The sequence below is a fragment of the Pristis pectinata genome, chromosome 34 (genome assembly GCF_009764475.1).
Source record: "Pristis pectinata isolate sPriPec2 chromosome 34, sPriPec2.1.pri, whole genome shotgun sequence".
NCBI lineage: Eukaryota > Metazoa > Chordata > Chondrichthyes > Rhinopristiformes > Pristidae > Pristis > Pristis pectinata.
This window is the reverse complement of record NC_067438.1, coordinates 2476120-2548208: the sequence shown is the minus strand read 5'-3', so window position 1 is coordinate 2548208 and position 72089 is coordinate 2476120. Positions and strand designations below refer to the sequence as shown.

The 72089-nt window shown below is 44.1% G+C and overlaps 2 protein-coding genes across 2 annotated transcripts; both read left to right on the top strand.

The window, feature by feature from the left end:
* The first annotated feature begins 25457 nt into the window (after positions 1-25457).
* On the top strand, positions 25458-56013 carry neu1 (neuraminidase 1). The gene is made up of 6 exons (XM_052043874.1): positions 25458-25682; positions 43786-43975; positions 48253-48515; positions 51298-51480; positions 52185-52404; positions 54144-56013. Exons 1-6 carry the CDS (start codon positions 25560-25562, stop codon positions 54347-54349), a joined length of 1185 nt encoding a protein of 394 aa, XP_051899834.1. The 5' UTR covers positions 25458-25559; the 3' UTR covers positions 54350-56013.
* A 6528-nt stretch (positions 56014-62541) lies between these two features.
* On the top strand, positions 62542-70239 carry LOC127586078 (V-type proton ATPase subunit G 2-like). Its single transcript, XM_052043885.1, has 3 exons — positions 62542-62705; positions 64480-64580; positions 67977-70239. Exons 1-3 carry the CDS (start codon positions 62624-62626, stop codon positions 68148-68150), a joined length of 357 nt encoding a protein of 118 aa, XP_051899845.1. The 5' UTR covers positions 62542-62623; the 3' UTR covers positions 68151-70239.
* The last annotated feature ends 1850 nt before the right edge of the window (positions 70240-72089 follow it).

Sequence of the window (72089 nt, the reverse complement as noted above, 5' to 3'; positions counted from 1 at the left end):
TCTGTGTTCCCGCGCATCTCTGCAAATCACACAGATCAATTTCTTGTCAGTTTCACAAAACAGCTTCAGTTCTTCCTGATGTTCCTCGCAGTGGTTTACTTTCATTCTCTGTCGGATTCAGGTTTAGTTTTCGAGCTTTCTCAGACAAATTTGCTAAGGCCCGATTTGCTCTGAGGGTGTGGTCCACAAACTCCCGTCTACATTCCGGGCAGGAGTTTCTCTCCGCACTTTCCCAACACGGTGTGATACAGGAGCGGCAGAAGTTGTGTCCACACTCCAGTGACACCGGATGAGTGAAGAAATCCGGGCAGATGGGACAAATTATCTCCTCGGTCCAACTCTCGACTTTGTTTGTCGAAGCCATCTTAAATCTTGGCATTTCCGCAATCAAAATCCTTTCACTTTCGTGGGTTTGCTGAAATCTTGCAGTACGCGCTGCAACACCTGGTGGGTGAATGGTGTACTAAGTGTTATAATTTTCCTTCAAGTATTCTGAGTTAAGCGTCCCTGGCAGCTTCCAACTAATTGCAGGCGAGAAAGTGGTTGATAAGACAGTAAGCAAGGCTCAATATGACTGAAGCGGGAAAGGAGAGCATCGGGCTGTCGAAAGTCGGACAGAAACCGGCTGGGATTAAATGAAGTTGTCCAGAACTGGAGTGTGAGATGACGGTGAAATATAAATTGATAAAATTAGTAAAATAATTTCTGTAATAAAACAGAGGACCTGTAGAGATTATTGTGTTGCAAGGTGAGAGATACAATGTGGATAACTCAGCTGTGGCTGCAGAAAAACACAGCATTGAAGATTATACCTCACCGGTTGAAACACATTTAAATTCTCGGTGAGATCAGTCCTTATTCTCACTGCCCATTTTGTGAAGCAGCTTCTTGACTTCAGCCCTTTACGGCTCAGATCTAATGCAAGACCCAGCTGTCTCTTGTCCTGAACTGAGCACCCAAGTGGAAACGGTTTCCCCTCTGTTTGCTCGGTAAACCGCGACAGCCCAGACAGCAGGAACGCGGGCAGCTTGTACCACAGCGACTCGGTCCACAAGACGGGTTTAGCCGTTGTCAGCGAGCCATTGCATCGTTGTCCAGGGTGGTGGGCGCTGCTGCGGCTGAACTAACTCTCACTTACCGAGTGTTTCCAGAGAGCTAAATTAAAGGTTCCTGTGGTTTCTGGAATTCCTAGAGGTTGGTGGCTTCCTCGCGTGTCAGAAGTCACTGGGAAAACAGCTGGCGGAGCTCTGGTCCGTCCACACGTTCCGAGGAGAGGAATGAGCCTCGCCCTTCGTTTGCATCACCATTATCGCCGTCTCCTGCTGTGTCAGCTGGCAACCTCGGGTAGATCCATATGAAGCAATAACTCCAACTGGGACACAAGCAGTGGTCCAACCGCTGTGCAGAAAGGAGATCGGCAATAGGTTTCCTGGCCACAGATATCCTGGCGCAGAGTGACGGGTGCACTGGTTCCACACAATGGTCGAGCACCATCGAGGCCTCGGACGCAACTGAGCGGGTGCTGCATCTGTTCGGCATTCGAACCTGCCGCTCGTCTCGCCGTTCAGACGCCAGGATCAGAACAGCAGAGGAGGCCCCAGGCCTGACTGGGCCTGGGCTCTGACAGTGGCAGTGGGCTCGGGGCAGCAGAGGCAGGACAACCAGGATATATGGTTGGGTGGTGGAAGCGGGGCATCAGAACTGGCTCTGGGCGAACACGGAGACGTGACGGTAGGGAGAGAGTCAGTGTCCTGAGTTGGTGCAATGAAGCGGGATTCAGTTGCCAAACACCCAATTAGCAACGCCGTGCAATTGACTTCGGTGGCAAATACCCTGCAAGTTTCTATATGTTGGATTTTATTGTGCACCAAATATCTACCGTATTTCCTCCATTACCACAGTGACTACGCAGCGAGAAGTGGACCATTGGATGTCAATTCCTTTGGGAAATCCTGAGCTGATGTAAGGGGATGTTGCAATGCCAGTTGTTTCCTCAATCTCTGGATTGCTGACAGGCAGCACGGCAGCTGCATCCGCGGATGCCAGTGGTACAGATATAAACAAACCGACATTGGGTTAGAGAATCGTGGAGTTATACAGCACCGAAACAGGCCCTTTAGCCCGACCAATCCACGTCGATCAAGATGCCCATCTAAGATGGTCCCATTTTCCCGCGTTTGGCCCCTATCCCTCTAAACCTTTCCTATCCATGTACCCGTCCAAGTGCCTTTTAGATTTTGATATTCTACCTGCCTCAGCCACTGCCTCTGGCAGCTCGTTCGATATACAGGCCACCCTCTGGGTGAAAAAGTTGCCTGTTAGGTTCCCATTTAATCTCTCCCCTCTCACCTTAAACCTATGTCGTCTAGTTCTTGATTCCTCAACCCTGAAAGACTGTGTGCGTTCAACCAATCTACGCACCTCATGATTTTATGCAGCTCTGTCAGATTACCCCTCATTCTCCTACTTTCCGATGAATAAAGTCCTACCCTGCTCAACCTCTCTCCATAACTCAGACTCTAGTGTTCTGGCAATATCCTTGTTGATCTCCTCTGCACCCTTCCCAGATTAATGTCATATTTCCTATTGCAGTGACACCAAAACTGAACACAATATTCCAAAGGCGGCCTCTCCAACGTCTTATACAACTGATACATATCATCCCAACTTCTATACTCAGTGCTCTGACCCGTGATGGCCAGAGTGCCAACAGCCTTCTTTACCACTCTGTCTACCTGTGGCGCCATTTTCAGTGAACATGTTTTCTTTGGTCGCTCTGGTCTACAACATTCCCCAGGCCCTGCCATTCACTGTGGATGTACAACTTGATTTGTCTTAACAAAATGAATCACCTCATACTAAACTGAAATAAGCACCATTTGCCACTCCTCTGCCCAGTTACCCACCTCAAATCCCCCTGATAACCATCTTCACTGTCTACAACACTACCTATTTTAGTATCATCTGCAAAATTACTAACCATACCTGTACATTCTCATCCAAATCGTTGCCATAGATGACAAATAGCAATGGGCACAGTACCGACCCCTGGGGAACACCACGAGCCACGGGTCGTCATTCAGAAAAACGCCATCACCTTGTGCTTCCTACCACCAAGCCAATTTTGTATCCAATTAGCTAGCTCTCCCTGGAAGTCTACCATGCGAAACCTTATCAAAGGCGTTACTACGATCTGTATAGACTACATATACCGCCCTGCCATCATTGATCTTCTTGGTTCCTTCTTCAAAAAAACTCGATCAAATTCATGAGACATGATCTCCCACACACAAAGCCATGGTGACTGTCGCTAATAAAACCCTGTCTTTTTAAATGCATGTGTATCTTATCCCTCAAAATTCCCTCCAGTAAGTTAGCTACCACAAATGTTAGACTTACTGCTCTATATTTCACATCCAGAGTTGCCACCTGATCAGGCTCCTGGGATTTATCAGTTTTCATGCGTTTTAAGACATCCATCAGCTCCTCTGCTGTTAAGCAGACTATCTGTAAGACTTTCTCATTAACTGTCTCAAGTTCTGAAGTCTTCATGTCTTTCTCCACGGTAAAAACTGAGAAGAAATACGCATTAAGGACCTCGCCCATCTCCCGAGGCTCCACTCATGGATGTCCACCTTGGTCGTTGCGGGGCCTGATTCTCTCCCTAGTTACTCTTTTCTCCTTAATATACTTAAAATATTTATGGATTCCACTTAATGTTCTCTGCCAAAGCTATCTCGTGCCCCCTTTTTGCTTTTCTAATTTCCTTCTTGAGTGTACTCTGCATCCCTTATACTCCTCCAGGGACTCACTTGATCCCAACTGTCTGTACCTGACACATGCCTCCTTCTTCTTCCTGACCAGAGCCTCAATATCCTTCCTCATCCCGGGTTCTGCCAGCTTTGTCCTTCACTCCAACAGGAACAAGTAGACTTTGAACTGTCGTTACCTCACGTTTAAAAGCCTCCCACTTGCCAGACATCCCTTTGCCCGCACAAAATGCTCCAATCAACTTTTGCAAGTTCCTGTCTTATACCGACAAAACTCGCCTTGCCCCAATTTAGAACTTAAGGACCAGATCTGTTCTTTTCTATAACTAATTTAAAACTAATAGAACTATAATTACCCGTCCCAAAGTGTTGCTTCACTAACACCTCACTCAGCTGTCCTGCTCTATTTCCCCAGAACATATCAAGCTCTGCCCTCTCCCGAGGAGACCCTTCAACGCTTTGCATGAGGAAATTTTCCTTAACGAACTTCCTCCACCCCATTTAAGCCATCAGCACTATGGCAGACCCAGTCTATATTATGGAAGTCCCCAATCACGACAAATCAATTATTCTTGCAACTTTCTGCAGTCTCCCGGTACATTCGTTCCTCTAATTCCCGTATAGTATTCGGGGAACTATAGTACAATCCCACCAAGATGATCATCCCCTTCTTATTTATGAGTTCCACGCATAAAGCCTGACTGGATGATCTCACGGTAATTTCATCTCTAAATACTCCGGTGATGTTCTCCTTAATCAGAAATGTAACCGGTCCAGCCCCTCCCCCTTTGCTCCACCTCTATATCCCGCCTACCACACCTGTACCCTGGAACATTTATCTGCCAGTCTTTCTGTGGTTGAAGCCTTTCTTCTTCAATACATGCCCAGACCTTCTGTGATCCTCATTGGCTCTCCGATAAGCCATTTTCCGACTTTAAAACACTCATTGTTTGTTTCTAATCTTCTGAATGCTGCATCTCCCTGTCAGTGGAACCTCCTTCAACCCCAACAAACTCAGAAATCTTTGCACACCTCCAAATCCGGCCTCTTGATCAATCCCACTATATTAGTCTACATTCTTTACCCCTTTGATCTCACCCCCAATCATTTATTGTCGATGCCTTCCACTGCCGTAAGCGCAATAAACTGCAATGATTTATCAACACGAGATGATTTTATTTTCCTGGAGGGGATGCGGGTCTCACTGGCCATTCTACCAGATAATATCCTTTCCCAATTGCCATTAAGCTGCTTGTTGTTACCTTAAAAAGTTAGCCACATATCTGGAGTCACGCAAGGGGTCGGACAGTTGAAGACAATAGGATTCTTTCCCTGAAGAACGTTCGTGAGACGTTGGAGTTTTGTTGACACCGATCGCGGTCACCCTTACTAATTTCCCGATTTGCTTAACAAACTGAATTCACTCCGCTCTGCTGAATTTGAACTTTTGATACTCAGTCCAGGAGGATGGATTTAAGTCCAGAAATTTTACTACTCTGCTCCTGTATCCAGAAAACAGTTCCAGAGCATTTTACTGATGACTCGGATGAGAGAGCATCAGAAGAAAAAAACACTCTAGTGCTTGAAGTGAGACACGTGAGGAGGACTGTGGTTGTCGCAGGTCAATCAGTCCAACTTCAGGACATCACTGCTGGAATTCCTCGGTGCAGTCATCCTCAGCTGCTTCATCCTGGATTTTCCATCCGACCGAAGGTCCGAAATGTGAATGCTCACTTGTAATTTCACAATGTTCAATTCCGTTGCTCACTTCTAAGCGAAGAGGCAACCCGTGACTGCACGTGTTTTTTTAATTCTAATTCACTGGGAGGATCTGGTTGCCTTTGGGCAGTTCAATGTGCAATGTCCATCCCAAAATGCTCTTGAGAATGGTGATTACTCGGGTGAAGGAGCTGGCTCATTAACTTCCATACGCGCCTTAGTCATGGAGGGAAGCCATGCTAACTCACTGAGTAATCCCTTCAACCCTATTCTACCATTTGTTTCCGCAAAGCCGGTTCTCTCTTTCTCATTTACACCCACTGATTCTTCCATCGCTAACCTCCACTGGGAGTGAGCTACAGAAGTCACGCAACCTAACAACCAGCAGATGCGGGTGAAAACTGGAACAGCCGATGGTAATTCCGAGGTTCAGAAGCTTAGGGCACATGGGATCCAAGGAGTGTTGGTAAACTGGATCCAAAACTGCATTGGTGATAGAAGGCAGAGGGTAGTGGTCGAGAGGTGTTTTTCTGACTGGAAATCTGTAACCAGCTGAGTACCGCAGGGATGGTGCTGGGACCTTTGCTGTTTGTCACATATATGAATGACTTGGATGAGAATGTAGTGGAGCTGATTAGGAAGTTTGCTGATGACACAAACATTGTTGGAGTAGTAGACAGCGAAGAAAGTTGTGACGGGATACAGAGCGACACAGATCAGTTGGAAATACCGGCGGAACGGTGGTGGATGGAATTTAATCTGGACAAGTGTGAGGTAATGCACATCAAATACAGGACATATACGGTAAATAGTAGGGACCATAGAAGCGTTGTTGTACAGAGGAAATCTGAGGTGCAAGTTCATAGCTCCCTGAAAATGGCGACACGAGTAGATACGACAGAAAAGAAGGTATCAGGAATGTTAGCCTTCACGAGCCGAGGCATTGAGTATAAGATTTGGGACATCATGTTGCAACAGTACAAATCACTGGCCAGAGTGAACTTGGTGTATTGTGTGTAGTTCTGTACAGCAATAGAAAGAGTGCAGAACAAATTTATCATGATGTTGCCTGGAATGAAAGGCGTTCTTATAAGGAGAGACTGGATAGGACACTGCAATATATGATACGATAGGAACAATTAAGAGACACTTAGATATGCATATGAATGTAAGGAGAATGGAAGGTTATGGACTGTGTAGAAGGGAAGGGTTAGACTGATCGTGGAGTAGGTTTATATAGGTCGGCACAGCATTGTGGTCCGAAGGGCCCGTACTATGCTGTACTGTTCTATGTTCTATGAAATTCACCCGGTCACAGCGAGAACGTGCAAACTTCGAATCGTCGGCGCCCAAGATCGCAAGCAAAGTTTCCTACAATGTATTTCGTGATTTTAAGACATCTCAAAGCATTACACATCCAATGATAATCTTCTAAAGGGTAGTTTAGTTCCAATCGTTTTCACCAGTCCCTCGGCATTGAGGATGACTTGCTTCCATTCAGGTTCCGTATGTTCTGAGGTGGCTGAGGAGGCAAATGTCGGAGGCACAGGTGGGACTGTGGATGCCGAATAGGGCAGATGGGTGATAGATTGGGAGTTGCTGCAATGATTGTTGGTGATAGCTCCCCGGTAGATTGAGGTGCCTACTGTGGGTAATACCAGAATCATACAATCACTGCTGCCTGGTAGACCATGATCTTAAGTAGAAGAAATGCATTCGCACAGCAAGCTCCTTAAAGCAACAGTGGGATAATCTCCAGGTAATCCACTTTTTGTCCTCAGATGATGTCTCACCCTCTAAACATTTCCAGTACTTTTTTTTAATTTCAGGCTTCCGGAATTTGTAGTTTCCTGCTCTTGCATTGCACATGCAGTCTGATTTATTCCTCCCGTTGGCAACTAGTCAAACTTTCCCAGTTTTGTGTATGCTGGACTATTGGAGTTTCACTGTAGTATCGCCAATAAAGCAACAACAAATTCCCAAACTGAAATGAATGCACTGATTATGTGATTAAACTGTTTTCAAGCTTTTTAATAGCGATTCAAAGTGAGGAGTAAACACGCGGGGCTCTGGCAGGTGGCGACGGCGTTTCCACATAGTTCTGAAGGAATGCACTCCTTGCCTGCAGGGGCAAGCACTCCCCGCAAGTCTAATAACAAGGTGCCACTTTCTGCTGATCCAGCTGAAAAACTACATACCCATCTCATTCAGCCTGTGATACAACTGCTGACTTCAGGCCCCAGCGCTGTCAAACATGACTTGGTTGCACATTGCTCTTAAACAGTTTATAGCGAGAAAGTTTACCTTGTCATTTTCAAACTGGCAATCAGCAACGTGTGTGGTGCTGGGGCCTCAAATCTCTATAATCTACATTCATGACTTAGATGAAGGAACCAAGTGTACTGAAAGCAAATTTGCTGTGAGGTGGGTTAGCAGGTTGCAGAGGAGGAGAGATGCCCAGCTGTTGCCAAGGGGCATAGAGAAGCAAGTGGAGCAAGGTGTTGGCGGATGGAGTATAGTGTTGCGGTGTTGCACAGTCATGCACTTTGGAAGGAAGGATGAAGATGCAAAGTATTATTTACATAGAGTGAGACTACAACATATTGCAGTACAAAGGAATCTGGCGCATGAGACACAAAGTTGGCAAATAACAAGAAAGGCAAAACAGAGTGTTGGCTTCTATTGCTCAGGATGTAGAGTGCAAAAGTTCAGAAATGTTGATGCAAATTTGCAGAGCCCTTGTGAGACAACAAAATATGTTTAATTTTGATCTTCAAGGGAAGATGATCAGGTTGGGTCTTTACTTATCGAAGTTTAGAACAATAGCAGGTGATCTTATTGAAACCTGCCAAATTCTGAGGGGTTTTCAGGTTGGATGCTGAGAGGATGTTCTCACTTGTGGACGCATCTAGAACAGAGAAGCATAGTTCTGGAATAAAGGGTTACCTGTTACAAATGGAGATAATGTAAGGGGTCATCAGTTACAAAAAGAGATGAGGACGGTGCCGACTCTTTGGAATTCTCTATCCCAGGGAGCTGTGAAGGCAGAATCACTGAATGCCCCTTTTCCAGAGATTTACTGATATTTGACCTACAGGGAAGTCAGCGGGTGGTGAGGGAGCAGGAGAGTGGCACTATGTCAGTTTGGATCAGCCATCACCTCATTACATGGTGGAACAAGCTCAAGGGGACACATGGCTTCCTCCTGCATCTGTTTCTGTTCTCACCTTCAACTCCCATGTGGAATTCCCCTGGGATTGGAGGGAACCACACATTGACCTGCTGCTCCCCCTTCAACGTCCAATGGAGAGCAACATTTAGTGAGTTTATTTTTGCAGAAACTAGTCTTACATAATCAGATTACCATCTATAGCCATTACTCCAAGTGAGATATTGGAACAATGCAATATTAACAATATTATCTGAACTCATATTTAACGAAAGCTTTAGGTTTTCCTTTTTAATAGAATAAGAGTTGACTCTGAATATCTCTGTTTGTGAAGAAGTCATTTCCAACGAGTAGTGTGATATGAATCAAACAAAAAACTGGGCAACGGTCCATTTAGAAATGAAGCGTCTCATGTATAGATTCTATTGAACTGTGAATTTACAGAGCTGCTTCAAAGAGCGGATTAAAGAGTGTGGACTGGGTGAGCGATTACAAATTAAGAGAATAGCCTTGAATAAAGACAGTGACGTTGACCGAATATGGAATTGCCCTTGTACAAGGAAGCACTACAAGTGATAGGGCTTTGATCATTGTTCCATATCATATTAATTCCATTGATGTCAATGGAACAGGAACTGCGCGTGTGCGACAGCAGATGATTCCATTTGGTTTGTCTCCCTCCCATCCTCTGAGCCACCCCTTTTCCCGTGTCTGAGCTGTAGGTTAATGAGGGTAAAGAAATCCTGAAAGGTGGGATATTAAGGATTTGAGGCCGGGGTACTCAACTGCAATATGATTTGGACTGGCAAATTCTCAGCGGTTCGGAGTTCTCCCCGTGGCCGCTCAGGCAGGGACTGAAGAAAGGGTAGAGTTTCTCGGTGAAAAGGTCAGTGAAGGTGTGGAGATGGGACATGTTGTCTGCATTGTAGAACGACACCTGCCCGCCCTCGTAGTCCAGGTACACCCCAATCTTCCTGGGCCTCACACTCGGCCGGAGGCGGGTGCGGGGCAAGGAGCCAGCTTTGTAATCGTTGCCATTCCTGAGCCACACGATCCAGTATCCGGCATGTGGGGCAGCGGTGATATCACCCTTCCTGTTGACAGACTCCTTCACCACTCCTACGTCCCACTCCGCACTCTCTCCCACCCCCACCTCCCAGTAATGCCTCCCGGACACAAATCCTTCGGAGCCCAGGACACAAAGAGAGGGATTAAACCTCTCTGGTGTGTCGGGTAGCTGCTGCTGTTTATTGGCATATCGTACGCTGGTCAGATCCTCCGAGACAATGAGCCAAGAGTGAGCTGTCTTCGGGTTCAACGTCACTGAAGCAGGAACTGGTACAGAGAGAAAACAAAACAGAAGGAAATAAGCAGTTGTTTGCCCAAGTGCTTCTTGCTGCATAGTAACTGAAACAAAATGCCAATTCTGCATATCAGAAATAAAACAACCCAAGGACTCCAAATGCCATCAATAGGTTAAGGGAATGGGCACAGATCTGGAAAATAGGGTCTAACGTTGGAAGCACAAAACTGGGCACTTTAGCAGGACAAAAATATTAAAGAAACCCCTCATAACCCAAGCTGATCCAATCTTTCCTCACAGACATAGCTTCTTCCAGTGCTGGCAACGTTGTCAATCTCCATGCATTCTCTCCAGTGCAATCATATCTTCACTGCACTGTGCGACAGGTCCTACTCAAGCCGTGGGCGAGTGTCGTGTGTAGTTTCAGCAGAACCACCTTGCATTTACATTCTATGCCTCAGCTGATAAGGAAGAGCATCCATACGCCTTTTATGACATGTCCTGTTCAAGGATCTGTGGATATACACAGCCACAGAGTTGCACAGTAACGGGCCATTCGACACACCACATCTGCGCCCACCTTTTTGCCTATCACTCCAAACCCTGCATTCGGACTGTATCTTTCCATGCACTCCCAAGATCCCCCGTTCCTTCATACCCAATATTCTGCTACTTATTGTATATTCTCTTGCCTTGTTTTGCACCTCTGTAAAAGCACACTTCTCTAGATTAACTGACATTTCCCAATTTCCAGCCCAACTGACCGGGTCATCTGTGTCTCCAGCCAGCCTAAGTATTTCCTTCTCCCAATCAACCACACGACAACTTTTATATCACCTGTAAATGTATTTACTTGCCCCCAGCTCTTACATCCAAAGTGTTGGTGAATTTCATAGGAAGCGATTCTGAGTGTTGAGCCCTATGGAATCCAATGTAACAGTCTCCCTCTCCTGAACCAATCAAGAAGCAGAAAGCACTGTCACTGGCTCATCTCCCAACGCATTTTGCTTCGTGTGCACTTGCGTTGCAACTGTTACATCTTAAGTAACTGCTACATCTTAAATGCAACTGCTTTAGCCAGCATGTCACAATGTTTTTGAAATGTGCATAATTTATAAGGACAAGCTGTTCTAGAACAATTGTATTTTTTTAATAAAAACGTACTCATCCTTATTTGTAGGATCCTTTCATCATCGACACCAAATATTAAGTGTTGGGATTATCGGTTAGCCTTGAAGGGCGTGCTTTAAATGGTAACGTTTCCTCGAAACTTTGGTTATTTTATGACAGATGCACTTCGTCAAAGATATATCCGCAGTGCTTTTAGTGATGCACGAGTTCTTGGTTTCTGGCCGTTTCTCTTCAGTGCGTTTGTTTGCTGAGATTGTTCCGTTATAAGAGATCGTGTTTGTATTCCCCGGAACGCAGAAGACTGCGCAGGAACGCAGGGATATAAAACTATGAGGGAAATAGATAGTGTAGATATTGAATCTTTTTGTTTTCCTTTGGTTGAGTTCTCTAAAAGAAAAGGGGACATAGACACAAGTTGACAGGTAGGAGGTTTAGAGGGGGCATGAGGGATATTTTCCCATGCAGAGAGTTATTGGAGTCTGGAATGCGCTAGCTGAAGAAGTGGTGGAGGCAGATCCCCTCACGATGTTTAAGAAACATCTGGGAAAATATTTGATTCGCCAAGGTATAGAACGCTATGGATGTAATGTGGGTAAATGGAATTAGTGTAGATAGGTACAATGGACAGCATGGACATGGTGGGCCGAAGGGCATATTTTGTGACTCTGTGAACACGGTTAAGAGAGAATACATAAGAAGTCCCTCACAAGGGCTGATGTTCTCGGCCATTTCCTTCCAGGCTGCGTACTGCAAAGGTCCTCGGAATATCCCCAGAGGTAGCCGATCGATCGCCAGCAAAAGCTGTCCAGGATCCTCACTGATAAAAGACGGAACATGCACGTTAAGTGCTGGGAATGAGCACCGTTAAAATGCAGCAAGCTCTGTGTGGGGGCCTCTGTGAACAACACCACATACCTTATCTGCTCATCGGCTTGGTCCTGAAACGAGAAAAGAAAGAGTTCAGTTCAGGTCAGGAGGATGACTGAGGTGGAGGTGAACCATGGTGTGCACAGCTAAACATTGCAACATAGCCTGCCTCCGAGTTTCACAGGAGCAGAGGGATGAATCAATCAGGGTAGAATCAATAAGGACTAGCTGAATGTATATAGCACTGTCAATTCGGTGAGGTGTCACTATTCATGAGTGTGTTATCTAGAATTGACTTCGACTCAATGAAGATGAGAGGACAGATGAAGGTCTTAATTTGCATCATTTTATTTTAGTTCACCATTCGGCTCGTTAAACTCGTTCCGCTGTTCAATTATGTCCAGACTGATCTGCATCTTTAGTCCCTTTACCGCCATTGCTTCACATTTCCCTTCCTGAATTTACTACCAATCTCCGCCATCAGTTTACACAGGCAGAGAGAGAGAGAGAGAGAGAGAGAGAGAGAGAGAGAGAGAGAGAGAGATAAAAGAAAATGCTTCTCTTTAACTAGGCTTTATAATTGTCCTAAGCATCTAATTAGATTATCCCTTAAACTCCTGCATTACCATCATTCCCATTTTGGGTGTCTAACTGGAACATTTGGAACCTTCTCTCGGCCTCTTCGCACTGCCAATAGCCCACCTCTCTATCCAAACACCCGAGTCAATGCTGCACTCAGGATATCGTCGTTGGGCGAGAGGTTAAACCAAGGTCCCGTCCGTTTCCTCATCTGGATACAAAACAATCCAAGGCCGTAACGTTTGTTTTAATAAATGAGAGTAATTCTCATTCAGATGACTAGGCGAAAGTTCATCCCACATCAGCATCACTGAAAACACATTATTTTGTTCACAATAACACTGTTTTGTTGAAACGTGCTTTGCACATTTTATCGGCTGTATGTCCTGCTTTACAACAATAACTTCTTGGTGACTGTTCAGAGCTTCCTTATGCTTGTATTCTGTGCCTACTTATAAAACTCATAAACCGGTTTTTTTTTACTTTTTCTCAAACTGCCCTGCCGTACTTTAGTCCTTGAAGTAATGGACGTGCAGTATTAAATAGAATCACAGAGGCATACAGCACGGAAACAGGCCCTTTGGCCCAACCGGTCCATACCGACCAAGATGCCCATCTAAACTAATCCCATTTGCCCACTTTTGGCCCATGTCCCACTGAACCTTTCCTGTCCATGTCCATGTCTACGTGCCTTTTAAATATTGCTAATGTACCTGCCTCAACCACTTCCTCTGGCAGCTCATTCCACATACAGACCACCCTCTGTGTGAAAAAGTTGCCCCTCGTGTTCCTATTAAAAGTCTCCCCTCCCACCTTAAAAATGATACACAATTAATGATACAAAATAAAATGATACATACTAAGATCGTCACCTGTACTATCATCTTGATTGAGTCAGAGTCAATTCTAGATAACACACACGACTATTGACATCTCACTGCACTAATAGTGCTGCATAAATTCAAGTTGCTCTCATTGATTCTACACACAGACCCTAAGTACTTAAGTCTAGGATGTGCCTAACATGTGCCAATTAGCAACTGGACCTTTGCTTGAAAATTTGGTAATTGCTTGAAAAATGCTTCGGGACATTCTAAGATCAACGAGGCACTTTCTGGAACACAATCGTTGTTGTAATCGAGATGATACAGCAATGCATTTGACCACAGCCATCTCATCCTGTGACCATTCAGCTGGTCTTGGGATATGGACGCAATGATCAACTAAGTGCTGGGACAGTTGCAGAATAGAAAAAGAAGCTGCAGACTTTTACTCCTGTTGTTTCAAATTATACAAATATTTCATACAGAGAAGGAGGCCATTCACGCCCTCACGTCTATGCCAGCTCTTGGGACAACCTCACTCCCCCACTTAATTTCCCTGTAACCTATTCGCTCCAATGTGCTCACGAATTCCCACATCTTTGGGACCGGGAGGAAAACTGGAGCCCCCAGGGGAAACCTACATGGTCACAGGAAGAACTTACAAACTCCACACATTGCATCAGAGGTCATGATCGAGCTTAGCCCCTTGGAGCGATGAGACTTCAGCCCCACTTAACTCACCTTCAGGAAGGCGATGATGTCTTCCTGGTCCAGCTGTGTCTGCGACCGCGACAGCTTTTGCTGGATGGCGATTAGATTTTCCTGGATGTCCTTGAGGTTTTTCTCCAGCCTTTCCGAGATCTTCTCCGCATTCTCCTTCAGCTCCGTGATCAGGCGCTTCTCCATCTTGATGAGGACCTGGTGCATCTTAGCAAATTCGGATGTGACGAAGGCCTGCAGTTGGCTGGTCTGGTCCTGCGAAAGGGAGCAGCGGTTGTCGGATCAACATAGCCAGGTGGGGAAAGATGAGGGCGGAATAAACAGCAAAAGAAAGTGTCCAAAAAAAAGGACAGACCGTCCGTACCCCAACATCTGGAACTTGCTTTTGTGTCAATTTTGCTTCGAGGAGAGCAGACTTCGCCTTCAGGATGTCCGACAAGGATTTCAACTTGTCCTGAAATTCGAACAGGTTCACACAATTACCGTGCTTGCTCGCAATGAGCAAATGGGATTCCCTGCTGAGTCTCTGTTGCAGAATCAGTAGAGACGCAAGCAGAAAGAGCAAAAAGAAGGGGTTGGGGTTGGATTCTGTTTGGGAATGCTGTGGGATTGGGTTGAACCCCAGTTTTGCACCCTGCCCAGTACTCTTCCCCAGTTGATTCCTGGGAAGGTCCTACCAACAGACCATGGACTGATGGCACAGTTATCCAGAGGGAGATTCAAGAAGAAGGGAATGCAGTGTCAGGATAAGAAGCCACGAAGGAGGCGACGATGAAGCCAATGACTGCTTGAAAAACCCTCATTCTGAGACATTAGTCCCACTTTTTTCTCCATGGGCAGTGCCTGACCTCCTAAGTATTTCCAACAGTTCCTGTTTTCAGTTTGTCTCCAGCATCTGTAATTTTCTTTTAACTTTTGGGATAACTAAAGCTTTGTAATTCTGTCACCTGAGAGCTGTAGATGCTCAGGTATTAATTATATACAGAACTGGGATTGAACACCGAGGGTTCAGGTGTGGAGACTGGGCGGGAAAATGAATCAGTGGAACAGGTTCTGTCGTGATCTTACTGAGTGAAAGGGCAGGATCAAGGGGCGGAATGGGTTGTTCTCGCTTCCTCGTGTCACCTTCACTGGAGGGGGAATGAGGAGCAAACCCAGGTGACCGAGAGCTCCCGCCAATCCCGTTGGTTCTCCCTGAGGAAGGGTTGTTAATATCGGTTGCCCCATTATCTGAACCTGGATGCCACAAAGGTTATGGAAGACAGGCGGCCAGGAGAATCATTCATAGATGTCCCCAGCACTGCTAAGGACCAAATATATTCCCTGCACGTGAGTATTGATCAGAAATTTGTGTTTCCCCCAATTAAATCCATTCCCCCAGTACCATGCCCTGAGTTAATTACTTTACCTCTCAGCTTTCCAGTTTAAGTCCATCACAGTGAAAGTCCAAGCAACTAAAATCTGCCCTCCACAGTCAGTGATGATGAATGTTTGTCCCCTTCACCCCATACAGTTTCCAAGTTACCATCATTCAAACAAAAAACTCTGCTTTTCTGCGGACACAGGAGACTGCCGATGCTGGAATCTGGAGCAACAATCCGCTGGGGGAACTCAGCGGGTCGAGCAGCACCTGTGGGAGGAAAGGAACTGAGGGACGTTTCAGCTCTAAACCCTGCATCAAGTCGACATTTCCTCTCCTCCCACAGATGCTGCTCGACCCGCTGAGCTCCTCCAGCAGGCTGTTTGTGACGCTTCGTGTCCGTTTTGTGCACCAAGTGACCAACTCCCCACGAGACATCGCATCTGCCAAGTTAGTTCTCGCCCTCTCACTTGGTTACTTTACACTGCGCTGGGGGTGAGCGTCTTGCATCCCCACCCTCCCCACAACCTCACCCCCCCCCCCCCATGATGGGGGTAACAGTCCAGTTTTGACCTTGTACATTTCGACCGCCTCACTGATGAGCATGAAGTTGTGAGTCCGGTGACCCTGGCCGTCCTTGCCTTCCAGGCACATCACGCAGATGAGCTCCCTGTCCGTCTCGCAGAACAACTTCAGCTCTTCTCCATGCTCGCCGCAATGTCGGGCCGGCCGGCGGCCGTGTTCGGGGCTGTCTCGGGACTCCCGGGCTCCGGCTCGGCTCCGGGACTCGGCCTCCTGCTCCAGCAGGCTGCGCGCTTTGTGCGCCAGGTTGGCAAGCGCCCGGTTGGAGCGCAGGCTCCTGTCGCGGAAAACCTTCCGGCACTCTGGGCACGACACGGTTTCGCCGTCTTCCCAGTAGCGCATGATGCAACCCTGGCAGAAATTGTGGCCACACTCGAGGATCACCGGCTCGCTGAAGAGGTCCAGGCAGATGGGGCAGTTCAGGTACTCAGCCAGACCCTCGGCGTGGTACTTGGAATCCATGGGCGCAAGAAGCTCGGGCGCTGCCTTCCGCCCGAACACTCCGACTGCACTGGAAGCATCCAGGAAATTTGCTCCAGCGGCAAAGATCCGCCGTTCGCATGACCAGAAGGAAAGTAGCTCCGGGGCTCTGGGAACGAGCAAAGCTATTGGCCAGCGGGAATGCTGACGTAAAGGCTGTGATGCTCAGGTTGACCACGACCATTTCATAGGAGACCGCAGACTATTGAATGGTTCCCTTATACGATAAGATGGACTCTGACTTCACGATCTACCTTGTTGTGACTTTGCACCTTATTGCACTGCACTTTCTCTGTAGCTGTGACACTTTACTCTGTGCTGTTATTGTTTGTACCTGTACTACATCAATGCACTCTGTACTAACCCAATGTAACTGCACTGTGCAATGAATTGACCTGTACCATCGGTACAAGTGACAATACCAAACCAATACCAATACCAATAGAAGATGCTAGAATCTAGACCGGCAAGCCAGGCGCTGGAGGAACTTGGCAGGTCAGGCATCGTCCAGGAAGAAAATCGACCGTCGACCATTCAGGCCGAGACCCTTCATCGGCTGTGCATTTCCCTCCTACATGCTGTCTGATCTGCTGAGTTCCACCAGAATCTTGTTCGTACCAACCATTTCTCAATGTGGTGTTGGTACTGAAGTTAGTCTCAGCCCGATGAGCCGGAATCAGCACCTCCAGAGTAATGTGATTTTTTTTTACCCTTTCAGTATGAGCTCGAACATTTTGGCCAATGTTCCCGAAATGGCACTTGGGGGAGATTACTGTTAGCGATGGGGAATTTCGGATGAGCCACTGAGGTAAGGCCTGAGGTGTGTGCAAGGATTCAAATTTGATGTCTTTTAGAATGGTATGTTATAACCTTTTGAAGAGTGAGCTGTAAATGTTACAGCAGGCAGAGCTGTTACCTCGCAGTTCCAGCGACCTGTGTTCAATCCTGATCTCCTTGCAGAGTCTGTGTGGAGTTTGCACGTTTTTCGTGCTTCCCTCCCCCCGGTTCTCCAGTTTCCTCCCACGTCCCAAAGATATGCGGGTCGGTAGGTTAACTGACCGCTGTAAATTGCCCCTAAAGTGCAGGTGAACGGTAAAATCTGGGGTCGGGGAGAACGAAGGGAGAATAAAATGAGAGTGGTATGAATGGGAGTTTGATGACTGTGGGCTGAGGGGGCTGTTTCTGTGCCATGGGAGTTCTCTCCCTGGTGTCCTTGGTCAGTATTTGTGTCTTGGTCTTTACCACGTTGTTGCTAATGGGAGCTTCCTGTGTAAAAATCGCCGCCGTGTTTTCCCAAATTACAATATTTAATCCCATTTAAGAAGTGTTTAATTGGGTGTAAAGTGCTTTGGGAATCTTGAAGGGGATGTGAAAGGCACTATAGAAATGCAAATGTTTGAAGGCACTGTTGATAAATTGAACGCAGGTGAAAGCAGCTTGTTTGATTGACACCCCGTCCTTTTATCCAGGACTGCAGAGCTAAAGAAAGACGGCTCAGCCCCCATCCCGAGGACAGTTCGGAAATAACGTTAACGGATGGCATTGACAGCTAAACCACATCCTGGAACTAGGGAAACAAACAGAAATGAACATGTTGCTGAGCTAACGGGCATCAGAGGAACAGGGCTGACTGGATAGCACTTTTGAAGAGCTGACCCAACCACGATGGGCCAAATAGCCTCTCGTTCTGTTGGAGATCCATATCGACAAATTGAATTCTGTGAGCGTTTGAAACAACTCAGCTTAAATGAAAACCAAACACTTTTGTCATGGAGGGGAACGTTTGAGAGCGAGAAGGAAGAGTGATTCGGAAAGAAGGGGAGTGATCAGGATGTGAATTGGTGCATAAAAAGCAAAAGGCCAGTATGAAAAATAGATGCAATGGAAAAATAACAGAATGTTGTTTATTATAAAGGGGATTGAATACGAAAGGAAGGAGGTAATGTTTCCTTTATCCAGAGCTTGAGAGCACCATGTGCAGTATTGGTCTACCTGTCTGAAGAAGGATGAGAGCGTGTTGGGAGCAGGTCAGAGAAGGTTTACTAGTTGAGTTGAGTAACTGTTGAGTTACTTAAAGATGGACTGTTGGTCAGGCTGGGCTTGTAGCTGTTGAATTTAGAAGGGTGAGATGTGACTTGACTGAAACATGCAAGATCCTGAGGGGTCTGAACAGCGTGGATGTGGAGAAGACGTTTTTTCTTTAGGGAGAAACTAGAACGAAGGGGTCACCGTCGAAAGATAAAGGACCGCCCATTTTAGAGAAAGGAAATGAAATATTTTTCCCATTGAGTCTTTGGAACACGAAAGGCGGTGGAAGCAGAGTCTTTGGATAGTTTCAAAGAAGAAATAAATAGATTATTGATAAGCAAGAGTGTGAAAGGTTACTCTGGATAACCTGGAATGTGCAGTTAAGGTTACAATTGGATCAGCCACGATCTTATTAAATAGCAGAACAGAGAGTGGCAGAGTGGCCAACCTGCTCCTAATCGATATGTTCATATGAAAATAGTCAAGAAGAAATGATTTTGGGAGACAAGTTATGATTGTAATGTGATGGGCCAGTGATTGATGTGATCATCGTTGCTTATTAACTAATCTGACCTGGTGCTGTAACCAGGAGCCAAGGTTTGGTCTCAGGATATGAAGAATAGGTGAAGCTGAGATCTGTATGATGTCCCATTTATAGAAACGGAAGAGTGGCCAGGAATACTGAAGTTCAGAAATAATAAATGGTGCAAATGGGGGGTTTGAACAGCACATGGGCAGAGTTTACATCAGGGTTCAGCAATCTCACAGAGGCGCAAGTGACATTCTTTGTGATAGCGTGAATGGGAACAGAAATTTCTATTGGGAATAAATATGACACAAGGAAGAGGGATAGAGTAACCTAACGGGCAACAAGGTTGGGAAAAAAGCAGGCAGTCAACCCGAAACATTGCTTTTCTCCATGGATGCTACCTGGCCTGCTGAGTTCCTCCAGCATCATAGTGTTTTTCATTTAGATTCCAGCATCTGCAGTCCTTTGATTCTCCAACAAGGTCAACTTCCCAAATATTATTTGGCACCTGCTTAGTACCAAAGGTTTAGACGGGGCAGAGTTTGTTAAGTGTGTCCAGGACGGATTCCTGTCGCAGTACGTTGACAGGTCGACTAGAGGGAATGCCATATTAGATCTAGTATTAGGTCATGAAACTGGTCAGGTGACAGATCTCTCAGTGGGTGAGCATTTGGGGGACAGTGACCACCGCTCCCTAACATTTAGCATTGTCATGGACAAGGATAGGAGCAAAGAGGACAGGAAATGTTTTAATTGGGGAAGTGCAAATTATGAGGCTATAAGGCTTGAACTTGCGTGTGTGAATTGGGATGACATTTTTGAAGGGAAATGTACTATGGAGATGTGGTCGGTGTTCAGGGATCTCTTGCAGCATGTTAGGGATAAATTTGTCCCGGTGAGGCAGAGAAAGAATGGCAGGTTGAAGGAACCATGGGTGACAAGAGAGGTGGAACATCTAGTTAGGAGGAAGAAGGCAGCATACATAAGGTTTAGGCAGCAAGGATCAGATGTGTCTCTTGAGGAATATAGGGTAGCAAGGAAGGAACTTAAGAAGGGGCTGAGGAGAGCAAGAAGGCCTTGGCGAGTAGGTTAAGGGAAACCCCAAGCATTTTTTCACTTATGTGAAGAGCAGAAGGATGACGAGAGTAAAGGTAGGACCGATTAGGGATAACGGTGGGAAGATGTGCCTGGAAGCTGTGGAAGTGGGTGAGGTCCTCAATGAATACTTCTCTTCAGTATTCACCAAGGAGAGGGATCTTGATGACGCTGAGGACAGTGTTGGTAAGGTTAATGTTCTAGAGCAAGTTCATATCAAGAGAGAGGATGTGTTGGAGCTGTTAGAAGATATTAGGGCAGTTAAGTCCCCGGGGCCTGACGGAATATTCCCCAGGGCACCAATGCTCAGTACAAGAGGGCATGGCTTTAAAGTAATGGGTGTAAAGTTCAAGGGAGATATCAGAGGAAGGTTTTATACCCAGAGAGTGGTTGGGGCATGGAATGCGCTGCCTGGAGCGGTGGTGGAGGCAGGTATATTGGTCAAATTCAAAAGATTACTAGATAAGCATATGGAGGAATTTAAAAGCATATGGAGGGATATGTGGGAGGAATGGGTTAGATAGACTTAGGCGAAGTTTAAAGGTCGGCACAACATTGTGGGCCGAAGGGCCTGTATTGTGCTGTACTGTTCTATGTTCCAAGTTGTCCACCCTCTGTGCTGTATGACTTTGTGATCTGACGAAAGCTCTCAGCATTCACTCCCCTGGTTTTCAGGGCCCGCGTAACAGTGGCCCCTCTCTCATGGCTGAAAATATTCGGGAGAGGAAGTTCCTTACAAGTTGTTTAATTCGCGGAAATGCACTCATTCTCTGCAGTTATTCAACATTCTGCATCGGCTTCCGTCACCGGGTTGGCTCAAGATTTGTCATGTGGCCGTGTGGACAGGAGAGGGCGCTGATGCCATCATTGAGCAATTCCCGGCAGAGGAAGTTTGTCCTTCCAGTGTGTGCATTAGAAAATGCACTTCCATGAACACATATTTGTACCAATAGGTTATTTTGGCTGGTTTATTATGCTTGAAAGAAGACATTAAATTAAACAAAAGTTAATTAAAGCCATATTTTTCCCTACCACTTTGTCTCTCTTTAGAGGTTTTAAACATCTCCTGGATATAGTTTAGAAGAAACTTATAACATCCTTCAGGATCTCAATTTGCCCCGAAGCACTTCAGGATATGGCTTGGTGAGGCAACTGCTCTGCCCGTGACTGCAAGAAACTGCAGACAGTTGTGGACACAGCTCAGCACATCACGGAAATCAGTCTCCCCTCCATGGACTCTGTCTGCACTTCTCGCTGCGTCGGTAAAGGAGCCAGCATAATCAAAGACCCCACCCACCCCGGACATTCTCTCTTCTCTCCTCTCCTATAATGCAGAAGATACAAAAGCCTGAAAGCACGTACCACCAGGCTCAAGGCGAGCTTCTATCTCCTGTTATAAGACTATTGAACGGTTCCCTAGTATGATGAGATGGACTCTTGACCTCACACTCTACCTCGTCATGGCTTTGCATCTTATTGTCTGCCTGCACTGCACTTTCTCTGTAACTGTAACTTTATTCTGCATTTTGTTATTGCCTTTCCCTTGTACAACCACAATGCACTGATGTGATGAAATGATCTCTATGGATGGCATGCAAAACAAAGTTTTTCACTGTACCTCAGTACATGTGACAATAATAAACCAATTTACCAATATGTCATCTCAGGGTTTTGCAAAGGTCCTGATTGATAAATTATGTGGATATGGTTTAGTAACAGTTTATATGCGCCAATTAATGCAGCAATGGAAGGAAATCAAATTGTTGGATTGAGAGTCACGTTAATTGGACTGTATTTGCTTCCATGCCTCCCCTTGCTGTTTGACACAAATTGTGACAGTGATGCTTTGTGAAAGAGATATTTAGGTGGTACAGTCATACAGGTAATACCACTGCCTCACAGCTCCAGCAACCCAGGTTCAATCCTGACGTCTGGTACTGTCTGTGTGGAGTTTCCACATTCTATGTGGAGTGACTATGTGGGTTTCTTCTGGGTGTTCTCCCATCTTCAGATGAGTTTACTATCAGGTTGCAATGAAATTCCTTGCTCATGTGAAGCTCACAGACCAAACAGTATGCATGGTAATAATAAATAGAACAATACTTACCCTGCACGTTCTCTGCAACTGTGACACTTTACTCTGTACTCTGTTATTGTTTTTACCCTCAATGCACTGTGTAATGAATTGATCTGTATGAATGGTATGCAAGACAAGTTTTTCACTGTACCTTGGTACGAGTGACAATAATAAAGCAATACCAATGCAGCGACAAGCCCAAAATGACAGAATGGTAAAAAGATAGTACTGCTGTCTGAAGTAGTGTAAAAATAAATGCCAAAGTGACAATAACAGAATAACTAAGAGAGTTAAAGAGTCCAAGAACATGGCAGCACCACCAGGAAGGGGATGTGAAAGAGGTGATTGGTTCAGAAGTCTGATCGCAGTGTGGAAGAAACTGTTCTTGAATCTGGTTGTTTGAGCTTTCAAACTCCTGTATCTTCACCCAGAAGGTAGTGGAGAGAAAAGAGAAAGGCCAGGGTGGAAGGCCTTTGTTAATTGGTTAACTAGTTATTCGTGTGTTGGTGAGTGGTAGGAAACGAGCCATTGATGGGAATATGGGAAGTTTAAGATAGGATTAGTGTAAAAGGGTGCTTGATGGTTGCCACAGACTCAGTAGGCTCAAGGGCCTGTTTTTTTTGATGACTCAATGAGATGTTCGTTTGATGACCTTGTCTGCTCTCTCTAGCGTACAATATCAATCCCCACCATTATTTTAAAGATCGCCCTATAGTTATCCCTCAAAGAACACGCTAAAAATATGGTTATTATCAGAACACTATTGGTGGGGGTTACTCTGTGCAAATTGGCTGCCAGGTTTCCTAATTACATCAGTGACCACAGCACCTCATTATCTGTGAGACACTTTTAGGATATTCTTAAGCTTGGTGCAGTCACTGCAAAGACTCTGTGGATAAAAGGCACCATCTACTGCCCGCCTACCACTGCGCAATGAGATACTGGGCCCTGTGTAATAACCTCTCACAACGATCACTGATGAAATGATTGATGCTGAAGAAGTAATGCCATATTGATATGATGCAATTGTATAATTTGCATATAATGTAAAATCTATGTTCTCTCTGTTGTCTGTACCTACGTGCCTGTGGTGCTGCTGCAAGTAAGTTTTTCACTGTACCTGTATTTGTGCACATGGCAAAAAACTCAACTTGATTTGATGTAAATATTGTAAAGATCATAATAATATGTTTGGTACAGTGAATGATAGATTACCCTGCATTGTATAATTGCAAATTTTATGAATAAGCTGCTTTTTGGGGGAAAACATGTTGTGTGTTAAACTCCTAGTGGAACTCAAGAATCTGAACTGTTCATTGAATAACTCTGAAAAAAAAACTCATGTTGGAGATAGTGCCCATGAAAGTACCAGACTGTTACTAAAAACCCATCAGTTATTTCATGTCTTTAAAGAAGATGCATCTATTATCCTCATATTTAAAGTCAAAGTCGAGTTTATTGTCATATATTCAAGTCCGTGCGTGCACAGGTGAAATGAAAAACTTATTTGCAGCAGCATCACAGGCACATAGCATCAGATAAGCAGCATTCACAAGAAAAACACAAATGAAACATAAATTATACACAATTTTAACAAGAAAGAACACAATTAGAATAAAATAAACAAAGTCCATTTTAGTGCAAAGTGGTCAAACTGGTCATAGTGTTGCTAAACCGTAGTGATTAGATTTTTCCAGTTGGTTCAGGAACTGAATGGCTGAAGGGAAGTCACCGTTCCTGAACCTTGAGATGTGGGACTTCAGGTGTGGGACCTCCTGCCCGATGGTAGCTATGAGAAGATGGCATGGCCCGGGTGGTGGGGATCTTTGATGATGGATGTTGCCTGCTTCAGACAATGCCTCCTGTAGATACTACCAATGGTGGGGAGGGATGTGCCCGTGATGGACTGGGCAGAACCCACTACTCTCTTGAGCATTTTACATTCCTGCTCATTCGAATTGCCATACCAGACCATGATGCAACCAGTCAGGATGCTTTGAACAGTACATCTGTGGAAGTTTGTTAGAGTGTTCAGTAACAAACCGAACCTCCTTAACCTCCTAAGAAAGTTAAAACTCTGGTGCACTTTCCTGTGATTGCATCTCTGTGCTGGGCCCAGGTCAGGACATCAGTTAAGGCCCACCATCTCTCCACCTCCAATCCCCCAATGTGACAGGTGCATGTTTGCCCTCCTTCCCCTTCCTGAAGTCAACCAACAGCTCTTTCGTTTTGCTGGTTAAGCAAGAGCCTGTTGTTGTTGTTGTGGCACCGCTAAACCAGGTGTCCTACCTCGCTCTGTTAAACTGACTCATCACCACCTGTGATTCGTCCAACAACAGTGGTGTCATTAGCGAATTTGATGGCGTTGGAGCTGTGCTCAGCCACACAGTCATATGTGTACAGAGAGTAGAGCAGGGGTCTTAGCATGCAGCCTTGAGGTGCATCAGTCTGGGCCCTCTGTGACCCCCAGACCCATGGTAAGATGGAGTCTCTTAACCACCCCTTGAAATTGACCAGACCGCCCTTCATCGGCAACAACGTTTTCAGATTCACATTCGTTTGGTGTCAGATACACCAGGGTTGCAATGAAATTCCTTGCTCGCGTGAAGCTCACAGAGTGAACCCTGTGCAGGGTAACAACAAATGCAACAATAAACACAGCGACAAGCGCCAAACAACAGAATGGCGCAAAGATATTTCCGCCCCGTGGAAGAACAAAATACACATTAAAAAGGAAGAAGGGTCTCGACATTGTCGACTGCCCATCTCCCTCCACAGGTGCCGCTGACCCGCTGAGTTCTTCCGACGCTTTCTGTGTGTAGCTCCAGATTCCAGAGTCTGTAATCTGTTGCGTCTCCTTCTGAGATTCGGTTTCATTGAAATAATAATAAACAGACTGGGGTAACTAACTTCAGCTTCAGGTGAACGAGAGAAACAAAGGACCTGCGGATGCTGAAACCTTGATGAAAAACACTTATGCTGGAGGAACCCAGCAGGCCAGGCAGCATCCGTGAAGGAAAGCGGGCGGTCAACGTTTTGGATCAGAACCGCCCGCTGTTACTCCACGGATGTTGCCTGGCCTGCTGAGTTCCTCCAGCATCAGGGTGTTTTTGTTCAGTTTCAGGTGTGACAGTGAAACAGTTCTGTGTGTTTAAGTTGCTGAGGTTCCTTCCTGCCGGGCCGGGGGTGTTTCCTCCGCCATCGTCCTGCCCTCAAGGGGCGGTCACCGCACGTAATAATGAGGCCCGGCAGCGGCGCTGCGGATCAGAGCGAGTGACGGAGCCGGAGGTGGCTGCCGAGTGTCCGGCCTCTCGCTGCCGCGGACCATGGCCCCGGCGCGGCCAGGGAGACGCGGTGAGGACGGCAGGGCGGAGAGAGCGGGCGGAGGGCTGCATCCGCTGGCCGCCGTCTGCCTGCTGTTGTTACCCGGCGCCGCGCTGCCGGGTCAGGTAAAGGCCGCTCCGTTCTCTGGACGGGCGAGAGGGGTTGGGCTAGGGTGAAGGGCTCGGGAGGGGGGTGGGGGAACGGGTGGGATGGGGAATTTGAGGGGTGGGGGCGGAGCTGGGAGAGAAGCCACGGGGGAGGGAGCACAAGTTCCCTCCGTTAGACCTATTGGGGAAATGGTTGCAAGCAGGGAGACTCATCTCGGACACTGAGAGCCAAATATTGTGGGGAGAGGGTGGGGCAAGGGAGGGGAAGGGGGCAGAGGGTAGGAGGAAGGGGAGGGGGCAGAGGGTAGGAGGAAGGGGAGGGGGCAGAGGGTAGGAGGGAGGGGAGGGGATAGAGAGAGGGTTGGGGGGGACAGAAAGTGAAAGGCAAAGAATGGGTTAAAAGAATTCCGTTGGCGTGAAGTTAAGGAAATTTTTTAAATTGTTTTAACAAGAACATAAAAGAGGAAGTTAGGGGGCTATTAGGAACAAAACAAATTGCCTATTTAAAGAGCAAAATAAATGAATGTGGCTTCCACTGAATAATTGGCAGAAGGTTTGAGTGGTTGTGATACAGTCACAGGGCTGGATGACACTTAGCCGAGGTGAGACTGGCTCACAGAGAGACGAGCACACAGAAAGACAAACACACTCACTGTAGGAACCCCACAGTTGTCCCTGGAACTGCCAGCTGCTCCTGGCCTGATTTAGCGTGGGAGCTTTAAGGGTGTGCTTTAAATATAGATGAATATAGAGGAAATGCTATGGGACTTGCTAACTTTGCAGGATGGTAACTTACTGGGCCCGTATAAAATGTACCCTGGGCTGTGAGAGGAAGCAAAGGAGGAAATGGTGGAGGTTCCTGCATAATTTTCCAGCTCTGTCTGGCTGCAGGTTTACGGCAGACACCTGGAAGTCTGTCAGTGTGGTGCTGTGTTAAGAAAAGGATAAATCGAGTAGCTGACCAGTCAGTGGAGGCTCGTATAATTGACGTGGCCTCTGTGGATTTTAACAAACTCTTTGAGTGTGGTCCCATATAGCAGACTGACTGAAAGTAGAAGTCATTGGGATTGGAGGGAAGGTGGCAAGTTGTCTCAGTGGCAGGGAGCAAGTGATAAAGGGCTTTGAGGAGGATGCAGAGGTGCTTCAGGGGAATATAACTAAAATGAAGGGAAAAATACACAGCTAATGGAATTTAATATGGCAACGTGAAGTCATCCCATGTGGTAGAAATGTGAAGTTTTTTTTAATGTGGTGAGTGACTGAATGTTGTCAGTGTTCAGCATGACCAGGGTGTCCTTGTTGACCAGTCTCTAATAGCTGACATGCAGATGAAGCAAGCAATTGAGAAGGCAAGTGGTGTGATGGCCTATGTTGTAAATGACCTTAAGTAAATTGGTTTATTATTGTCACATGTCCTGAGGTACAGAGAAAAATGTTGTTTTGCATGCCATTTCATCACGTCAGAATACAGAATAAAGTGTTAAATTTACAGAGAGAGTGCAGTGCAGCCAGACAGACAATAGGGTACAAGGTCATGATGAGGTATTTTCAACAATTTAGAATCTTTACACTAATTGTAAAGGGCCAGGGTGAGATTACATCTGGAATAGTATGTGGCTGTTCTCTATATCCAATGAAGACCTCCATTTACATGGTTACATTCCTGCAAAGTGCAGTGTAAACTAAAGGTAGCAAGGGTCTGTGAGAATTAAGGGTTTTCCAAATTTATCCAATTCGAGTATTCATTTAAAAGATTTTAATGAAATTTAAACTTTCTGCTGGTTTTCACTGACGTTGATATGATGACTATGCTGATGGTGTTGTAAGTCAGAACTCCAAGGCTTCGTCCATGCTGGCTGGGGAATGCAGGATGGGGCTGCTGGCAGTGATGTGTGCGTGACAAAGACTTGTGGTGACCAATTGGCTTTATTCTACATGTCTTTGTGAACATACCTGTAAGGAGCCAGCATACTCTCAAGCTCTGTCTTGAATTCCAAGCTGCATTCTGTAACTGGATCCTTGGCAAGACTAAAAGAACTTGGAGTTCCTTGGCCAAGTGAAAACCATTATCAAGGCTTGGTTGAGGCTTCACTGTCACCTACATCACTGCCTTGCAGAATCAGCTCTTCCATGAACCCAAGTACCTTCTCAATCTCTTGTGTCTGGATATCAACATATCCCTTCGCAAGACAGTGGCTCACCTGGTTGATCCAGGTTCAATTCTGACCTCTGGCACCATCTTTGTGTAATTTGTAGAGTTGCCTGTGTCTACTTGAATTTCTCCTGGGAGAAATTTGGTTTCTTGCCACGTCGAGTTAGGAGGTTAATTGGCTGCTGTAAATTGCCCCTGGTGTAGGTGTATACTAGAATTGATGGGAATGTGGAGAGAATAGGTTCCAGAAAAATTGGTCATGGAATGTGAGCCGGCAAATACTTGATGGGCAAAATGTCCTTCAATATCATAAGAAACCACAGAAATTGGGATCCAATATCTCGGTTACCTGACCCATTTCAGGGAAGCTTCTGAGGTGATTTGCAGCCTTTTGCTGCATGGTTTTCCAACCTGCATTTGAAGGTGGAAGGCTTTATTTTACCCTGGGACTCTTTGCTGTGGTGAAATCCTTCCAGCACTAGGTCGTTCTTACACTTGGATCTCAGTCCATAGAACGTGGGCTACAATGAAAAGCACAGAGAGGGTAATTGAAGTTCATGAATTGTAATAACACCTTGGTCGTGGGGCTGGAGGAATGATGTGGGATCTGGAGACAGATAAGCCTCCTCCACAGTGGCACTCACAGCCTGAGAGTTGTCCTGATGGTCTGGACCATCATCAAAGGGCAGCTTCTTGTTGACGGACAGCTTTCCACTCTGTACAAAACAATTATAAAACCAGTTGATAATGAATATTGGACACACGTACTGATGTGACCTCCAGAACACTGGAAGCTGGTATGTACTTTTTCCCTTGAGTGCATGTGGGATCTGGCCTTGGTGAGGGAGCATTGGATTTGCCATAAAATTGCCCATTGCACTTCCACAGATGGGAAGAGGCAGTTGTTCACAGCCTTAACCTTAAGTAGATTTCTCATCCTTTTGAAAAAGGGTTCTCTCTACCATCAACTTCATGGAGTCCTACAGCACAGAAACATGCTCTTCAGCCCACCATGTGCTCACGAGCCTTTTTGGCCATCGACACTCTGTTGTTATTCTGTTTTTCTTTCACTAATTATTTACTTTTGTAATTTATAATAATTTTATGACCATGCACTGTACTGCTGCCCAACAGTGACAAACTTCATGTCATCTAAGTCGGTAATAATAAATCTGATCCTGATTAATTCTATTTGCCTACATTAGGACTGTATACTTCTGTGCTTTGCCGATCAGAAAATGGAACAGTACAGCACAGGAACAGGCCCTTTGGCCCACAATGTTGTACCAAACCAATTACACTAGTAATAAAATGCCCAACTGAGCTAATCCCTTCTCCCAAAACAATGTCCGTATCCTACCATTTCCCTCACGTGCATTATGCCTATCTAAGAGCTTCTCAAACGCCCCTATCATATTTGCTGCACCACTACCCCAGGCAGTGCATTCCAGGTACACACCACATTCTGTGTAGACAAACTTGCCCCACACATCTCCTTTGAACTTTCCCCCTCTCACCTTAAATGTATGCCCTCTGGTATTAGACATTTCAACCCTGGGGAAAAGATACTGGCTGTCTATCCTATCTATGCTTCTCATAATCTTGTAAACCTCCGTCAGGTCTCCCCTCAGCTTCTGCTGCTCCAGAGAAAACAACTCAATTTTGTCCAACCTATCCTTGTAGCACATGCCCTCTAATCCAGGCAGCATCCTGGTGAACCTCTTCTGCACCCTCTCCAAAGCCTCCAAATCCTTCCTATAACGGGGCGACCAGAACTGAATGCAATACTCCAGGTGCGGCCTAACGAGTTTATACAGCTGCAGCATAACTTCCTAGGTAGTGTGTGTAAATAGCAGTGTGTGCACCACCACCACCCCCCCCCCCCCCCTTTCCCTTCCTGAAGTCGATCACCAGCTCTTTTGTTTTGCTGACATTGAGGGAAAGATTGTTGTCATGTCACTAGGCTCTCTGTCTCCTCCCTCTGCTCAACCACTTCCTCTGGCAGCTTATTCTATATGTAGACCACTCTCTGAGTGCAAAGGTTGCCCCTCAGGTTCCTATTAAATCTCTCCCCTCTTACCTTAAACCTATGATTACCCCAGTCCTGGGAAAAAAGACTGTGTGTCTTCACTGTATTGATGTTCCTCGTGATTTTATACACCTCTATAAGATCACCCCTCATTCTCCAACACTCCAGTGAATAGTCCCAGCCTGCTCAACCTCCCTCTATTACTCAGTACCTTGTGTCCTGTCTGAGGTGAATTGATGGGTCATTGGAGCACATAAAATGGGATTGGTGTGAATGGATGCTTGATGGTCAGTGCAGATTCAGGGGCCAAAGGTCCTGTTTCCATTCTGAATGACTCTGCTGTGCGATCAGTTAGCTTTTTCTAGAGTCACTGGGACTACGTTTGGTGCTCAGTGTCCTCCACCTTGTGTACGGTAATACCAAGAGTACAGAATGTCACTTAAACAGCCTGTTGTGCATTCACACTTGCTCTAGTCTTTGGTTCCTCCCCCTTCACTGTGTGCATCAAGGCTCTGGGCCACAGAGGATGCACCCATTGCAGGCTTATCAAATGTTTCTACTTTCTGCATTAATTGCTTTATGATCTGTTTTCATACTCTTTCATTCTTGAGTATTGGTATTGGTTTATTATTGTCACTTTTACCGAGGTACAGTGAAAAACTTGTCTTGCATACCGTTTGTACAGGTCAATTCATTACACAGTGCAGATACATTGAGTTAGTACAGACTGCATTGAGGTAGTACAGGTAAAAACAATAACAGAGTAAAGTGTCACAGCTACAGGGAAATGCATTGCAGGTAGACAATAAAGTGCAAGGTAGCACGGTAGCGTAGCGGTTAGCGCGACGCTATTACAGCGTTAGCGATCGGGGTTCGATTCCAGTTGCTGTCTGTAAGGAGTTGGTACGTTCTCCCCGTGTCTGCGTGGGTTTCCTCCGGGTGCTCCGGTTTCCTCCCACATTCCAAAGATGTACGGGTATGTCAATTTGGGTTTAAAAAATGGGCGGCACGGACTCATTGGGCCGGAAGGGCCTGTTACCATGCTGTAAATAAAAAAAAAATTTAAAGAAAAAAAACAAGGTAGATTGTGAGGAGTATGATAGGCATTTATTAAGGGTGATAAATAGCAGGTGCAGGCAAGCAGACTGTGATGTTTGTGAGACAAGATCTCGTCTCTCATTCTGAATAGTGTGGCTGTGGGGCAGCCATTTGTGACCAGATAATTTCGATGCATCTGCACATCTTGGCGACCAAACTGCTTCTGGTAAAAGTGAATCCATACTGTGGGCAAAAGTGAAGGGTCATAATTAATTGACTGTGCAGAAGTGAAAATGTGCAACAAAATACATGACGCTGAGGCCCAACTGTACTGGTGATGGAGGAGGCACAGAGAAGGTCACCAGACTGATTCCTTGGGTGGCAAGTTTGACCTTTGAGAGGTTAAGCAGATTGGGCCCATACTCTTGAGTTCAAGAGATCTTATTGAAATGTATAGTTTTATATGGGGCTCAATGGAGTAGGGGTAGGGAGGATGTTTCCCCTGGCTAGGGTGTCAAAGTAAGGGGTTGGCCATTCAGGACTGAGATGCGCAGAGGGTGGTCAGTATATGGAACGAGCTGCCAGAGGAAGTGGCAGAGGCAGGTACAACAGTATCAGTTAAAAAGCACTTGGATAGGTACATGGAGGGGTGGGGCTTGGAGGGATATGGGGTGAACGCAGGAAATTGGGACTAGCTGGGTGGACGGTGTGGTTGGTATGGACTGGTTAGGCCGAAGGGACTGTGTCCGTGCTATATTGCTCTCAGAGGAGAAATTTCATCAACCAGAGTGTGGTTAAGTTTTGTAATTCTTTATGCAAGTGCGTTGTGAAGATTCTGTCATTAATATTCTCAAGGCGCACGTTGATATTTAGATGTTAAGGAAATCACAAGATGTGTGGTTGCTATAGGAAAATGTCATTGAGGTCATGCATCAGCCATGATATCATTGAACAGTGGGCCATCAAATAGACTGTTTCTATGGCCAAGGGGAATTTTAGTCATTGCAAGGCTGTGAGCCATAGGGTTCAGTGCTGAGTCATTTGTTTTCAATGGTGGGTACGTCCATGCATGAGACTTAAATTTCAGATATGATTAAGAAGTTTGCAACTTGTATCCAAGCTGGTCCTGCAGTTTCCTTCCAGTTAACCACAGGGGCACATTAGTGGACTGTCAAGGTCAGCAGAAAACTGACGAATGGAGTTCACCCCAGAGAAGTACGAGGTTATGTTGGGTTAGGAGAAAACAAAAACTTGTAGGTTACTGAGGGATGGAGAGAAACACAGGCACTTTGGACCATGTGACCCCAAAGTCAGCAGCACAGCTTAATAAGATAGGAACGCATATGGGATGATGTCGTTTATTGCCTCCTAATAAAAGCAGGTAACATATTAGTTTGTTCGAACTGTGCAAAATGCTAGTGTGACCACAGCTGAGCATTGCTTGCTGTTTTGTGTTTTGGTTTCAGTGTGAATGTGTCATTAAACCTCTACCTGACCAGGTGTAGGTAAGCATGTGCCTAGTGTCTATGATGACCTCTGTCCCAAAATGCCTTAGAGCCAATTAAATGCATCTTGTGAATGAATGAGAATGAGGTATACACCCTCTGACACTGAGCAGGTGATCTGTTATAGTGATGATGTTTTAGGAGTGAATACCAACCAGGCTTTGAGCAAAACTCTGCTCTTGTAAACCAGCCTCCCCTTCATTGACTCTGTCTACACTTCCCACTGCCTTGGGAAAGCAGCCGGCATAATCAAGGACACCTCTCACCCCAGTCATTCTCTCTTCTCCCCTCTTCCATCGGTCAGATGATACAAAAGCTTGAGGACGCGAACCGCCAGGCTCAGGGACAGCTTCTATCCCACTGTTATCAGACTCTTGACTGGATACTAAAGATGATTTCTTGATTTCCAGATCTACCTTCTCATGGCCCTTGCACTTTATTTGTCTACATGCACTGCAATTTCTCTGCAACTTCAGCTGGATGGAGACACAAGACACTGCGGGTGCTGGAATCTGAAGCAACAATCTGCTGAAGGGACTCAGTGGGTCAAGCACCATCTGTGGGAGGAAAGGGATTGTTGACATTTCAGGTCGAAACCCTGCATCAGGACAGCCCTGCTGCAGGGTTTCGACCCAAAATGTCGACAAATCCTTTCCTCCTTCAGATGCTGCTTAACCTGCTGAGTCCTTTCAGATTGTTTCTTGCACTAGATTCTGCATTCTCTTATTTCTTTTGCCTCAATGTAATTACATATGCATGATCTGTACAGATGGCATGCAAAACAAAAGCTTTTCACTGTATCTCAGTACATGTGACATTAATAAACCAAAAGAGGCCTTCATACGATTCGTCACCTTAAAAGGCTATATGTTGGCTTTCAGTAAATTGTGTACGAGGCACCCAGGCCCCTTTTGAATTTCAGCATTTCCCAATTTCACTATTTAAAAAAAATACTTCGCATTTCCATGAAAGGGGATAACCTCACATCCTTTTGTTTGTGAACTTTCTCCACTTCTGTGCTCTGGCCTCTTATGTAAAGTTTCCTCCTTCACTGCACCCTTGGCAGTTGCGTCATATAGAATCGTTAAGCACAGAAACAGGCCCTTCGGCCCACCACGTCGATGCTGACCCTCTTGCCCATCTACAATAATCTCATTTGCCTGCATTAGGACCGTATCCTTCCATGCCTTGCGTGTCTAAATTCCTCTTAAATGTCGTGATTGCATTTGATTCCAACATCTCCTCTGGCAGCAGGTTGCACGCATCAGCCAAACATGGGCAAATGGGACCAGCTTAGGTCGACACATTGGTCAGCATGGACAAGTTGGGCCGAAGGGCCTGTTTCCATGCTGTATTTCTCTGTGACTCTATAACTGCTCTCTGTGTTTCTTTTTAAAAGGAATCTAATTCTCAGATCCCATTTAAGACTGCTTGCTCTCACCTTAAAGCTATGCCCTCTTGTTTTTGATGAACCCTGAACATGGGGAAAAGATTTTGGCCATCTACGCTATCTAAGCCTCTTGTAATCTCGTGTACCTCTGTAAGGTCACCCCTCAGCTGCCTTCACACCAGGGAAAACAAGCCCAGCCCATCCAACATCTCCCCATAACTAAAGTTCTCCAATCTGGGCAGCATCCTGGTGAATCTCCTCTGCAGCCCAGTGCAATCACATCCTTCCAACAGTGTAGCAACCAGAACTGCACACAGTACCGGCAAATCTGTAGGCTCTTTAATTTCTCTGCTTTGGTCTCTCGATTTCCTCCTTATCACATGTTATGGTTTAACTCCTGAACTCTCTTGGAAATTTGCTTAGATTAATACTGGCGTGATTTTTTAAATTAATTTATTTCCTGTTTTATAAACAGGATGTGGGTGTCATTGGCATGTCCTCATTGCTTTTGAGGGAGGCAGTGAGCTGCCACGATGTTGAATTGCAGCAGTACTGGTTTTACTGGAATGAATGTTATTTACACGATATTTCCATGATAAACTCTACTTCAGAGGGATGAATCTGGAGGAGTGAGTGGCACCAATACCATGCAATGCTGTTGGTTAGGGACCTCCAGGATTGAAGTTGCTCGCCATCCAGACAGATCATTCCATACATGAGTACATTGAGGTAGTACAAAAGGGAAAAAAAATAACAATGCAGGATATAGTGTTACAGTCACAGAGAGAGTGCAGTGCAGGTGGACAAATAAAGTGCAAGGGCCATGAGAGATCACGAGTTCATCTTTAGCGTATGAGAAATCCATTCAAGAATCGGATAACAGTGGGATAGAAGCTGTCCTTGAGCCTGGTGGTACGTGTTCTCAAGCTTTTGTATCTTCTGGCCGATAGGATGGGGGGAGAAGAGAGAATCACCGTTGCTTCACTGGAGTGAAGGTGTGGTGATTATACTTCTGAGGACTGTGAGTTGAGTTTGTGGTTGATGGCACAAGCTCTGCTCCCGTGTGTCTGCTGCCCCTGTGCCTTGGGTGATGTTGTCCACAAGACATCTTTATTAGTCACATGTACATCGAAGCACACAGTGAAATGCATCTTTTGTGGATCTCTGGCATTGTAATAGCATTGTGCTAACCGCTACATTACCTTGCCTGCCCTTAGGAGTAGTAAAGGGAAAAAAATCACTGGTGGGAGTTGTCTACAGGCCACCAAATAATAACATTACAATGGCACAGGCAATAAACCAAGAAAAAGATGTAGCCTTCTCACTTTCCTGAAGTCCATCACCAACGACTTGGATGTGACACAAATGCAAACAATTAACATCGACCCATATTGTTTATGAGACGCAGATATAATAGGATTGTATCTTCTCACCAACTAGCTTGTTGCTTGGGTTTGCTACACACCGACCATCAGATTGTTAGCTGAGGTCCTACAGTGGCCTCACCTATGTCATCATTCTCCTGGCTGGCTCTCATCTCCAGCTTATCCACAACTCTGCTTCTCCTATCCCAGTTCCCCTCAGCCCAGTTCTTGCTGGCCCACATTGCCTCCCAATCCTGCAAGTGCTTCAGTTTTCAATCCCTGTGTTCAGACCCTCCCTGTCTCCCCACTCCAATGCTCCAGCGGAGGTTGTCACAGCTTTCCATGCTTTCTTCCAATCCCCAGCCCTGAACCCTCCCTCCACCAATGACTGCAGGGTGCTTCATCTACAAAGTGCAGTGCAGTTAACCACCCAGGTTGTTCCAGCAGTACCCACCACGAAAGACAAGGGCGGCAGGCACGTGGTAACGACACGACCTGCCGGTTCCCCTCCATGTCGAGCACTATCCTGACATGGAAGTATATTGCCCATTCTTCATCACTGGGTCTGGACTCCTTGGACATCACCTTCAAACCAATGACCTCTACCAGCTAGGAAGGCAAGGGCAGCAACAGCATGGGGAACGCCTGGAAGTTGCCCTCCCAGCCACACACCATCCTGACTTGGAACTGTATCCGCCGTTCCTTCACTGTCGCTGGGTCAAAATCCTGGAACTCCCTCCCTAACAGCACTGTGGGTACACCCACACCTCCTGGATGACAGCGATTCAACAAGGAAGTTCACCACCACCTTCTCAATGGCAACTTGGGCTGGGCAATTAAATGCTGGCTCAGTCTCCAAAGCCCTCATCCCTTTAATAAGTATAGTTTTAAAAAAAAAATAAATCCTGAACTCCCTCCTTGGGAGCACCTTCACTAGTAGGATGACAGTGATTCAAGAAGGTGCCACACCACTACCACCTTGAGGGATGGGTAACAAATGCTGCCCTTGATGATGATGCTTGGATCCTGAAAATGAATACAAGACAAAGGCTCAAAGCCCTTCAAGATCAGTATGTGCTCCCAAATCTGATCTCTTGCTTGTCCTCTGTTTGCATGACAGTACAAATTGTGCTTCAGTGATTATGCCCCTAAACTCCATAATTTCCCCCCTCTCAACATTCCCTAAATCTATCCTGCTCTGCTTTAACCTGTAAAACAAACGTCCAGACCACAGTTTCAGTTTCCCCCCGTGGCTTGGTGGCACTCCCATGCTCATCGGAAGTGCCTTGGAATATTTTGTTGTATTAAAGTGTTATATAAATTCAAGCAGTTGTTTGGTTTATGGACCGGAATTTAGTTGAGGTATTTAAGGAACACATGCACACGCACTCATCTGCACCCCCTCAGTGGTTTCAAGGGACATCGATTATTCATGGTACTATTTGGGGAGATGCATCGTATTCCAATGATATTGCTTCCTTGCTGTAGTCTGAATTTTGCTCTCTAAAGAAGATCCTATATTGGTCAGTATAATGAATGGTAATCTTCAGGTAATTATGTATTTCAAATATTTTGTGATATTTGAGAGATGTGTTGAGACATCATATAAAATCTTGTTTTCCTGATCAGTTCTATTTTTGGAGCATCCATCATTGCTTCTAATATTGAAGAGGAGGTTTTTTTTAAAAAAACTGTTTTGAAAAAAAATTGTTTACATTGTAGTGTTCTTTTGGTCTGGCTATAAATGTGGATGACACGAGACAAAGTTCATCAAACGACAATTTGTTAACGATCAGGTAATCTGCTTCAGGGATTTGTTTGAGGGAGAATAAACAACTCACGGTACTGGAGATAACTTTTGCTCCTTGAAAAATGACTGTTGTGCTATTGTGTCCACTTGAGATAGCACATGAGGGCCTCTGGTTAATGGCCCATCCAAGGAACAGTGTCACAGATGAGATGGACATGATAAGGTGACCTCACAATGTACTTTGTCATGACCTGGCACCTTATTGTTCTCTGTAACTGTAATAATTTATTCTGTACTCTGTTATTGTTTTACCCTGTACTACCCTGTACTAATGAATTGATCTGTATGAACAGTGTACAAGATGTAGTGATGTGATGAAATGATCCGTATGGATGGCATGTAAAACAAAGTTTTGCACTGTACCTCGGTACATGTGACAATAAGATATAAGATAAGAAATATTTATTAGTCACATGTACATGGAAACACAGTGAAATGCAATAATAAGCCAGTTTACCAGATAGTCCACTGCTCACCGACTGATATGGGTGATGTCTGCAACTATGTGTACAAACAAGTTTGGAAAAGCTCATGCAGTTTGGCTGGTATGTGGGGAATAAGATAATTTGACAGATCACATAAGAAAATGGTGTTAACTGTGCAAAACTTTTGTTGTTCATTTGGCAGTATTGATTAATACTTTTTTTTAAAAAGTTGTTTTTACGCCTTCACCCAAATTTTCTCCCTGAATCCAGAGCACGATAATTATCGTGGGATACCATTTTGGAAATGTCCCTTCGGAGTTTCAGAAAAGAATCAGTACTTCAGTTCTCAATGACTTTGTTACTGTCTCAACAATGGCAAGATGTAAAAGAAAAAATTTCTTTGTTCTTTTCAAATTCCTTCATGGCTTCTCCCCTCCCAGTCTCCGGAAGCAACTACACTAAGTCCTTGTTATCCATGAGGGAGAGAGGCATAGACTTCCTGAAGGTAACAAAGATGGTACAACCAAGGCTGCTGGCAATGACACTACGACTGTAGTGATGGTGTCATTCTCATGTGATCAACCCCTCCATGGATACAACAACCTCTCTGAGTTTCAGCTTGCAAGCAACTTTTAGCTTATGAGAGAGTTTCCTCACAGAACATTTGTGCTTCCAGTGAGCCATGGTTAATGTTGAAGCATTGAGAAGTAACTGCAGCCATGTAGATGATCAGCAAGCTTTACATTCAATCACAGAGGAATTGCACTTGTACGTAACATCATGCAACAGATACCCCATTGCAGAATCATGATTCTCATCATCTTCACCTTTGACAATTAACCCCAGTACAGGTCCTCCCCAGGTTACGAATGCCCAACTTATCTACAACCTGTACATACGAGCGTGCATTTGGAAGACCAGTGGGATGGATTGCTGGGTGCTGCGGGGCTGCAGACATCTTCTGCCACCTGGGAACCGGGGTTTGTGGCCACATTTCTGGCTTGCGAACCATTCAGGTTATGAACGGTTCACAGGAATGGACAGGTAGAAAGTCAGGATAATCTGCTGATCAATAGAGGTACAATAAAATCAATAGCAGATACCAGTCTAAACATACTATATTTAAATGCACGTAGCATCAGGAATAAAGTAGATGACCTAGTGGCACAACTACAGGTTAATAAATATGACATCGTTGCAATCACTGAGTCGTGGCTTCATGATGGATGTGATTGGGAACTGAATGTCAAGGGGTATACAGTATATAGGAAGGATAGGAGGGTAGGCAGAGGGGGAGGTGTGGCCATGATGGTTAGTAGCGATATAAAATCAATAGAAAGGAAGGACATTGGGTCAGAGGAGGTGGAATCCTTATGGGTGGAGCTGAGAAATAGCAAGGGTAAAAGAACAATAATAGCAGTCATATATAGGCCCCCGAACAGCAGTCAGGAAGTGGACCATAAGTTGCAGATTGAGATAGAAAAAGCATGTCAGAGTGACAATGTGAAGATAATTATGGGGGATTTTAACATGAAGGTGGACTGGGAAATGCAGCAAGGCGGTAGTACTCAGGAGAGTGAGTTTGTGGAATGTCTAAGGGATGTTTTTCTGGAGCAACTTATTGAGGAGCCCACCAGGGGATCGGCTGTTTTGGATTGGGTGCTGTGTAGTGAACCCGAGGTGATTAGGGAACTAAAGGTAAAGGAACCACTGGGAACAAGTGATCACAATATGATTGAGTTTAGTTTCAAGTTTGAGAAGGAGAAGCTGATAACTGGTGTATCGATATTTCAGTGGAATAAGGGAAATTACAAAGGTATGAGAGATGAGTTGGCCCAAATTGATTGGAGGAGTAAGTTAGCTGGAGGGACGGCAGAGGAAAAATGGAAGAAATTTCTACAGGAAATAAGGACAATGCAGGACAGATATATTCCAAGAAAAAAGAAGGTTTTGAATGGAAAAAAGGCACAGATGTGGATAACGAGGGAGGTGAAGGATAAAATAAAAGCAAAAGGGGCGGCGTACAAAGTAGCAAAAATTAGTGGGAAAACAGAAGATTGGAACGATTTTAAAAATCTGCAGAGAGAAACTAAGAAGGTCATTAGGAAAGCAAAGATGAGTTACGAAAGGAAGCTGGCGGACAACATTCGGAAGGATTCTAAGAGTTTTTTTAAATACATAAGGAATAAAAGAGAGACACGGGTTGACATAGGACCAATTGATAACGGTGCAGGAGGTATTATAATGGATGATAGTGAGATGGCAAGGGAATTGAATGAATATTTTGCATCGGTCTTCACCGTGGAGGACATAAGCAATGTGCCCATTAGTCAGGAGTCTCACGAATTGGAGCTGAGTTCAATTGAGATTAATAGGGAGAAGGTGCTTGGAAAACTAAAGGGGCTTAAGGCTGATAAGTCTCCCGGACCGGATGAGGTGCATCCCCGGGTTCTGAAGGAGGTGGCTGTGGAGATAGCGGAGGCGTTGGCGATTATTTTTCAGGAATCGATAGATTCTGGCATGGTTCCGGAGGACTGGAGGGTAGCGAATGTAGTTCCGTTGTATAAGAAAGGTGGGAGGCAGCACAAAGGCAATTACAGACCTATTAGTCTGACGTCAGTGGTGGGAAAATTATTGGAGTCTATCCTCAAGGAGCAGGTTACCGAATACCTAGAGGCGCAAGGCAAGATAGGACCTAGTCAACATGGTTTTGTGAAGGGGAGGTCCTGTCTGACCAACCTATTGGAGTTTTTTGAAGAAATCACAGGTAGGGTGGATAAGGGAGAGGCGGTAGATGTTGTGTATTTAGACTTTCAAAAGGCCTTCGATAAGGTGCCTCACAAGAGACTGATTAATAAGATGAGAGGTCATGGAATTATGGGCAGGGTAGCAAAATGGGTGGAGAATTGGCTGGTTGGCAGGAAGCAAAGGGTGGAAATAAAAGGATCTCATTCTGGTTGGTTACCGGTTACTAGTGGTGTGCCGCAAGGGTCGGTGTTGGGGCCTCTCCTTTTTACCTTGTACATCAATGATTTGGATGATGGAATAAATGGTTGTGTGGCTAAGTTTGCGGATGACACCAAGATAAGTGGAGGAGTAGGGAGCATAGAGGAAATAGAAAGAATGCAGAGGGACCTAGACAGTTTAGGAGAATGGGCAAGGAAATGGCAGATGAGATTCAATGTTGAGAAATGTGCAGTTGTACACTTTGGAAGTAGAAATAAGCGGGTAGATTATTATCTAGAAGGAGAGAAGATTGATAGTGCGGTAGTACAAAGGGACTTGGGGGTACTCATACAAGATACCTTAAAAGTTAACCACCAGGTTGGATCGGTGGTTAAGAAAGCGAATGCTATGTTGGCATTCATCTCGAGAGGTATAGTGTATAAAAGTAAGGAAGTGTTGATGAGGCTCTACGGGGCGCTAGTGAGGCCTCATTTGGAATACTGTGCGCAGTTTTGGGCCCCGCATCTTAGGAAGGATGTGCTGACGTTGGAGAGGGTTCAGAGGAGATTTACGAGAATGATTCCAGGAATGAAAGGGCTTAAGTACGATGAGCGTTTGTCGGCTCTTGGACTGTACTCGCTGGAGTACAGAAGGATGAGAGGGGACCTCGTAGCGACATTTAAAATGTTGACAGGTAAGGATAGAGTAGATGTGGCTAGGCTGTTTCCCTTGGTGGGCGTGTCCAGGACCAGAGGGCACAATCTTAGAATTAGAGGGTACAGTTTCAAGACAGAGATGAGGAGAAGTTTCTTTACCCAGAGGGTGGTGAAATTGTGGAACTCCTTGCCACGCACAGCAGTGGAGGCCAGATCAGTGGGGGTGTTCAAGGAGGAGATAGACAGATATCTAAATAGTCAGGGTATCAAGGGATATGGGGATAAGGCTGGCAAATGGGATTAGAATAGATTTTTTTTCCCACCCCATTTCTTTTTCCCTTTTCCTTGGAGCAGACTCGATGGGCCGAATGGCCTGCTTCTGCTCCCTTATCTTGTGATCTTGTGTGAGTTAATCCAGAATAATGGAAATTCTCAGCTGGCCAGTCAGTATCTGTGGAGAGAGAAGCAGAGTTAATATTTTGGAGATCTGAGGAAAGGTCATTGATCTGAAGCATTTACCCTACGTCCTCTCTGCTCAAATGTTGCCTGGCTTTGTGCGTATTTCCAGCAAATTTGTTCTTTGTTTCTAATTTATAGAATGCAATACTTTGCTTCCATATGTAGCCACAGTCATTTTTATTCTGAGATCCAATGCATTTCAGGCATCCATTAGATCTCACTGTGGTGAAGTAATTGAATCAATTAGTGCTGAGTAGCTTCTAGTGTTTGTTATAATGTCAGTGGTTTTAAGTATAAGAGGATTTGTTTGTTTATTTCATCAAGATTAGGAAATTCTGTACAAATAGTCAGACTTGATCCAATTTTATTTGAAGACAAAGGCAAATATGTTGACTGTTTCTCTAAACTAGCTGAATTTTTGTCATGTGGTTTTGCAGCCATGTTTAACATTGTTAACTCCTTCCCAGCTGTTTAGAAATGTCGGTGGGCCTCTGTCTTGCTGGGACTGTTGTATAACCGGGTGATTTGTTGGGCCAGAGTTGGGAGTCATTAGGGTTTGAATGCATTGCCTTTGGCCTAGATTGGGTGTGGCTGAGATGGTGACAAAGGCTGGAGTGTAGTGAAGCAAAGTGAGGTGGAGGGTTGTGGTGATGGTTGGTGCAATGTTCATGCAAGGGCTAGGGTTCACTTTTGGTGGAGGCTCTAAACCCCCACCCCTGATCTGGTTTCTCAGCTGAATGGAATGGATCCTGCAACAACATTTGAAAGACTACAACTGAGCGTTACAATCAAAATAGATTTTTCGTGTCAACTCTGACGACTGCACTTTACAACATTTGTTGCAAAATAATGATTTTTCTCAAGTGGAGATCATTCAGTCCACCAGATCCGTTCTGACCTTGTGGCCTAAGCCTATCCCTCAACCAAGCAGATTATGTTCTTATAATTGTTTGTGGGATCTTCCTCTGTGTAAATTGGCTGCTGCATTTAACATATTATAACATTGGTAAATCAAATCTGTTGGCTGTGTAAATGCTTTGGGTGAAATTAAGTTGTGAAAGATGCTGAATTAATGGAAGATGTCTTCATGTTCTGGTTCTGAGCTGCAAGTTATTAGATTTGAGAGACTGAATTTCACATTTTGTCATGAGTTAAGTCTTTTTGAAGGCCAGTTGCACAATTACGCTATATGTGGTTCACTGATGCTACCTGTGACAGAGGGCATTCTCCATTAATTGGTTTTCTAGTTTTGTTTTGATGTCAAATACTGTAAAAGTCAACATGTTGACACTGTGTCCCATCAAAAATATTGTTGATTTGATTGGGGATGCCTTTGAGATTAATGAGTCAAAAGATAACCAGGAGTGAAGGGGAATAAAGTAACTTCCCTTGTTTGTTGCTCAGTAAAAGTAAATTAGTAAACCAGCTTCAGATCTAGCATGTGTGTGGTGAATTCCAAGGTTCCTCTCTTCTGCCTCTGCAATGTGATAGACCACACTGCTCTGTAAAAAAAATACATCCTTGGATCTATCCTGGTTGTTGAATTAGAATGATTGTTACAATCAAAATAGATTTTTCATGTTGTTAGTCAACTCTGATGACTGCACCTTACGACAATGTTGCAAAATAATGATTTTTCTAAAGCAGAGAGCATCGGATCCATTCTGACATTCTGCTATTTGTATCCATGTCCTTTGAAACCCCCACCGAATAAAATAGTTTGTTCAGAACTTTGATCGTTATGCTCAAGTCACTTTGAGGGATTGAGCTCCAAATGGTTCCCAACTTCCCACCCACACCCCAAGAAATCTGACTGTAACTCTTTGTGTTCCGTACTCCCACACAAGAGAAAGTCCATTCATTGTCCAAAACACCACACTTATCCCCCTGTGATATTCTACATTCCTATGCAGCATATTTCCATATATTCCCTGTTTCCATATGATATTGATGGAGGCCATTCACCACTGAGTCTATGCTGGCTCACTATTTTTTCCCTGTAACCAATTCTCCCCACATTTCCAGCAAGTCTACCACCCCACTACACCAGAGGCAATTTACAGCCGCTAGTTAACCCACGTCTTTGGGACGTGGGAGGAAAGTGGAGCACAAGGGGGTGGGGGGGTGGTCCCACGTGGTCACAAGAAGAACATGCAAACTCCATTCAGGCAGCATCAGAGGTCAGGATTGAACCGGGGTCACTGGATCTCTGAGCCAACAGCAGTAGCAGCTGTGCCACTGCGATGCTCATTTTGCACAGTCCTTGCAGCTTAACCATGTTTTGCCAATTGAAGATTATTTGGGTGGCTGGCGTAGTGCATGATTACTCTTCTCCATTTTCTTCCAGATCGATCCACTCATTGAAGACGAACAGTTGCTGTGGATCAGAGGTGCTGTTGGCCACGTTGACACCTTCCGGGTCCCGCTCATCTCGCTCACCCCCTCTAATAAACTCATTGCCGTGGCAGAGGCAAGAAAATATTCGTCGCGTGACATTGGTGCCAAGTTCATCGCCATCCGCACGTCCACAGATAAAGGTGATGGATTAACGTCTTGTTCAGTAATGAATGAAAGTCCTACCAATGAGAGATCTCTGCCTCAATAATAGCCTTAGATAACGCACTACTTTTTAAAAAAAATTCATTTGCAGGAATGTTCTTGTTGTCAATCCATCACTGGTTCTCCCATATTATAGCCACCTCAAAGTGGCTGCTTAAAGACAATGTCATTGATGGGTCTGCAGTTATAAATAAGCCCAAATGGGTGTGGAGGGCATATCTCAATACCAAAGCATATCAGTGATCCAACTTGTTTTTTTAAACCACAAATCAGTAGCCTCTTGGGGGCTGACGATACTACTCGAGTTTTATTGAATACTTGAATTGACAGCTGTGGAGTCATAGAGTTGTTGTAGAGTTAAACAGCACAAAAACAGGCCCTTCGGTCCAACTTGTGTCTGCCAACAAAGTTGTCTACCTGAGCTAGCCTCATTTGCCCGCGTTTGGCCCATACCCCGCTAAACCTTTACCATCCATGTACCTGTCTGAATGTCCTTTAAACGTTGTAGTTGTACCCACTTCTACCACTTCCTCTGTCAGCTCGTCCTTTGTGTGGAAAAAGTTGCCCTTCGGGTCTCTTCTTAAATCTTTCCCCACTCACCTTAAACCTGTGCCCTCTAGTTTTGGGCTGCCCTACCCTGGGAAAAAGACAGCGATTATTCACTTTATCTATGCCCCTCATAATTTTTATATACCTCTACAAGGTCACTCTTCAGCCTTCTACACTCCAGGGGGAAAAGAGGTCCCAGGCTATCCAGCCTCCCCTTGTTACTCAAGTCCTCTCGACCCGGTAACATTCTTGTGAATATTTTCTGCACACTTTCTAGAATTAATTCCTTAAACAGGGTGACCAGAACTGCACACCATACTCCAAGTGTGGTCTTGTCAACGACTTGTACAGTTGTAACATGGAAGCTTGAAATGTTGTCAACTGAATAACCAGGGTGAAATTTATAGTCTTATAATTTTCAGCAGTGACATAAAACGAAATAATTGTTGTCCAAGCAGTGAGGTATTACAACAGTGGTTTCTGCATTGCAATCAAATCATTGGCACGTCTCCCCGCTGAGTGTGAGAGTTTAAGTGGCATTAGTCTCTAATCAAAGGAGAGCTTGTGACACTTTGAGGGAGAAAAGTGCAGGGCTTGTAGGATTGGTTAAGTGGTGATATCTACTGCACTGATCAAAGGTCGTCCAGTTTAAACTGATTGTTGGTGTAGGGAAAGGGGAATGGTTTCTTTCCTCCAGTTGTTTAGTAAGTACTGTAAACAGTGCACAAGCTGCCATGGAAACAAAGCAGCTTGAGCCTTGATGCCTACCAAGATAAGAGTGTGTTTCACTTAACCCTCAACACTCCAGCATTCTCTGAGTCAACTCAAAAATGACTGACTAACTTTTATTCTCCTCTGCTAGGTAACATTATAATCTGGACACACTCAATCTATCTATAAGAAAGCCTTGGATGCAGTTACGGCACCTACTGTACACTTGCCTGTTGTTAATCTCTGGACTGTGTATTGCCCATTTGCAAGGCTATGTGTGAAACTCCAAGCTAACTGCCTTCTAGTTTCTTTCATATGTGGAGTTTACAGTGATTCATAATTCCGGAGCAAGACTCCCACCTTTAGTGACTTTAGTACATCTCCAGCCAATGAAGTGGTTCAGTGTTGTAATATGTGGAGTGCAGCAGCCAAGATCATGCACAGCAAGCTCCCACACTGAGACACATGGTCAGGTAATGCACCTTTTGATGATATTAGTTGAGGCATTAATCTGGAGCAGAACTTCCGAGCTCTCTTGCAAAATGTTTTATTTATTGCTCCTTTTGAGACGCTAAACAGGTGAGGCAGAGTGGGGAGGAACTTGGATTTGCCACAGTGGCCCAAATTTCTTGCTGGTCTAGTACATTAAGTTTATGCATCCTGTATTGGCTTCTCCGCTGTGAGGAACTTTGCTGGTCTAGTACATTAAGTTTATGCATCCTGTATTGGCTTCTCTGCTGTGAGGAACTTGTGTCATCAATGTCTGTAAGCTGGTTGACGCCACATATCTGCTGTCAAGTAATCAATTGTCTTTGATAAACTCGGATGCGTTTAGTTTAACACTGTAGAATGAATCGGCAGGGAAAATAGCAGGAAGCTCTCATGATTTGTTCGGTAATACTTTGAGAATTCAGAGGTATTGTTGCAAAAAGCAAGGCAAGCATTGGTTGCACATCATGAAGTGCCCAGACCGAATCAGCTGATGAGCCATTTCAGAGGCAGATAAGGATCAAGCACATTCCAGTGGTTCCAGCATCACGTGTCTGGACAAAGCTGGCAGATCTCCTTTCCTGAGTGACGTTAGACAACCAGGTCGGGTTTTGAGGTGACCATTGCTGATGGTAAACCTTCATTCCTGAATTGTGTGAATTTAAATTCTCCAGTGACATAAAGTGGAAATAATTGGTCTCGTCCCTGCAGTGCAGCGTTGGTCTAATCTGTTTCTGCATTGCAATCAAATCATTGGCATATCTCCCCACTGAGTGTGTTAGTTTAAGTGGTGTTAGTCTTTGATCAAAAGAGAACCTGTTGCATATTGAAGGTGAACAGTGCAGGGGCTGTAGGACTGTGCTATCATGGTGAGATTCAAACTCTGCTTTGATGGTCCATGTCACCATGAACTAGTCCAATAACAATAACTCTCTTGTCTTAACCAGCCCAGTTTGGAACCACACACTAATCCAAGCGATACCTGCTAGCTTACTGTGTGCGAGTTGACTGCTGCTTGGCCTACATTAAAACAGTGATTTTATTGGTTGTAAAGTGCTCTGGGGATCCTAAAAGGAGCTATGAAATGTCCCAAATTAATGAATGTCTTTAACAGTGGTTGAGAAATTGATGTTGCTTCTTTTCAAAGTCTATCTTCTTTACCGTCCTATTGAATCTCTTCATGTTAGATGCCAAGTACACTTGTAGTCAGTGACGGGCACAAATTAAAGTTCACTATTGTAAAGACTCAAATCGCAGACTAACTTGTCCTTGCTGACTTCAACTTGAATTCACCTGATGCTGACTCTGTCCTAGCTGCAGGGCCCTGGTGAAATGGGTAACTCGCAGCCATAGGACTGAACATCCTCGGGTAGAAATGCTTATCTTTGGTGTTAAATCTGTTATCTGCTGTACCAATAAAAATGCATCAGGTTACCACCCTGTGACCTCACTGGGTAAAAGAATGCTGAAGGTCATTATCTCCCTGACACAAACCACCAGTTCAGTCCGTACATGGGTTAATGTAAATGGAAATTTCATTATGATGCAAAGGAAGTCGGTGCAGTACATCAGATGTTAAAGGTTAAAGTGCAGGAAACCTCTGATAATCCGGCACCTGATTGTTTGGACATACCAATTGTCCAGCATCTACCTCCCTCATTAGAGCACGTGGGGTGTTCGGACAGAATTCGGGGACCACAAAGTGGCTGAAGCCAGGACTGGGATCCAGAACACCAAGGGTCAGGAACATGGGTTAGGGCCAGGCTCTGGAGTGGTTCCATATTTCCCGCCTCTTTTAAACTCTGGTTCACTGGAAGTTTGTCATACTACTGTGTAACATTTTTAACAAAAAAAGGGAAATAAAGGCATGCTGCAGAGGAGGTTCACCAGGATGCTGCCTGGATTAGAGGGTGTGAGCTATTAGGAAAGGTTGGACAAACTTGGGTTCTTCTCCCCAAAGGGGAGAGGCAAACTATGAGAGGCAAAGACACGGTAGACAGAATCTGTTCCCCAGGGTAGAAATGTCAAACACCTGAGGAGATGCTTTTAAGGTTAGAGGGGGGAAGTTTAAAGGCGACGTAAGGGGCAAGTTTTTACGCAGAGTGTGGTGGGTGCCTGGAATGAAGTTACCGGGGTAGTAGAGGAAGCAGGCAGTCTGGTGGAGTTTAGGAGGCTTTCAGATAGACACATGAATATGAAGGGTATGGAGGGATATGGATGATACACAGGAGGAGGACACTTAGTATAAATTGGCATCAAGACCAGCACAACATTGTGGGCCGAATGGCCTATCCAGTGCTGTACTGTTCTATGTTTGTATTATTAGGAGTATCATCCAATAATCCAGGGAATCTGCCAGACTGGTGTTGCCAGTGTCACAAAGAAGCTGAATTATTGGTGTTTCACTGTATTAAGGTTGGAGCCCATGATCTGGGAATAGATAAATGGATATATTGTGCATAGAAAATGTTTCATTTCCTAACCCATTTCTTAATATGTCCTTCAGGTACCACCTGGAGTCCTACCACCTTCCTCGACAACGACGGCTCAAAGATCGATGGCCTGAACTTGGGGGTGATACTGGTCGATGAGGAGAAGGGGCTCATTTTTATCATGTTCACAATGTGTGCCCACTACTACCATTGCAATGTTTCTAGCACACTCCTGATCGAGAGCCAGGATGACGGACGGACGTGGAGCCCACCAAGAAACCTGTCACAGATGATTGGGACCAAGATGTTTGCACCAGGCCCTGGATCTGGAATCCAGGTGAGCTGGACGTGAAGTCATTGAGAGATGCAGCATGGAAACAGGCCCTTCGGCCCATCGAGTCCATGTCAGCCATCAACCACCCATTTATGTTAATCCTCCATTAAATCCCATTGACATGAAGGGATAGACTGGGGGAGATGCAGAGCTTTTAAATACATTGAACTTGTGCATGTTCTAGGGCCAGAAATCTATACCCACAGTCTGCTTGCAATTGTACTGGTCAGGCAATGCATCAAGTTTCTTTCAAAGCTCACTTGTGTAATCGCAAACAAAGCAGAAACCAAACAGCAAGAGAGAATGCAATTGTTTTCTTTTCCATTGAAGAACATTCCCTGATTGTAGTTAAGGCTGGTAACATGAACTCACTTTATTAACACAGCTGAAAGTAAGTTTGTCACCAAAGTTAAGCGTTCTTCTTAAGGGCTGGCTGTCCTCTGCTGTAAAATCACTGGAAGGGAGTAAAATGCTATTCATTCATAGTCATATAGCACGGAAATGGGCCCTTCAGCCCAACTGGTCCATGCCTACCTAGATTCCCATCTAAGCTAGTCCCATTTGCCTGCATTTGGCCTGTATCCCTCTAAACCTTTATTATCCATGTACCTATCCAAGTGCCTTTTAAATGTTGTTAATGTACCTGCTTCAACTGCTTCCTCTGATAGCTCATTTCATATACTGGCCACCCTCTGGGTGGAAAAAGTTGCCCCTCAGGTTCCTGTTAAATCTCTCCCCTCTCACCTTAAACCTATGCGGAATAGTTCATGATTTCCCCAACCCTGGGAAATGGATTGCGTGCATTTACCCCTATCTATGCCCCTCATGATCTTATACACCTCTATGAGGTCACGTCTCATTCTCCTACACTCCAGTTAAAAATCCAAACCTGTCCAACCTTTCTCCATATTCTGGACCATTTTATAATTGTGCATTGCATTCTGGAAAAGAAAATTGCAGATTGTTCAGAAAAGAAAATACAAATGCACCAACAAGGGTCTTCCTCAACCTGAACAATTAACTGATCTCACAACATTGACACGGGGCTGTGGCAACAACTGGGTGAAAACTATTCCAGGCAAATTGTGTACCAGGGTCAAAGATAAGGAAAATGGAGCATAAGTGGTTTATGCTGTAACTCGCCAGTGTTAAGTTTCCTTAAACCCCTGTGCAGGTTCAGCTGATTCCACCTGGATTATGCTTGTGTAACAAGTAGAAATGCATTCAGACCGTTCTCTAATGCTGACTGTATTAGAATCTGATACTAAACGTCTGCTGACCATAAAGATCCTAAATGATTTTTTTGGACTAATATCAACCCAACTTTTCAAAGTGCAATTTGGCAGTAAACATGCATCAAGACTATTAAACAAGTTTGGAGCTGGGAGCATAGCTTTGTTCACATTAAGAGAACAGTTAACAATAGTTAAACATTGGGGAAAAAAATGTGGTTCACACTGTCTGCCAGGGTTTAAAAGTTTTCACACTGCTGATAGATGTCGCTCAGCGGATATCCGGAGAAATTATAAGAACTTCGAGATTTTGTCTGTTTGGTGGTTCCACTGGAGGACAGGTGAAACAAATAAAACAGAAAGCAATGATAATGTACGAATGAGCAAGGCATAGAGGGCCTGAGCTGCAAGGAGAGGTTGCATAGACTAGGACTCCTTGACATATGGGAGATTGAGGGATGATCTGATACAGAAGATCATGTTTTCTTTTAATTGAAGAAATATCAGTCCAGTTTTTTTCTGAAGTTTTTGGTTTCTTTTGGTTTATTTTTTTTTTGATTTTGGGGTTCTTTTCTCATATAATTAAATCTCTTTTCAATTTTCCTTTTGTATTCATTCACTTAATAAGAGAGCGGGAGGTCTAGATTACTTTTTTTTTACTCCTTGTGATTATATATGAACTGTTATTGTTATCCTGATCTCTGCACCATATGTATAATTACTAATGTTATATATATTAATTTGTACTAATTTGGAAATTAATAGAAAGATTGAAAAGAAAAAAGATCGTGTGGGGCATAGACAGGGTGAAAGCACATAGTCTTTTTCCCCAGGGAGGGAGGTGCTAAAAACAAGACGGCATAGGTTTAAGATCAGGGGAGAGAGATTTCAAAGGGACATCAGGGCCAGCTTCTTGATGTGATGCATATTTGGAATGAGCTGCCAGAAATAGTGGTTGGGTTGGGCACATCAGCAACGTTTAAAAGCCATCTAGATAAGTACTTGGATAGGAGAGGTTTAGAGAGCTATGGGCCAAACACGGGCAGATGGGACTAGCTCGCTGGGCAACACAGTTGGCATGGATGAGTTGCTCCCCAAGTGCCCATTTCCTTGCTGTAAGATTCTGGCTCTGTTGTGGTATTAATGCAGACAAGTGGGATTGGTATAGGGGGGCATAATGGTCAGTATAGACGTGGTGGGCCAAAGGGCCTGTTTCTATGCTGTGCTACTCTGACTCTATGAAAACATCTGTGTTAAATCGTCAAGTTTGTAAAATTCTGTTTGTTCACTTGTTGCCAATGTAAATTGCCTGAGTGTTATCTCAAAAATTGTGGAGTTTTTATGGTATTTGAATGGGTAGCGAGTCAGTTTTCTGCCATCCCCATCGTAGGGCATGGAATAGAATTAAATACTTCCCCCAGCACAAGCAGGCAACCAGTGCTGTGTTGCTTGTTTAACTGAAGACTAACTTCTACCCCAATGAGTAAGCTCTTGCACAACTCTGCAGCCCTGGGCACTGTCTCAAACTTTTCAATAACAACTGCTTCCCACAGAAAAAGTACAATCCACATAAGGGCCGTTTGATCGCCTGTGGGCATGGAACAATTGAGGAAGACGGGATATTCTGTGTTCTGAGTGACGACCATGGCAAGACCTGGAGGAACGGTGGGAGCCTGAAGGGAATTCCATACAATCAGCCGAAGAGATCCAGAGACTTCAACCCAGATGAGAACCAGGTAATGATCTCCTTTGCATCAGGCTGCGTGGTGTGTGGAGGCTGCTGAAGGGGGAAAGAGGCAAAATGTCCCATACTTTGTAAAAGATCTCTGTTTGTCCATTCGTTGGCAAATTTGGCTTTAAAATGAGGGCCGATAAAGGTTCGAGAATGTGGCAGCAAAATCGTGCTGTGGGATTTTTTTCTGCACCCACCAGCGAAGGCTGACGAGAGCTTGGTTTAATGTTTCATCCAGATACTGGCACCTGTGTCAGGACAGCACTCCCATCGTACCTAATGGAATTCTGTACTGGATTTGTGTGGTTTGAACCCATGACTTTCTGACTCTGACTTTCTGCAAGGAGTGCTCTTGAGCCATGGTTCATGCCAATCAAGATCATAGATTGATGAAAAAAGGCTCTTTGGCTCAACCAATCCATGCAGACAAGATGTCTGCATTTGGCCCATATCCCTCCTAAACTTTTCCTATCCATGTACCTGTCCAATTGTCTCTTAAATGTTGTTAATGTACTTGCCTCTACCACTTCCTCTGGCAGTTTGTTCCATATAAAAAGAGAAACTCGTATTTCTGTGAATCTGACACACACGATTGGAAATTGCTCAATCCCTCAGTGTGGGACTTATTAGGCATTGTACCCTGCTTAATGATGATCTTTTGTTGATGGTTCTTATTTCTGTCAAATGTCACATATATTTGTTTTTAAGCCCTATGAACTTCCAGATGGCTCTGTGGTGATCAACGCAAGGAATCAGAATTTCTACCATTGTCACTGTCGAATAATAGTGAAGAGCTATGATGCCTGCGAGACTCTCCCGATAGAAAATATTACCTTCGATGAGATCTTGGTAGACCCGGCCGTAGCAGCTGGAGCTTTGGTCAAAAACAATATTGTTTTCTTCAGCAATCCCGCCAGCCCATCTAAACGTGAGTTCCATAGTTCTGGTACTGAGCTGTGGTGTCATGGAAACCGTTCCACGTGAACAGTGTTGTGGGATTGAGTAGATCATAACCAACAGAGAGAGAGTCCAAAATCCAGTAAATGGGATGGTCATAAAATTAAACAGAATACTGACGGATTCAACTCTGCTCCCGTTGCATGTAACTGTTTGTAAATTAGGATTTATGTATTTGTGTGTGGGCATACCTCGGCACTCTTGGTATCTTCATTCTAGAGATACATTTGCATTCTCAAAATTCAATATACATTAGCTTAATAGGGAAAGGGGAGTAACGGTATACCCTGTACGTCTTTTCCATGTACCCTTGTGTATCCTTCCAACAGGATCAAGAAAAATATCTGGTAAAGTGAAGTCTATATATCCATACAGCCACATTAACTATATGGACTTTAGCAAGGCCTTTGACAAAGTCCCTCATGGCAGGCTAGTCAGGGAGGTTAGATCGCATAGGTTTCTGTGGGGGAGATAGCCGACTGGGTGCATAATTGGCTCAGTGATAGGAAGCAGAGGGTGATAGTCAAGGGTTATTTCTCGGACTGGAGGCCTGTGTCTACTGGTGTGCCACAGATGGGACTAGCTTGCTGGGCAACACAGTCAGCATGGACGAGTTGGGCCGAAGGGCCTGTTTCCCTGCTGTATGTCTCTAAACCACAATAGTCAATGTTCCATTTTCAGAGCAAGTGAACAGAAAGAACCACAACTGAAATCAGATCCATTTAATTCAATTAGTACGTCAGATTTTGTGTAAAGATTAAACTACAAATACACGTGGCTTCTTCACGTGAGTGTAAAAGACAGAGCGAGGTTTTGTAGCACCATTCACAATCTCAAGACGTCCTTCAAGTCAAGCAAATATTTGTGAGGTGTAGTCTGTAATATAGGGACTGTGGTAGTCACTTCTGCAGCAAGGTCCCAGAAACAATGATGTAGTAGCTGCTATCAATTGAAGAGGGACAATTTAAACAGAAGAGGCTTATTCTTAGAAGAAGTAAATTGTTAAGTTTATTGCCCTATCTTTTCCCAGTCTATTTTTTCCCTTCTTTTGTTTCCTCCTGTACCTGAGCTCTAATTCAGCTGATTTCCTTCTGTTAATTTTGTTTACTTCACCACTGTTGAATAATTGAGGAGATGCAACTTTGATGCCACTAAGGTCTCGGATGTTTCACTGTCCCACTGCACTCCTTCCCGCAACTTGCAAGGAAATTTTTTCTGTTTGGGATAAGTAACATTTTCTACCCTGCTGTTATAAGAGGTCAGTTCAACTTAAATGATAAAGATGAACTCTTGATCTCTCAATCTACCTTGTCATGGCCTTTGTACTTTATTTGTCTTGCTACAATGCACTTTCTCTGTAACTGTAATACCATATTCTGCAATCTTTTCTCCATTTGTACGACCTTAATGTACTGGTGTGTGGAATGATCGGTCTGGATGGCGCAAACAAAAGCTTTTCACTGTACCTTGGTACATATGATGATAATAAACCAATTATCACTGCCAAAGGTGAAGGGTATCCAAATCAGCAAGGCATTCGGCTCACACCGTACTGTGCTGTGAGAAAGCTGTGGGGTTAAGTGATGCCACACTCTCCCTGCAGCTTTGCGTGACTAAAGCACAGGAAAATATGTACCAATTATCAAGTTGTCTATCTAACTTTTCAATTAATGTTGTGTTTCTTTTTTCCCCTCTTCATTTGATGACCAGGTATAAATCTGACCCTTAGATGGAGTTATGATCTGGGGAAGTCGTGGGAAAAAGACACAATGTTGATTTGGAATGGCCCAAGTGGCTATTCCTCCATGACCAGCTTCAACAACACAAACAACGAGCAGTACATCTTCCTGGTTTTTGAAAAGGGACATGTGGACATAACAGAATCCATTTCATTCGTGAAGATTCGTCTTGTTTGAGGGAGTCTCCACGTCTCCTCCTGTCAGCTGAGAACCTTGTGGGCAAAGAGTGTGCAATCTGAACAAGTCTTAATGAATACTGGCTCCGATTACCAGAAAGAAATTTTCTTTCGACTTTGCACAAGATGATAGAATTTCATTATTTAACAGTAAAATGGGTTTTCCCTGTTTGATGATGATAAGCAATGCTGTAAAACTCTGAATTTCCTTTTACTAATCTCACTAAATAGCCAGAATTTATTCCTCTTTTTAAAAGCTGAGCAAGAGGCCTGGCTATGTCACTGGAATTTAGTCATCATACATCATTCATGGTGCATCTCATTGTTTGATGAGAGCCTGTTCTTTTAACATCATCTTCAGGTCTACAATGAGATCATTAATAAATCTGTGCCTTTTTTGATTTTTTTTTGTAATTGAAAACTGGGTAGGGAATCTAATTAGCTGGGGGACATTATTGGTGTGAATATCCATCAGTATGTCTGAATGTGTGCAGAAAGAGTTCCATTCGCCATCTCATCTGGTGAGACCGAATTTGCCCACTTGGTCTCAGTTCCTAGCTGTTGACACTGGGCTCATGTCAAGAGGTCGGTATTTTCTGAACACTACTGTCCAGTGGGGAAGAGTTTTGCGAATGCCATGGGAAAGCCCATTAAGAGGTTGAAGCCTTTCAAGAGAAGGCAGAAAATGCTAAAAGTTGCTACTTTAAATGACTTTTTAAACACCAGTTGAACTAAGTGTCCTTTCTTAATTCCTTTTATTATCATCTATAGATGTGAGGTAATGCTCCTCAAGTGAAGTCTGCTGAGCAGACAAAATATAGGAATAAAACCTTAATATTAAAAAATCTCAGGGACTCTGGCTAGTGACTGGGGTGGTGGTACAAAATATATATGCTGCATTGGTAATGAGAAATAATCTTTAAAAGCGTAAGCCACAGCACTGTTAGATGGTCACAGCACAGTTATATGGTCACAGCATGTTCAAGCTGGTGTGCAGTACCAATTTTTATTTGTCACATGTACATTGAAACACAATAATGCGTCAGTCATGGATTTTGCTCAAAGCTGTTGGCGATATGTTTTTTCTAGAGGCAAACACATTTGGAGGCCAAATGATAAGGCAACAAGCCTCGACTGTAACATCCTCCTTCTGAATGACTTGTTGAAGTGGCCATCAAGGCTGTTCCATGAGGAATCCCCACTTTAGTGCCAAAATCTTACCAATGGCTATGCAACCATTGCCTCGGTATCAGTACGTTCAAATGGAGTCTGATTCTTTTCTTTTTCAGGTGATGGCAAGACAGGAGTACAAAACAAACCCAGAGAGAAAATAGAGTAACATTTGATGTCAATATTTTTAACATGTCTTGCAAAAAGTTTTATATTATTGTTTCAGAGGATAAGGTAAATTTCTCACAAGCAGAGAAAACATCTTTTTCTCAATAATAAGATTGGGATAGGGAACATGTCCCAGCATAAAAGTTTGATGTCCTTGTCCAAAATCTAGGTGCAGATCTCGTTTGTTCAATGGTGCAAATGTAAATATGCAAGTTTCATTGTGTATTTTACTTATACATTCATACACACTTGCCCAGTTACCTCTGAATGTTAGTGTTGTATTGAGACATGTAAATACAGAAATAAAATGGAGTCTGACTACAGTAATTAGTGGTTTTATGGAATTGTATTGTTGCCAAATAATTTGTACAACAACATCATTTTTAAATGTTCTTGTTTGTAGCATGTCCTGTACAGTTTCATGTTTTGATTTTTGCTAACCACAATCAAGAGTAATCTTTAACTTATGGTCACCCCTGCCAATACTAATGGCTCAGGTCTGGTGACTTCTCCACATTTAAAAGTGAATAAACCTTTAATATTTTCTTTTTCACTATCTTCACTCCCTCCAATTTTCTCACACGTCATGTTTAACAACAACGTTGGTGGTATTTCACCTCTAGTGAACCTGGCTGCACACTGTTTATCATGAACCTTGCACATATCATTCACCTCCACTCACAGTTTGTCTTTTTCTTTTGCCTGTGATTTTCTTTGGTATCTTCTACTTCTATTTGCACTATCGAAACATAATAGAAGCTAGAGTAGGCCATTTGGCCCCATGTGCCTGCTCTTCTATTCAATAAGGGCACAACTGATCCTTTACCCTACAAGAACATAAGAGATGTACAAAATGGGCAGAACAGTGGTGCAGTTGCTAGACCCCATGCCTCACAGCCCCAGCAACTTGTGTTCCATCCTAAGCTTGGGCACGATCAGTGTGGAGTTTGCATGTTCTCCTTGTGACTGTGTGGATTTCCTCCAGCTAGTCCAGTTTCCTTCCACATATCAAAGACATGTGGGTTGGTAGGTTAATGGGCTGCTGTAAATTGCCTCCAGTGTGCAGGTTTGTGACAGAATCTTGGGCGAGTTTGGAGAAAATATATGGGATTAGTTGTAGGATTGGTGCAAATGGGTGTTGACAGTCAGTGTGGACTCAGGGCCCAAGGCCTGTTTCCATGCATTGGATTCTGTGAAAATGTGTTTGGATTTTCTTTGATTTTACTTACCACTTATCTTTTCATATCCTCTCTTTTTCCTAATTTCGCAGTTGATTTCCCTCAAACTCTCTATGTATACTTCTAGACTTTCTATTGTGTTAAGCTCTCGATATCTTGACAAATTTACCTTTTTTTTGCCTTGCCTTGCCTTCAATGGACTTTGTCATCCAGTGACTGTTAATTCACAACTGACCCAAACATGTGGAAACCTAGTTACCCTGAGCCCCTTGAATTTTTTTTCCTGAATGCCCCTCATTGCTCTGATTTTCTATGAGTAACCATTTCCAGTTAAGTTGCTTCTCCATCTCACAAAATTGCTCGTGCCCTAATCTGAATCTGTTACATACTACACACCTCCCTAACAGTACTGGCAAATCTGTCCACATGAATATTGCTCCCACCACTGTAGAGATGCAATCCATCTGATGTGTGAAGCATCTCTGCAGTCTCAATGCTCTGAGTATAAAACCCACCAGGAGCTGACCGTGATGACCAGAAAGGAACCCTCTCCACTATCAGGATTTGTAACTCAGTATGCATTAGACAGTCTGGGTATAAATGCAATGAAAATTAGATAAGATAAAATAAGATTTTTTTTAGTCACATGTACGTTGAAACACACAGTGAAATGCATCTTTTTGCATTACTGACAATGTGCTGGGGGCAGCCCGCAAGTGTCACCACTCTTCCAGCCCCAACGTAGCAGGAAACTGGAGCACCTGGAGGAAATCCACGCAGACACGGGGAGACTGTACAAACTCCTGACAGACAGCGGTACAATTACAGACATAAGTTAACATAAACTTAAATTGACATAAATTACATGACAAAAACATAATGATATTAGTGCAAGTTGAGGGAGAGCAAAAAAGAAATTCAGTCTTGAGTTAATCTCAGGTTTTTCTCAGGTGGGTTCAAGAACCTGACGGCAGTGGGGAAGAAGCTGTTGTTGAACCTTGAGGTGTGGGTTTTCAGCTAAATGATCTTGGGTGTTTCTTGAACATTTTGCTTGCTCTTTTCTGGTCTGGCAGTTCCCCAGACTACCTCTGCCTGCATGCTCTCAAACTGTGGCATGAGAACCTCCCAAAAAGTGCTGGCTGTGGGAACCATTCAGTCACAGTGATTTCAGCTGTTGCTCAAGCTCCTCCAGACAATGACGTGTCCAGAAATGTGGTTGTCCAGAAACAGGAAGCATCCTGCAATTCCCATGTGACAGAGAACGTGCATTCCTTGCATGTTCCTTGCGGATGACACAAAATTAGGACATGTTGTTGATAGTAAGGAAGGTTATCGTAAACTACAGGGGGACCTTGATCAGTTCGGGAAGTGAGCTGAGGAGTGGCAAATGGATTTCAATGCAGATAAGTGTGAGGTGATGCATTTTGGAAAGTCAAGCCAGCGTAGGACTTGTACGATGAATGGTAGGGCACTAGGGAGTGTAATGGAACAGAGGGACCTAGGAGTAGAAATGCATAGTTCATTGAAAGCAGCATCACAGGTTGACAGGGTGGTGAAAAAGGTGTTTAACACACTGGCTCAGGGCATTGAGTACAGGAGTTGGGACATTATGTTGCAGTTGTATAAGTCATTGGTGAGGCCACACGGAGCACTGTGTGCAGTTTTGGTCACCCTGTTATAGGAAAGACATAGTTAAAATGGAGAGTGTGCAGAAAAGATTTATGAGATGTTGTCAGGAGTGGAGGGCCTGAGTTATAGGGGGAGGTTGGCCAGGCTAGGTCTTTACTCCTTGGAACGTAGGACAATGAAGGGTGACCCTACAGAGGTGTTTAAAATCATGAGAGGCATAGAAAAGGTGGATGGGAGCTGTCTTTCCCCCAGGGTAGGGGAGTCCAAAACAAGGGGGCATAGGTTTAGGGTGAGAGGGGAAAGATTTAAAAGGACCTGAGAGGCAACTTCTTCATGCAGAGAGTGGTGATTATATGGAATGTGTCAGAGGAAATGGCTGAGGCAGGTACAACAGTATCATTTAAGAAGCACTTGGATAGATTCATGGAGGGGCGGGGCTTGGAGGGATGTGGGCCGAATGCAGGAAATTGGGACTAGCTGGGTGGGCAATGTGGTTGGCATAGGCTGAAGGGTCTGTATCTGTGCTCTATTGCTCTATGACTCTATGTACCTGTGATGCTGCTGCAAGCAAGTTTTTCATTGGACCTGTACCTCACCGTACTTATGCACATGACAATAAACTCAACTCAACTCAGCTTGACCTTGAGAGATTGAGTTGCCTGGGTCTATACTCGCTGGAGTTCAGAAGAGTGAGACGGGACATAGAGAAACATATAAAATTATGAAAGGGATAGATAAGATAGAGGCAGGAAAGTTGTTTCCACTGGTGGGTGAGACGAGAACTAGGGGACATAGCCTCAAGGTTTGCGGTAATAGATTTAGGATGGAATGAGGAGGAACTGCTTTTCCCAGAAATGAATCTGTGGAATTCTCTGCCCAAGGAAGCAGTAGAGGCGACCTCATTAAATAATCTTAAGACACATTTAGATAGATTTTTGCATAGTAGGGGAATTAACGGTTGTAGGGAAAAGGCAGGTAAGTGGATCTGAATCCACGGCCAGATCAGCCGTGATCTTTTTGAATGGCAGAGCAGACTTGATGGGCCAGATGGCCTCCTCCTGCTCCTATTTCTTATTTTCTTATGTTCTTATGACCTGACAAGCTTTGGGTGACCAGTCCCAGCATATGGATTTGTCGCAGTTAACTTTTATTGCAAGATTCTTGCAGCAATTGAAAGGACTATTCATTTATTCACAAAAATCTCGTCAGGGTCCTTGATTATATAACTTTATCCTTCACTTCAATTTTTAAAAAAAGGATGGGCAAAAAGATTTTCAATTTTATTAATGCAAAATGTCTTACCTTATTACTCTTTAACATTTTTTGTATCTTTACTAGATTAACACACTGTTTGTTTCCAGGCACGTTAGTCTCAAGGCTGTGATAACACCAGGGGTACTTTAGATGCTGCAATTTGCTTTGCATCACAAGTGATCCATGGGCAGAACATAAGAAATGATAGCAGTGGTAGACCATCTACCGCCTCAGTCTTAGTGAATGGTGGAGCAGATACATGTTATTTCCAGTATTAACCCCATACTCCTCCATTCCCTGAATGACTCAATGTAGAATCGTGCTAGGTATCTATAAGGTTAACTCACTGAGAAACAATAAAGTATCCCTCCCGACCTCCATTTCACCTAAGTACCTCACTCAACAAAATCTTGAATTTTGTGCTCTGTGGGAGTAACGTAGAATGCATTAACTGAACCCTCTTGCATTTGCACAAGTTATAATTCCAAAGATGGGAGTCAGCCTCTGCTGACGGCAATTACAAGACAACTAGATCTAGCTGGCCAGTTAATCCACCATGATTGCCATGCGCAAGCATATTGTTTACCATCCTTTGATACTACAAGGTTGAATACTAACTGTAAAGCCCAACTAAATTCTTAACTGAAGCAAAGTAGCTTGTAGGTAAATGAAGTTTCTACATATGACTGCGTACTTTATTTCTTTATGACATAGAACATAGAACAGCACAGGAACAGCCCTTTTGGCCCATAATGTCTGTGGCGAGCATGATGCCAAATTAAACTAATCCCTTCTGCCTGCATATGATCCATATCCCTCCACTCCCTGTATATTTATGTGCTGTTCTAAAAGCCTCGTGAACGTCACTACCGTATCTGCTTCCACTGCAACCCCTGGCAGCCCGTTCCAGGCACCTACCTTATTTATTGTTATTGTCACATATACCGAGGGACAGGGAAAAACTTGTTTTTCCATGCTGTCCGTACGGATCATTTCATTACAACAGTGCATTGAGGTAGTACAAGGGAAAACAATAATGTTACATTTACAGAAGAAGTGTAGTGCAGGCAGACAATAAGGTGCAAGGCCATAACAAGGTGGATTGTAAGGTCTTATCGTACTAGGGAACTGTTCAATAGTCTTATAATAGCAGTATAGAAACTGTCCTTGAGCCTGCTGGTACATGCTGTCAGGCTTTTGTGTCTTCTGCCCGATAGGAGGGCAGAGAAGAGAGTATGTCTGGATGGGTGGGGTCTTTGATTATGCTGGCCGCTTTACCAGGGCAGCAAGAAGTGTAGACAGAGTCCATGGAGGGGAGGCTGGTTTCCGTGACATGCTGAGCTATGTCCACAACTCTCTGCAGTTTCCTGAGGTTACGGGCAGCGCAGATGCCGTACCAAGCCATGATGCATCCTACCACTCTCTGTGTTAAAAAAAGTTGCCCCACATATTCCCTTTAAATGTTCCCCCTCTCACCCTAAAGCTGTGCTCTCTGGTATTCAACATTTCTACCCCTGGGAAAAAGATTCTGGTTGACTACCCCCTCTGCCTCTCATAATTTTATAAACTTCTATCAGATCTTTCCTCAGCCTCCGATGCTCCAGAGAAAACAATCCAAGTTTGACATTTTATAACATGGTGTAAATCCTAATTTCAGCAAAGCTAATATGACATCTTGTTCAAGAAAGTGAAGTAAGATATGGCAATAATTAACCAACCAGAATATAGAATGAAAGAGGAAATTAGTGAATGAGGAATTAGCAAAATAGGAATATCAGCATAAATTTGTAAAGGAGTTGCAACCAATCAATTTAACTGTTTTACAAAATGAGGGTATGCAGCTGAAGGTAACTCAATGGGTGTATAGTGATTGCTCGACCATGGTGGATTGAAACGTGCGGTTCTGTGAAAGAGAGAAGGAGAAATCCAGGACCATAAAAGAGAAATTAAAACCTGGGACAAATTGCCTCCACATTCTTGGGTGAGAAACCAGCCCAGAGAATCACATCGCCCTTGTCAACGTTTACGAAAGTCAACAACTGCAGATGCCAGAAATCCGAGATAAAAACAGAAAATGCTCGGACTGCTCAGCAGGTCTGTTTGCATCTATGGAAAGAGAAATAGAGTTCACATTTCAGGTTAAAACACCTTCATCCGACCTCTCATTGTCTATTTTTATCACTGAAATATTTATCTTTCAGAAGTTGTGATTTTTGTCATGGTTCTCTTTTGGAATTATACGGAGCATCGACACACACTGTACAAGCCAGGAATGGGCAGCAGAGTGGCGCAGTTAGAAGAGCTGCTGTCTCACAGCGCCAGAGACCCAGGTTCAATCCTGACCACTGGCACTGCCAGCGTGGAGTTTGCACGTTCTCCCTGCGACCACGTGGGGTTCTCGCAGGTGCTTCAATTTCCTCCTACATCCCAAAGATGTGCAGGTTTGTAGGTTAACTGGCCACTATAAATTGCCCCTGGTGTGTAGGTGAGTGGTAAAATCTGGGAGGAATTGATGGGGAGAATAAAATAATGGCTCCAAGGTCAGATTAGTGTAAATGGTCGAAGGCCTGTTTCCGTGCTGTATGTTTCTCATTTCTCTCCATCTAACAATTTATTAGACTGCGTCCTCGTTTTCTACAGTCAAAGGAATACAACGTTAAACGAATTTGCAAAAGTTGCAAATAACAGCTTTGCATGCCCAACAGATACTTCACCAAAAGTACAAAATAAACAAATTACCTGGTCTGCCTTTGTAATCTGTAACAGCGGGCCCCTGCTAAGATTCGACGAGCACTAGGACCTGGAGGAATCCTGGTCTTTCTGCATCATCTGGTACCTGATCTGGAGGAGAAGCAGGGATTCAGAGAGAAAATAAAATGGCCAGTCAGTCGCAAGGAATACAACAGCTCCTCCATGCTGAAAAACGAGCTGCAGAGAAGGTTGCCGAGGCCAGGAAACGTAAGCTCTTTCTGATTATTCTGGCTAATGCTTTGAGATAGACAGAAATTATAAAATGGCACCTCTGTCTTTTGCCTTATGGTTAGAGATGTCAGCTCCAGTCTCCAACCAGACACTAAAAGACTTCTTTTGTGCCCATGGCAGAGGGCAGGTGAATTAACAGGATTAAAAGTAAAACTGAATTACAAATATCCATTTTCCATATGAAATAAACGTGTTAAGGACTGCCAGGTTTGCACACCTCAGATGTAACCTCCTGTGATTCATTCATCAGGAGGTAAACCAATCTTTATTAACTAACTATTATAGACGGACATGGGCCCCAGAAAAGAGTGCAATCCGTTCCCTTAATGATATATTTCAGTGTCACCTTCGAGGCAAACAAAAACGATTAAGAGATTTGCTCTCCTGGAGATCTGCTGGAAATGTCGACCACCAGATAACATGGGGGAGGAGTGGTGGAGTCTGCAGTGTTCCTAATATTTAATTTACTTATTTTCATATCTTTAATTCATTACTTAAATCCCTCACTTTTGCATTCCACCTTGCATACTGGTCAGAGCATTAAGTGGTGGGTGGGTATGCAATCTGTTCAGAGCTCTTGTCACTCAGAAATCTGCTGGTCAAGTCTATCCATGGGCAGTAATCTGCTCCCGTCTGCAAGGAATCATTCCTGCCTTTTGAACAAACAAAGCTCTGGACCTTTCAGCACTGTTTTTCCTACATTACAGTGATTACTCATCAAAAACACCTACTGCATGGGGTGTTAGTCGTAGAGTCATACAGCATGGAAACAGGCCCCTCGGCCCAACATCCATGCCCACTAAGCTCATCCCATTTGACCCATATCCCTCTAAAACTTTCCTATCCATGTACCTGTCCAAATGCCTTTCAAGTGTGTTGCCAATTCATCACAACTGCGCTGTCCATTCTTTCAAATCTGAATTCCCAATTGCACCACATGTAGCCAGTGTCAGGATTACTAAATAGTATTGTTCCTTCTGTTACCCTGCCCCCTACTCCCCAGAAACAGGGGCTTTTCATTGACAATTGATATTCTGCCTCATCTTCACAACCAATTACTGAAATAACAAAGGCACTAAATGTAAGCACTAAAAGCCCCCACAGTCAAATCCATCATGATATTTATGAGGTATAGTATTGATAGATAATTGGTTTATGACTGTCACCTGTACCGAGATACAGCGGAAAACTTTGTTTTGCATGCCATGCACACAGATCATTTAACAACAGAAGTACATCGAGGTAGTACAAAGGGAAGAGCAAGAACAGAATGTAAAATGTAGTGCTACAGTTACAGAGAAAGTGCAGTGCAGGACAGTAAGCTGCAAGGACCATGATGAGGCAGATTGTGAGGTCAAGGGTTCATCTTTATCATACAAGAGGTCCATTCAATGGTCTTAAAACATCAGGATAGAAGCTGTCCTTGAGCCTGAAGACTGGAGAAAAGTAATTAGAATCAAGTCAAATTAGAAGCTTTGGTGCTTTCTACTGAGGGGAAATCCTGGGCCACACTATAATCAGATAAATCAGAAGTTACTGTTCCCAAGAATTAGGCGATATCAGATAATATCCTTGGAGGGAGAAGTAAATGGGAAGTTACTGTATTTAGTTCAGTGTTCATGAGAGGCTACTAACATTGATTGGTTAAATCACAGCCTACACACTTCAAATGTGAGTTGCTTACTTCTCATTGAAGGCAGAGGAAGATGACTGAGTTCAACCAAGTGAGCAACCTTGGTTTTTGTTTCAGGGAAGGCCCGGAGGCTGAGGCAAGCGAAAGAAGAGGCACAGGGTGAGATCGAACAGTACCGTCTGGAGAGGGAGAAGGACTTCCGACATAAGCAGGAAGCGGTAAGAAGCACTTGGCAAAGCCTGCCATAGGATTGTGACTTAGTTACCAGTTGACAAGGTTTCATCTGGGCACCTTGTAATTGTTGGATTTCTGAAGGAAGCTTTCCCAGAATCAAAGTCGTTTATTGTCATCTGCACAAGTACACGTTTGCACATGTGCGACGAAAAACTTACTTGCAGCAGCGTCACAGGCACATAGCATTAGAGGAACAATATTCACAAGAAAATCATAAATTAAACCGAAATTATAAAAGAAAGAACATGATTGGAACAAAAAAAGTCCGTTGCAGTGCAAAGTGGTCATAGTGTTGCTATACTGAAGTAATGATTGGGGTTGTGCTAGTTGGTTGAAAAACTGAATGGTTGTAGCTGTTCCTGAACCTGGTGATGTGGGACTTCAGGCTTTTATCTTTATCATACAAGAGGTCCATTCAGTAGTCTTAAAACATTAGGATAGAAGCTGTCCTTGAGCCTGAAGACTGGAGAAATGTAATTAGAATCAAGTCAAATTAGAAGCTTTGGTGCTTTCTACTGAAGGGAAATCCTGGGCCACACTATAATCAGATAAATCAGAAGTTACTGTTCCCAAGAATTAGGCGATAAAGATTGAGACCAAATTTGGAATATTGTGTGCAGTTCTGGTTGCCGAACTACAGGAAGGATGCCAGTAAGATTGAGAGAGTGCAGAGGAGATTTACTAGAATGTTGTCAGGTCTTCAGGAGTTGAGTTACAGGGAAAGACTGAGCATGTTAGGACTTTATTCCTTGGAGTGGAGAAGAATGAGGGGAGATATGATAGAGGTTTACAAAATGATGAGGGGCATAGACAGAGTTAATGCAAGTAGGCTCTTTCCACCTAGATTAGGAGAGATAAGTACGAGAGGACATGGCTTTAGGGTGAAAGGGGAAAGGTTTAGGGGGAACATTAGAGGGAACTTCTTCACTCAAAGAGTGGTGGGAGTGTGGAATGGGCTGCCATCTGATGTGGTAAATGCGGGCTCGCTCTTAACTTTTAAGAGTAAATTGGATAGATACATGGACGAGAGAGGTCTGGAGGGGTATGGGCTGGGGGCAGGTAAATAGGACTAGCAGAATAATGTTTCAGCACAGACTAGAAGGGCCAAATGGCCTGTTTTCTGTGCTGTAGTTTTCTATGGCTCTATGGTTCTGTACCTCCTGCCCGATGGTAGCTGCGAGAAGATGGCACGGCCCGGATGGTGGGGATCATTGATGATGGATGTTGCCTTCTTGTGGCAACACCTCCTGTAGATACTACTGATGGTGAGGAGGGATGTGCCTGTGATGGATTGGGCAGAGTCCAGTGCTCCCTGCTGCTTCTTACATTTGAATTTCCGTATACAACCATGATTCAACCAGTCAGGATACTTTCAACAGTACATCTGTTGAAGTTTGTTGAAGTGCTTAGTGACATGCCAAACCTCCTTAACCTTCTAAGAAAGTATAGACACTGGTGTGCTTTCCATATGATTGCGTCTATGTGCTGGGCAAAATCAACAGTACCATTTCGATGTTTGAGGGGCTTCCCCACCCGACTCAGCCCCTCCATGTGTGGTAGTGGAAGGAGCCCAGACTGTGGTCCTTCCCCACAGAGCCTGAGCTTTGACTTCAGTGCATCCCTCAGCACATACTCCTTGCAGCCTGGAATGTGCCAGTCAGCAGCATTTGCTTACGGACATTTCGCTGGGCTGAGAGACCAACAAGTTTCAGGCAGACTAAAGGGCGTCTTTCACCGAATTGATGACCTTCCAGCAGCACTTGATGTCTGTCTCGGTGTGTGTCCCTGGGAACAGCCCAGAGGCAGCTGCTGGGAATGAACCGGGACACCGACCCTTGCATCCTTCTCTACACCCTCTTAGCAAATCCACAGTCTACAAAGAGGTGAGTGTCCCGAGGGCAGCATGCATTGGGGATGAAATATTGCCTGTACAGGAAGGATATGACTGTGACGGCCCCTCTCACCACCAGTTGATGTGGTAAGTAGAAACTATTTTCACGAGTTAGAAATTATCAGACAAGGGAGCAGACCTTTCAGGAGTAATAGAACATAGAACATAACATCACAGTACAGGCCCTTCGGCCCATGATGTTGTGCCGACATTTTATCCTGCTCTAAGATCTATCTAACCTTTCCCTCCCACATAGCCCTCCATTTTTCTATCATTCATGTGTCTATCTAAGAGTCCCTTAAATGTCCCTAACGTATCTGCCTCCACCGCCTCTGCCGGCAGGGCGTTCCACGCACCCACCACTCTCTGTGTTTAAAAAAAAACTACCTCTGACATCCCTCCTACACCTTCCTCCAAACACCTGAAAACTATGCACCCTCTGTGAGCCATTTTCACCCTGGGAAAAAGTCTCTGACTGTCCACTCGATCTATGCCTCTCATCATCTTGCTCAGGGACATTCTGAGACAATGCTCAGAAACACGCGACACACAAAAGGTGGCAGAAATTTGGAATTCTGTTCTACATGGCAGCCGATGCTTGGTTGACCGCTGACTTCAAATCATTTTTTCTTGTTCCCCGAAGGTATTAATGGAATACAGATCACCCTTCATTTCAGTGAATGCAGAATGGGCTGGAGGGGCTGAATTTCCTCCTCCTATTCCTATGGCCCTGATGGTCTCTGAAGAGGCCCACTATTCAGCTGCGTCATACAAAGACAAGAAGGCACCCTGCACCACCTTAGTTATCAGACCCACATTCCAAGAAAGAACACAGAAAAGGAAGGCAATTCTGTTACAACACAGCATACTGAAGCCTAAATGCATTGCAATCGTCCATTCATTTTAAACAAAGATAATCATAGAAAGTTTCAGTAGCTGAATGAGTTCATTGGGTAATTGAAATACACACAGGCTTTACACATAGTTTGCACAATCCAATTTATTTTATTTTTCTGGGAAAGAAGAAGATACAACCTTGTTTTTTTTCTCTCTGCTTGCTGATCATAGTCCAGTGGCTTGTGAAGGTCAGTGATAAAAGATTTGATGGAAAAACACAATTGTTGCAAAGAGCAGATTTGTCTATTTCTGTGGAAATTACATGAGGTGTGACTCCACGAGGGCAAGGAGCACTTTTGCCATTCTGGTAAAAAGTCGCATTAAAATTGCCTGCTGGACTGGGTCTCAAGTTACAAACATGAGTAATAGGCATTCAGACGAGATATCTGAGGGTAACGTCCCTGTGTAAGTGCATAAATTAAAGATAAAGAAAAATTAATTATTTGTGTTGCAAGCCAATTGTGAAGCTTGAAATCAAGAAAACCAGCAGTAAAAATTAATTTTACCTGACTTGAATTTCCACTTTCCCTTATGATTCTGATCCCCTCCTTTGCTCTCAATCAGATCTTATCCTTTTCTCTTTCTGGCAAAGGTCATGGGGTCTCAGGGCAACCTGGCAGCCGAGGTTGAGCAACTGACACGCCAGAAGATCCAAGCAATGCAGGCTAATCACCACCGCAACAAGGAGAAGGTCCTCCGCCAACTGCTGACACTGGTGTGTGACATCAAGCCGGAAATCCATCACAATTATCGCATCAACATGTAGGCAGGCTTCATGTGTGATGGTCCAGTGTTACTTCATCACCAGGGCTTGAATGGAATCAGATACTCTGTGGACTATATTGCGACCAACTCCAGTATTGCTTCCCTTGCTTGTACTTGTGCATTATAAATTACTGTATTCATTATGCAGTAAATTATGTAAAATATGCTACGTATGGACAGCCAACATTGATGTAAATAGAATTTATCTCACCATTGTTCTTTTCTGAAACAGGGAGTTCACTTCTGACTCTGACATCTAACGTTGAAAGATTGTTGCTAAGTTATAGGAACTTTCTTTGTATTTTGCACAGGATTTCCCGTTCAATCATATTATTGCATAATATTTAAATTGTTTTATTTAATTGCTTTCTTCTCCTTTTACATAGCCTCACTATCTTCCTTCACCCCCATTTGACGCTTAACTCTGTCCATACCTGTTCCTGCTGAGATCTGTCCTAGTTTTCTCTCCCAGTTACCAACTATTTCCAACCTTCCTCCATACTGGACAGTCCTTTCTCCCAAAGTTCCCTGCTTCCCTGTAGCATGGCTTAGGTTAACGTGTTAAATATCAAGGCGTAATACTATATCATCTGAGCAATCTATCAACCACAATATAAATCTGTTTTAAAGGCTTGGCAAGTTAGGTGAAAGCATTAAACAGTTTTGATTTTGGATAACATTTTGCGGTAAACTTCATAAATAACAAGGAAACCCCAGACTAACTCATGTTTATCTCATCCCAAGAATCATCTTAACTCTGAGCACCTTATCACTGTGGACCTCTTTATGGAGGAGATTGAGGGGTGACCTGATAGAGGTATGAGGGTGAAAGCACATAGTCTTTTTCCCAGGGAAGGGGTGCTAAATACAAGAGGGCATAGGTTTAAGGTCAGAGATGAGAGATTTAAACGGAATATTAGGGGCAGCAAAGGGTGGTGTGTATTTGGAATGAGCTGCCAGAAATAATGGTTGAGGTGGGCACATTAGCAATGTTTAAAAGCCATGCAGATAAGTGCATGGATAGGAGAGTTTAGAGGGCAATAGGCCAAACGCAGGCAGATGGAACTCGCTCGCTCGGTAACACAGTTGGCATAGACGAGATGGGCCGAAGGGCCTGTTTCCATGCTGTAAGACTCTATGACTCGACTGACAAACTAAAATAAATTCCACACATTTGTTTGTATGTTAATACTGAGAAACATATTCCACATTGTACTTACAAGATAATTTTTCCACCCAGCTTGGATCTCTGTTATATTAAGTCGTCTACCAGGATGTGAAGTTAGTTTGTTGTATGTAGAGGTGACAACTTCGTAGAGGAAATAAAAAAAAGGAACATAGTCAACATGTGCCTTTGATAGAACAAGAACTACGTTTTCATAAAATACAAGAAAATAAAATAGTTTGTAACATATTTTGAAGGGCAGAATGCATGCACATTTCATCAATAATTTTATTACTAGAACAGAGAAGAGCAAATGATTGGCAAAGCATTCAAAGTGTAGCAAGGTTGAAACAAGAACATGTTAAATTTCATTTCAGTTCCCAGGGGTGCGTTATTCCCAAAGCATGCAAAAGCCATATTTCACTTGTAAATTATTTAGTCACCCATTGCTTTCCACCAATAAACATTCACTATTGACACTGACATCATATCTGCCATCACTATATTCCCTTGTTGCAGTAACCGCTGCAGCTATAGGTCGTGAATTTTGTGGTGTGACGAGAACATTTAAGCGTTTCATTCTGTTAGACCTCTGCAAATTGTATGCTTTCACCCTGTTTCTTGTAAGTAAAAGGACATTATTGTCTTGCAGTTATCTTGTGAAATCTACAAATGTTGCAGGAATGTGTTACATTCGCGAAGTCCTTTCAACAGCTGTTTCAAATTTGTAATGATGTAAATGTAATTTCCGTAGTACAGTTGTTGTTATTCTCTTTTTGGTGTCGCCTGCATACATTGGGAGAATATTGTGTTTGATAAGACAAAATGTGTCGATGTGCAAGTCTTTTGCTATGTCAGTTACAGCAAATAAACATCAAAGGAGGCTGGTTGTGTGGCCAGTTCCTGTGTCTTGCAGTGTGCTAAATCAGGTGATCTGTATAATTGCAACTTACTTTGGGGAGCAACTGGTTTTATTGCTGTGTCCTGGGGTGACATTTGCTTAAACCATTGCCATGGCTGGAGTCTAGATAAGATTAAGATCTTTATTAGTCACATGTACATTGAAAGACACAGTGAAATGCATCTTTTTGCATAGTGTTCTGGGGGCAGCCCGCATGTGTCGCCACACTTCCGGCGCCAGGGTAGTATGCCCACAACTTCCTAACCTGTACGTTTTTGGAATGTGGGAGGAAACCGGAGCACCCGGAGGAAACTCACGCAGACACGGGGAGAATGTACAAACTCCTTACAGACAGCGGCCCAATTTGAACCCGGGTTGCTGGCGCTGTAAAGCGTTACGCTAACCGCCACACTACCGTGCCTGCCCACACAGTTGACCGCACTTATAGTTTTTATATAGTTCTCTGAACTGGAAGATCAACAAATACTACAGGAGACATAATGAGGCCCTTAGTGGAGCAGGCCTAATAAGCAGTGTGGATGTTTCTTCTGTTATATTAATCTGTCATCACATCACTGACATGATATTATTGTTATCTACACAAGCATCCCACAGTACTGGCTATAAAACAAGACCTTCGTGGGGAAGATAGTGAAGGGCTCAGTGAATTTTCTCGGCAAATTGAACACCAGCTCTCCATTTCACGTTGTGCTTGGTCCAAATCTCACTGGAGCCTTCATGACCTGGGCTTGGGACTTGACTCAAAAAAAGAATTAGCTCCTTAAATGTATAAATTGGGTTCTTATATACTACAAGCAGAGAAAATCAGATGCAAGCACACTGGGCTTGTCACTTATCCTAGCAGCTTTTCAAGCCTGCTGACCTTGAGACTTTTTAGCTGCAGACTCCAAATGGTGCACATAAATGACCCCAACAGCAGGGGTAAACGCAGCAATGGGGTGGGTCTGAAGTGCTTAAATTTGGGTGCGTACCAACAGGCTTGTATTCTGGTATCCATGTGCCTTGAGTTTGTAACTAGTACGTGGAAACCTGGAAAGTTCCCGGGCAAGTGTGCTCTGCATTGTGAGCTAGGTCCTGACTGTTTGAATCCATCCTAAAACTATTAGAAGTCTTCCTTGTGAGGCAGCAGACTAATAGGAATTCTCCTGCCTGACAATCCAACAAATTAGTGTCATTGGTTGAAGAAATGTGACCTTGTCTCAATACAGGTAGAAGTCTCACAACTGACTTTGAGTGTGTGCAAGGCATAATGAGAGCTCATTGGCTTAAAATTTGATGTTAATCTTGGGGAAACTCATAGAGTTGGTTGGAACACCTAGTTTTACGCACCACCTAATTATATTCTTTTAATGGAGAGTAAAGGCAGTGGTGTTGTCGACACTGTCGATATCCTGATGGGCTGCTTAGCTTAAAATTGCATCTGTTGACTTTATTTCACTTTCCACAAATTCTGTGTTTTACAAGCATTTTATCTTTTATGTCATGTTGCCAGCATCTGGAATACTTTTGTTCTGGTTTGATGATTGTAAGTTTCACAACTTTCTTCCAAGAATGGCTGTCACGTCTTCAACAGGATGTGCATTATGCCCCGATCATTGTGATTTTACCTCTCATTTTTCATACTGTCTGCTAATATTCATCTACACAGCAATTAAACGTCATGAAAACATGCAAAATCACATAGCTGTTTGTAGGAGTGTGCTGTCTTTGAATTGGCTACTGTAATTCCTACAGCACTGACAGGGCTAATATTTCATTGGCTGCAAAGTACTTCAGCACTTCCTAAGGCTGTGAAAAATGCATCAGAAATGTTTCATTCCTTTTCTTTAGTACCAACATAGTTAAAGCATTTC

Excerpts from the sequence above, each read along its gene's own strand:
- LOC127586078 (XM_052043885.1), top strand. The coding sequence starts at position 62,624 with ATGGCCAGTCAGTCGCAAGGAATACAACAGCTCCTCCATGCTGAAAAA. Across the intron at positions 62,706-64,479 it reads GGTTGCCGAGGCCAGGAAAC|GGAAGGCCCGGAGGCTGAGG; the intron begins GTAAGCTCTTTC and ends TTTTTGTTTCAG. Across the intron at positions 64,581-67,976 it reads TCCGACATAAGCAGGAAGCG|GTCATGGGGTCTCAGGGCAA; the intron begins GTAAGAAGCACT and ends TTTCTGGCAAAG.
- neu1 (XM_052043874.1), top strand. The coding sequence starts at position 25,560 with ATGGCCCCGGCGCGGCCAGGGAGACGCGGTGAGGACGGCAGGGCGGAG. Across the intron at positions 48,516-51,297 it reads GCCCTGGATCTGGAATCCAG|AAAAAGTACAATCCACATAA; the intron begins GTGAGCTGGACG and ends TGCTTCCCACAG. Across the intron at positions 52,405-54,143 it reads TCCCGCCAGCCCATCTAAAC|GTATAAATCTGACCCTTAGA; the intron begins GTGAGTTCCATA and ends TTTGATGACCAG.